Consider the following 71,689-nt stretch of genomic DNA (forward strand, 5'->3'; position numbering starts at 1 on the left):
TGGAAAGAGGTATGTACTTGTATTGTAGATGACTACTCTATATATGGTTATTGTATTTTCTCACTAGTAAAGATGAAACTTATGATGAGTTCCTTGTCTTTGCTAAAAGAGTTCAAAACTTAAGTGGTCATAAAATAATGCACATTAGATCAGATCATGGCAAAGAATTCGAAAATTATAAATTTGATGACTTAAGCAGAGATAATGGCCTAGATCATAATTTTTCTGCCCCTAGAACACCACAACAAAAGGTGTTGTAGAAAGGAAAAATAGAACTTTGGAGGAAATGTCTAGAACCATGTTAATTGCTAGTGAACTTCCAAGGAACTTTTGGGCTGAAGCTGTTAATACTGCTTGTCACATAATTAATCGTGCCATGATGAGACCTATCATTAATAAAACTCCTTATGAACTTTATTTGGAAAGAAACCAAATATCACCTATTTTAGAACATTTGGCTGCAAATGTTATGTGCATAATAATGGAAAAGATAATCTTGGAAAATTTGATGCAAGGAGTGATGAAGCAATTTTAGGATACTCTCTCACATAGTAAAGCTTATAGAGTATATAACAAGAGAACTATGTGTGTTGAAGAAAGCATTCAGTAATCTTTGATGAATCTGACAAATAAATCCAAGCATACAGGTTGATGACTATGAGATGGGTTGTACAACCAAGTGAAAGAAGCAGATTCACAAGAAGAAGAAGAAGTGAAAGAGGAAAGGAACGAGGAATTTGAAAAATAATCAATGATGTTCCTGTTCCTCAAGGAGGAGAAGATGTTCCTGTTCCTCAAATGAAGGAACTGAGTCCACCGAGGCTAACAGAGGAACAACTGACAGAGTTCCTCATCTACTCAAGGAACTCATGAGGAACAACATGTTCCTATAAGAGAGTTTCAACCAAAACCTTGGAGATACAAAAGTCACATCCATGGAACTCATAATCAGCGACATATCCAAAGGTACGCAAACTAGATCTCAGTTAAGGAACTTTTGTGCATTTCATGCGTTCCTATCAATGATGGAACCAAGAAATCATGAAGAAGCCTTAACTGACTCTGATTGGATTACTGCAATGCAAGCTGAATTAAATGAGTTTGAAAGAAACAAGGTATGGCATCTAGTTCCTCATCTAAACAACAAAAAGTAATTGGCTTAAAATGGGTGTTTAGAAACAAACTAGATGAATATGGAACCATTGTAAGAAACAAAGCTAGACTTGTAGTAAAAGGTTATAATCAACAAGAAGGAATAGATTATGAAGAAACCTTTGCTCCTGTAGCTAGATTAGAAGCCATTAGAATTTTAATTGCATTTGCTGCTTACATGGGATTTAAATATATCAAATGGATGTTAAGTGTGCATTTTTAAATGGCTATCTAAAGAAGATGTATATGTTGAACAACCCCCGGCTTTGAAAATAATAACTCCCAAATCATGTCTACAAGCTTGATAAAGCTCTTTATGGGTTAAAACAAGCACCTAGATCATGGTATGAGAGATTATCAAAGTTCCTTTTAGAAAACAATTTTAAAAGAGGAAAGGTTGATAAAACCTTGTTCCTAAAATCTAAAGGAACTGAATTTTGCTTGTTCAAATATATGTTGATGACATCATATTCGGAGCTACTAATGAAACATTGTGCAAAGAATTCTCAAGTCTCATGAGAATGAATTTGAAATGAGTATGATGGGTGAGTTAAATTTCTTTCTTGGACTACAAATCAAACAAACTGAAAAGGTGTAATTGTTCACCAACAAAAATACATAAAGGAACTATTAAAGAAATATGGCCTCGAAAATTCAAAGATAAATCACACTCCTATGGGAACTTCAACTAGATTAGATGAAGACTCCATAGGAACAAGTGTTGATCAAACAAAATATAGAGGAATGATTGGTTCACTTTTGTATCTAACTGCTAGTCGTCCAGACATAGCTTTCAGTGTTGGTTTGTGTGCTAGATTTCAAGCAAATCCAAAGGAGTCTCACCTACTGCTGTGAAGAGAATTCTTAGATATCTTAAAGGAACAGATGATCTTGGACTCTACTATCCAAGAAGTGATACATTCGACTAAAAGGATATGCAGATGCAGATTATGCTGGAGATCTTGTAAATAGGAAAAGCACCTCAGGTATGGCACAATTCCTTTGTCATAGTTTAGTTTCTTGGAGTACCAAGAAACAAAACACAGTTGCTTTATCCACTGCTGAAGCAGAATATGTAGCTGCTGCTGCATGTTGCTCTCAAATGCTTTGGATAAAACAACAACTTAGTGACTATGGAATAAACTTTGAATTGTGTTCCTATTTATTGTGACATAATACAAGTGCTATAGTATTCTAAAGATCCAGTGCATCATTCTAGAGTAAACATATACATATCAGACATCACTTTTTAAGAGAAAATGTTGAAAAAGGTTTGATTAAACTTGAGTTTTGTCAAACTGAGAACAGATTGCTGATATCTAACTAAGCCTTTGCAAAGAGATAGATATGAAAAATTAAGGCTTGAGTTAGGGTTAATAAAAATTAAGTGATTGTTCCTATTTCATTCCCCCATGTTTGAATCAATTTGAGTGACTTTGTGTGCTAAAAATAATTGTGTTTAATTGCCTAAGACCATTGCAAATTGGAATGTTACAAAACATAAACATGAATTCAAAGAATTAAACAACTCACAAATGTCACATAATACTCCCCTTACTGTTCCTAAGGTAAGAAACATGCATGATATGAAGGCATTGATATGTAGCATTAGTTGTTCCTATAGCACAAGTTCCTTAGCATTTATTTTCTTTCAAAAATTAAAACTCATAAAAATCCGAAAAATCCCAAAATAAGGAACAGATTTAATTAAATCTTGTTCTATTTATCTCTTTTCGTTTTCTTTTTTTTTTTTTATTTGTTTATTTTTTCCCGCGTGTCAAAACACTTTACATGCAAAACTCCTCTTAATTACATTAAAGAAACCGTGTTCCTCCAACCTTCATCTTCACCATAGCCGAAAATCTCACACTCTTATACTCCATAAAAACCTCAAACTCTTCCTCAAATCATGGCAAAAACTCAGAAACTTCTTTTCCAACATCAAAAATCCAACACTCTCAAAAATGGAAATTCTTCATCTCCAACCAAAACCCTTGAAACGACAAATTCAAGAAACCCCTAAGAACAACAATTAGAATCTCCAAGAAGGAGCATGCGTAGAAGAAAATTAATTGGGGAAGATGACGAAGAAGAAACCCCGGAACAGACACAGGGGGAAGAAGAAGAATTACGCTGTTCCTTCCAAAGGAACTGTTTCTTCTCTTCCAAGAAACGGGTGAAAGAAGCGAATCTAGGTATGTATTGGGTTTTTGTTAGATTAGAATGGGCAAATAAAGTAGAATTTCATGAATTAACTACCATTCTAAAGGAACAGGCATGGAATTCTTGTTTGAATTCGCCTTTAAACATGCCTTGTTCCTTTAGCATGGAGAATTTTGTGCAATTTTAAAAATGTGATGGACTTGCACAACTGAGGTTAGAGGAAAGAAAATTAAGTTTAATCAAGCCACATTGGGAAAGTTTGGGAAGTTCCTTGCAAAGGAACTGATTTTATTTTAAACGGAAAGGAACTGTTTCTTTTCCGAATTTTCCTCAGGACAAAATTGTGAATATTTTGGAGGAACTGCTGGTCAAAACAAATAAACCATAACCTACTCTCTCCCTCTTCACAAAATTTTGTTCAACTTGTATGGAGAGCACTCATTCCTCGCTGAAAAGAGGAATGAAGTGGGTCTCTTAGATATGTGTTACATGTTTTGTTTGACCACACATTCAAATCAACTTCCCTTCTCTCTTTTCCAACATCTTACTCACTGTATTGAAAATCATTGTGTATTGGGTATGGAGCATTGATAACCTCTCCTTCATCACTTTGAAGTGAGACTTACTGGATGGCCTACTTTAGGAGTCAAACAAGGGAACATCTTGAATGAGAAAACTCTTAATGGACTTGATCTTTCTGTCCAAGAAGGAGTACTCATTCAAGGGAGAATAGCTCCAAGTTCCTCAAGCAAAAGGAAAATGTCTAAGGTTGTCATAGAGGAACAAGATGATGATGTTATCTTGGAGGAACAAGTTCCTAAGCCGGAGGAACTGAAACCAAAGAGGCGCAAACACATAGCCAAAAAGCCTACCCATTCTGTTCCTACGAGAGTGAGGAAGAGCAATCGTTTGAAAATTGCTCCTACTGTTTCTTTTCCTTCTAACAAGGACTCCCCTTTAGTCCTTTCTAATGCAGAGGAACAGGAACCCTCCACTCTCAAGGAACCCACTCCACCAACATCACAAAAACTCTCTGTTCCTTTCACAAAACTGACCTCCATTTCTCCCTCATCCTTCTCTGTTCCTTCCAGTTTTGAGTAGATTAAGGATGAAATCACTGGACCTAACCCTTTTGCTTCCACCTCCACAACTCTTCCACCAACATCACCATTTCTTCCTCCCATTTACAACCCTTCTCCCTCTGCTTCCACTCCCGGAACTGACGAGCCTTCCACTCAACCTCCTCCAGTTCCTCCACAAAATCCCCCTTCCACTAGTACAAAATAGACGATTTGCGTCCCCTGATTTGCGTCGAATAGACACGGAAACGACGCACAGTTGGGATTTGCGTCGCACGTGGGAGGAGTGCGACGCACAACATGGCCCATTTGCGTCGCACCTTCTTTACATGCGTTGCAAAAGCCAAATGTGCGTCGTTTCCGTGTCTATGCGACGCAAATCGTCTCAACTATCTGCGTCGCATGTCTTTTAAGTGCGTTGCAAAATAGCTAATTTGCATCGCACCTATTTAATGTGCGACGCACATAAACCACGAGGTCCACTACCTACCCTTTTTATTCCATAAACCCTAGCGCGCCTCACACTCTCCTCTTCAATTTTCATTCTCAGCGCGCCTCACACTCTCTCTCAATTTTCATTCTCAGCGCCTCTCTCTTCAATTCTGATTCTCAGAAACTCTCTCTCTTCAATTCTCATTCTCAGAAACTCTCTATCTCACTCTCTCTCTTCAATTCTCATTCTCAGAAACTCTCTATCTCACTCTCTCTCAAACCCTCAAACACGTCTGTCTCTCTCAAACTCTCAAACCCCCTCTTTCTCTCACCCTCAAACCCGTCTCTCTCTCTCACCCTCAAAAACACGACTCCCTCACCGGCCTCTCTTATTCTCTCACCGGTTCTCTCAAACAGTCTGTCTCCGGCGAAAAATAGGTATAATCGCAACAAAAAAAACCTCGTTTTCAAGATCTCCGGCGAAAATTATGTATAAACGCAACAAACAATCTGATTTTTCATTTTCGAGTTAGATCTCCGGCGAAAATATGGTATAATCGCAACGAAAATTGAAGATCTTCGAGTATAATCTCCTGCGACTTCTTCGTGCATCTCAGGTTTTCAGATCTACAATTTCGTTTTTTCATTTTTTTCATTTTTTAGATCTAATTTTCTGTTTTCTTTTTGGCGTTTATTCGTTTTTAATTTTAGATCTTATTTTTAGCGTTAATTTTTTAGATCTAATTTTTGGCGTTTATTCGTTTTTGGCGTTAATTTTCTATTTTTTTTTTTTTGAGAGGAAATTAATTTTCTAGTTCATGCATCTGAAATTTAGATCTAATTTTTAGCATTAATTTTTTAATCTAATTTATTCTTTTTGGTTTTCATATCTGCGACTTTTTTTTTAAATTTTTATATCTGATTTTTTACTTTTATTGGCATTTATCATAGTATGGGATTTTCTTTTTAATTCTCTGAATTTCTTATTTTCATTTGCAGATCTGTGTAATTTGTTCTTCTCGAAGTCTTCTTCGTCGGAAACCGGCAGCGGCTCATCCTTGTTTTAGTTTTATTTTTACATTTGTAATGTAATTTGTTTACATTTAGTTTACAAATTCTTTTACATATTTACAATGTAATTTGTTTTGTATATATGTATATATATTTTATACATATGTTTGTATCTAATATTTACATATTAATGCAAAAGATGTGTTTGTATATAATATTTACATATCAATGTAAAATTATTGCAATTTTAAATTGGGAATATGGAACTGTGAGTTTGAGAGAAAAAAAATGAATTATTGCGATTTTAAGTAAGTGCAAAATATTGAGTGCTGGCTCCTACTTTTTGGCCTGATTTGCCCACTTTTTGGCCTGATTTGCCCACTTTTTGGCCTGATTTGCGTCGCACATTGCTTTATGTGCGACGCAGATGCTTGATTTGCGTCGCACATACTGCTATGTGCGACGCAAATTACCTTATTATTTGGGGTTGTGGAGAGCCATCTGCGTCGCACCGTATACAGGTGCGACGCAAATAGCTCAACCATTTGCGTCGCTCAGCATACGACGGAAATCATGTCTGGGTCATCTGCGTCGAGGCCTTTGCCGTCGGACCCATGTGCGACGCAAATAGGCGCCTCATATCCGACACAAATTGCCTTTTCTGTACTAGTGTTCTGCCTCTGGTTCCAAGGGTAAGGAACAAGTTGCTCCGGATGACTGTAGCTGGGTTAATGATGTTTGTCTTCCTGCACAACATATGATTAAATTCTATAATCACCTACACTGGACTTTGGATGCTAAAACTGACAACATGCTAAGTTTAATGAAGATTCTAAGTGATACGGTGATTGCGCAACAAAAGAAGATGGATATTATGGCCCTAGCTTTGGAGGAGTTGAAGGAACGAGTTGGACAAAATCATGGGGAGGTAATGAAGAAGCTTGAGGATGTGGTAGAAGAAGAGATTGTAGAGGAACACCATTCCCCTTCCCTTTCTTAGTTTTTTTTTTGTTGTTGTTGTTCCTGTTTCCTTTTCAAGGAACACGACCCTTGTTTAATCCTTTTTCTTTTCCTTTCTTTGTTTTTGTTATGGAACAAGTGCTATATATAAACAATGACTTTTGCTATTATGTCTGTGTTTATGAATGTTTATGCATAATTTCTTCCTTGGAATGGCTAGTATTATGTGATTGATGTTTGAGCAAGTTTACTCTTTGAAATTCTAACTTAACCAACAATGGTGCTTGCATATGGTCTTAAGGTGTTAAACCACTTCATCAATACATGCAGAGTCTATTCTTTTTTAGGATGACAAAGGGGGAAAGGATTTAAGGAACAAACTGTATATAATCCGAAGAATCTGAAAAATTCAAAAATTAAAAAATTAAAAATTAGGATAAGGTAAATGAAAAATCAAAAATAGGTTAAGGTAAATGAAAAATCAAAATTCAAACATTAAGTAACTTACTTAATTGTGTTTTATTTTTCATTTTCTTTATTGTTTTCATTCACTTATATTATTTGTTATTGCCTTAGTTTGTACCTTTGTTGTCATCATCAAAAAGGGGGAAATTGTTCAACCCTAGTTTTGATGATGACAAAGAAACAAAGATGCAAACTAAGTAGTGAACTAATGAGTTATTTAAGTGTATGATTTGTAAGGTATCAATGAATAGAACTAGGAGAATACGAAGTCAAGGAAGAAGTCAAGAGAGGATTTCAAAGGCTAAGTAAAGAAGTTTCTATATGTTGATACTGGAGTAAGCATTGGATCAAGAATAATATTGAAGTCTAAATGAGTTCCAAAGTGTGTCTGACTAAGTAATTAAGTGTGTTTAACTAATTAAGTGTCAGTGCCTTCATTCTCTCATAATAGCCATTTGTTCTTTGCTTTCTTACTCTAATTCCACTAAGCTTATTTCAATCAATTGTATTTTGGTTTTTGGGGTAAAGGAACTTTGAGTGAAGTTCTGTAAGAGAGAGGCTTTGAGTAAAGCTTGTATGAGTGAGAAAACTTCGAGTGAAGTTGAGAGGAACTACTGTTAAGGGAACAGTGGCTCAGGAACTTGAGTTTAGGAACTCAAGGTGTGGCTCGAGTTAGAATTAGTGGTTGAACAAAGTTGTTTGGCCTAATTAGTGAAAGTGTTGAGTTTAAATCCCTAGTGGTCGAGGTTGTTTCTTCTTGTTGGGCCCAAGAAGTTTTTCCTAGTAAAAATCCCTTGTGTTCCTCTAGCTTGTTTATTTGTTTAAGTTTGAATTTCCGCAAAAAGTTACATTTATTTCTACACCTACAATTCACCCCCCTCTTGTAGTGTTCCTAGGGAAATAACAGTGAATTATTGGAAATCTTCCATTGTTTGATTTATTCTTGGTGTTAATCCTCCACAACATGTCATTTAGTGTTTATTTAGACAAATTTGGGGTAAATGGGTTATAGACAAAATTACAGCCATTGGGTAATGGCATTTACATGGTGAAATTAGGAAAAATGGAGGTGAGAGATAGTATTCTTTCTGAGGAGTGTCAATTTTTTGATGGCAAGGCATTGATTGTTCAAGCATGGAAACTTGATGTTGATTGGCATAACATGGTTTAGATTTTAAGTACTACTTGGTGTGAAATGTCTAAGTAAGATAATGGGTGCTATTGGGAAGTTTTTGAGACTTGATCAGGCCACCATGAATAATTAATAGGAAGACTTTATTATTTGCTAGGCTGTTAGTATAGATGGATGTAGACCAGGAATTTCCAGTGATGGTGTAGTTTAAAAATGAAAAAGGGTGTGTTGTTGATCAGCCTGTGTACTACCACTAGAAGCCTATAAATATAATGTGTAGGCAGTGACATAGATATGGGATTCGTAGATCGATTGTGTCAAGCAAACATGGGTGACAAATGCCAAAAAGGTATGGGTGGTGAAGCAAACTCAGGTTGTGCAGCTTAGGCCTCTGGTACAGAATGGTAGAAATAGTGTGATTAATAATGGGGGTGATGTACCTACTCTCGGGGAGATTAGATGCCTCCACAATTATCTATGTTAGAAGATATGCTAGTTATACATAATATATGGTCAATGATATTTAGTGATAACATAATAATGTACATAAATAAATTTATATGGTGTATAATAGCTCCAAAATGATATGAAATGCACCAATAATAACATTAAAATGAGTAATAATTATATGAATTAGTTTACAGTTGTGAAATGTTGTTACACAATAAATTATAATTTTTTTCACCAAGTAAACCCGAGTTTTTAGAAAATTCACGAGGTACACACGCACTTTTCAAAATTCACCAATTATCCTTCAGTTACATGGTAATACATCCAAATACCATTAATGACTAACGACGATTAACTTTATTGTCATAAACCCTAATTAAACCCCCTATCCAAAATCCTATAACATTAACCCTAACCCCTAATCTACATTGTATCTCACTCTTCTCGTGCTCTCTCTCTTTCGCTCCCCTGCTTCGCCCACAACCGTCGCGGCCACGCCATAAAAGCCAAATATCGAAGGGTTGGGGGTTAGGGTTAGGGTTGTGAAAATCGAAGGTCAGGGATGTGGGCTTTTGGGTGGTGGGGTGGGGTTTGCAAAAATCGAAGGGGGGGGGAGGTGGTGGGGTGGGGGTTGTGTCTATGGGGGCCTGCGGTGGTGGATTGCGGAAGGGGTAGGGATACAGGGGTGGAGTGGAGGGAGGGGTGATGGTTGGGTAGTTAGGATTAAGGTATTAGATTTGGGGTTAGGAGATATGGTTATATGAGTTAATTAGGATTAGATAATGATTTAATTAAGGTTAATTACTAACGGAGTTGACCGTCGTTAGTCGTTAATTAAGGGCATTGGGATGTATTATCATTAAAATGAGAAGTACCGGATGAATTCTGAAAATTACGAGAGTAACTCGTAAATTTTCAGAAAACTCAAGGGTAATTTTTGATAAAACCGTATTAATGAACTTATAACTTGCTCTGGTTCCAACTTCGATTCTAACAAGTATCCAATGTGTACAAGTTCGATAAGAATTGAAACTAGAACCAACAACAAGTCCATAACTATATCCAAATCTTCAAGAGTTCAAGTGTTGGTGCCTAAGATCTTTTTAGTTTTCCTAGTTTATCTTTTTGACGTGAGCCCATATTGATTGATGCATATTAGTTCGCTGGGTAACTATAAAATCGAGCAAGAAAGATGAGAGAAAAAGAGAAAAAAGAAGAGAGAGAAGGCGAAAAGCACCCCCCTAAATTTTCCCATCTAAACTCGCAAAACCCTAGATTGAGTTCTCAGAAAATTCACCATAATTTCCCTAATCCTTTTTTCAGTCCTAGCCGTCATCATGGAAATCCATTGAATGCAATTTCTGCAATTTTGATTATCTCATTAGTTACTTCCCAACTGTGTCTGATTTTTGTTGGGCACAATTGTAGAAAAGAAGGGCAATTTATTGAAATCGTCCTTTCAAATTCTCCATATCAATTAACCCAAATACTCTTAGTTAAGTCTAATCAAGATTGGGTAAGCTGTTTCTCACTCTTTTTGCGAGGATCTGATTATCTAAGGCTCCATGATTTCGGTTTTCTCTCGGTCAAGTACAAAAGAAAATCACTTCCTATGGTTTGCGATTTGGGTGCATTTAATTCTAGTGCTTTAATTGACCTTGGCGTGGAGTATATTACTTTGTCGTTTCGTATTTCAATGAGTGTTAAGGTGAAGGGGGCTCTCCCATTGCGTCTGTGTAATGGTGTTGCATTTATTGCGATAGATGGTTCAAACTCCCTGTTTCAGTATTTCCTCCCCCAATTCTGTGGGGTTAGTAAGTATCTATCTATCTATATAAGAGAGTCTCAGTTATCTGGTTCTGGTATTCTCACCTCACTATTTATGTTATTCCTTAATTCTGAACTTTGTTTAAACTATTTTTATCTCTTCTTAAGTAACAACATGGAGAAATCTTCCTCTTTCAAGGAAGATGTTCTCTCTTTCACATCCTTTGTCTACTAATCTTAATGCTTCTGAAAATATTATGAACGTTATTGGTGTGACTAGGAGTCCTGCTGTCTAATCCTTTGGTTGAATGGGAAGGACTGCCACATCCTGATGTTCCTCCGTTCTTCTCAACCAATGTGGTGTTGGATGAACTCCCTCGGGTAAAACATGATATTGTGGAGCTCATAAAATCTTGTTTGATAGGTAAAATGCTTAGATCTGTTGTTGATACTCGTAATGTTATTTCTCGTACCAAAGCTGACTGGAAATTTTTTAAGGGGGGTAGAATATCTAGAAATGGGTAATGGTTGGCTCATCATTAGTGGAAAAAACCTCATTTGCCACTTAGTAACAGATTCCGTTTTTAGAACATCAGATGCGGTCACTTTGCAAGTATTGATTGGTTGTCTTTAAACCCTGATGCCCAGATTACTAACCATATTTTCTCCTCCTCGGATCATTGTCCAATTTCTCTTTCTTTGAGCATCCCCAATGTTTTAAAAGCCTCCCCTTTTCGATTCGAAAAAATGTGGTGCCAAAAGAAGGATTTTGATACTCTTATTAAGAAACATGGTGTACTAGATTTAGTGGTTCCTATATGTTTTGTTTTATGCAAAAATGTAAGTTGCTCAAATCCAATATTAAAATTTGGAATAAGACTCGATTTGGTGATTTTTTCACTCAACAACGTAATGTGGATATAGATTTAGAAAGAATCCAATCTCAACTATTCTTGGATGCTGCCAATATTCTCTCCAAATAAAGCAACAAAGATTTTTATTGAAAAAACAAAAACTTTATTCATACCAAAATACCTATTGGAAGCAAAAATACCGTGAACAACATCTTTCCTTAGGGGATCAAAATACAAAATATTATCATGCATTTGCGGCTATGAGACGAAATAGAAATCAAATAAAATCGCTTATTGATGTTTCGGTACAATCTACTTCCAATCCGGACGAGATTTCCCAGATTCTAACAAAAGAGTTTCATGATAGATTCATTAAGGATTCAAGGTGTTTTTTCGACAATGATTTAGATTTTGATCTTATTTCCCCCATCATATCTGAGGAGGATAATAGGAATCTTATTATTGTTGTCTCTGATGATGAAATTAAGAGTGCAACTTTTGATTTGGCCCCTAATAAAACCCCGAGCCCTAATGGCTTCCCTCCTTTCTTCTTTCAAAAGTATTGGACTTTAGTTGGTCAATCTGTTATTCGAGCTATAAGAGCATTCTTTCATGATGGAAGAATTTTCACGGAGATTAATCATACCTTTTTAGCTCTCATCCCCAAAATAGAAAAACCACATAAAACTTCTCATTTTCGCCCAATTAGTCTTTATTCTATTATATATAAAATTATAGCAAAAATCTTAGCCAATCGGCTGAAAATTGTCCTTGTGAGAATAATTCACCTTCTGCAAGGTACTTTTCTTCCAGAACGACTTATTTAGGATAATATTTTGATAGCTCATGAAGTTTTCCATTCGTCTAGAAAGAAAACAGGCAAGGATGGCTGGATTGCCATTAAACTTGATATGGAAAAAGTTTATGACCGTTTGGACTATGGTATGCTTAGTCATCTAGGTTTTAGCCCGACTAGGATTAATTAGATTCGAGCTTATCTATCTTCACTTTCCTTCTCTGTTTTGGCAAATGGTATTCCAGGGGAAAGATTTTTCCTTCTAGAGGAATTCGTCAGGGGATCCGCTTTCTCCATATTTCTTTATTTTATGTGCGGAGTTATTAGCTCGCCAACTGCACCATAATAGTATGACTAATGGCAAACTAGTGGGAGTTTCTAGAAAGTCGGGGGTTAAAGTTCCTTTTCTTACTTTTGCAGATGACACTATGATCTTTTCTATAGCAAATGTGGATAGGTGTAAGGCTATTCGGTCGATTCTAGAAAATATTGTATTATGTCTGGCCAGCTGGTCAATTATAATAAATCGACTTTCAAATGTACGGATAATGTCTCTACAGCTGAAATAAAGAACTTCCAGAGAATCCTTGGTATTTCTTATTCCTCGCCTTTTGAAAGTTATTTGGGTTGTCCTATTATTGACTGACGTGTTACCTAGGAGACTTTCATGCCAATAGTTAATAAAGTTCAAGCTCAATTACCCAAATAGAAAGCTCTCTCTCTCTCTCTCTCTCTCTCTCTCTCTCTCTCTCTCTCTCTCTCTCTCTCTCTCTCTCTCTCTCAAGCAGGGAGAGCCATTTTACTTCAAGCTAACCTTGCCTCTAAAGCCAACTATCAAATGCAGAGCTTCCTTCTTTCAAAAAACATTCATTTCCAAACTTGATAGTAACTATCGTAATTTTTTTGGATAGGGATCCCAACTCTAAGGCTTCCGAATTGATAGGTTGGGATAGAATTTGTACCCCAGAATCTTCTGGCGGGTTGGGCTTTAGAAAGGCATGTGTTAATAACATTGCTAATCAAATGAAACTTTTGTGGAAACTTCTCTGAAATTATAACAACCTTTGGGTTACCTTGGAAAAAAAAAAAGTATTGTAAGAATAGGGATTTCTTGACTTATAAAGTATCACAAAGATCCTCTTGGCAATGGAAAAAGCTTATGTCTTTAAGATCAATCTTCAAATCTGGTCTCCGATGGCAAGTTGGCAATGGTAAAAGAATTAATTTCTAGCATGACAACTGGGTCTTGCCACATCCTTTTAAGTAAAATTATTCAAAACCCAACCAATAAATAGTTCTTCTTGTGTTTCTGAGTTCATCTTGGAATCTAAGGTTTGGGATGTGCCATTATTTAGATCCCTGCTTTCTTATGATATCTGCTCCTTGATAGCTATGATTTTTCTTCCACTTAATAATGTGGAGGATAAGGTTTTTTGGGCTCTGTCTCCTGATGGTATTTATTCGGTTAAACTAATAAGCATCAAAATTTTATAAATATAAATAGCTAAGCATAGATAATTACGTAGTTATAGTTAAACTAAGTTCGTGTTCTAGTGATTATAAATATACATAACCAATATAGTTTTTCATAATGTAAAGTAGTTGACCATCCTCACTTCTACGCCATCCCGTCATCTTCATCAGTACCTAAAACCAAAAGCAACATCGTGAGCCGAATCTTAGTAACATACTATCCTAACAACGTAAATTCATTTCAATTCATTTCAATTCATTTTATTTGCAAACAAGAAGAAGAGAAAATAGTAAAAACACATTTAGAATCAGTAATGAAATGATAACAATTTTAAGTAGCGTCTTGAAACTTCATAAGTTCCCATTATCTTTTCATCTTTTAGCTTGGTAACTGACAAGTATAGACATGCGGGACATCTCCCACCATGTAATGATCCTCAAGGAGCCCAACTCCCCTGTTGGATACACTACCATGCGATGATCCTCAAGGAGCCCATCTCCCTTGTTGGATACACTGCTCGCACCAAAATAGAGTAGTAGTGTAACATGCGGTACCCCTCAAGGTGCCCGACTCCTTTTTCGGATGTACGGCGGGTGCGAAGGTACGTGCACGACCATAAAGTAGATAAATGTAACATTATACTGCCAGAATCTCTTCCGCTTTTATTTATCATGTTTCGTTTGTTTTGCATTCATCGGCATAAGCCATTGATCATTCATAAATCATACTTGAGCATCAATAACCATGAGATCATCATTTACGAAACTCATTCGAAAACATTTTAAGTATCCCACAATCCATATAAGAATCACATCATAACATTCTTAACATAATTATAAACATCATTTCACAAACACGTTTCGAAAGGGATCGTGGGTGTTAGCAATAGATGTTACATCGATTCCTGCTTAATAATCTTGAAAGCCGGGGGAGGCTGTAATATCCTTTCCTTTTAATCTAACCATGAAATGACGCAACAAAAGTATAAATATTCGGCTTATCTTATCAATTGACCTTTAGTTATTATTAATACTTTTATTATCGAATATAGTTATTGACGCTACGTATACTCATTATTAAGCTTTTATAATTAACTTTACTTACGTTACTTTGATTATTAATAGGATTATAATTTTACTTACGATTTGTTATGTATATTAAGTATATTATCTTCAACAAGTTGTAAAACAATTTTAGTTATCATAAGCAAGTTAATCGTAAAATTCAAAATATTCATTTACGATTTTCAGATTACAAGAGTAAATCGACAATTAGTGTTACATAACTAAATTTGTTTACTTTATAGAACAACTTGTCAACTTAACTATAAAATATCTATTAAGCCTAACAAATTAAGTATATGGATTTTGTTAGTTGGTTTAACTAAAATTAAAATCAGATTTTAAGCCCGTGTTATAATTAACTAACAATGAGTTATACTTGGGCTTAAACTTCAAAAAGAAACAAAAAATTAAAACAGTGAAGAGGTATTTAATATCTCTCCTTAACTTATGAGCAGGCACGAGAACAGGGGAGGAAGGAAGGCCGACGTCGTGGTGGAGCTCCGGCAGCAGTGGCGAGGCGTTGCGAAGGAAGGCGCAGAATCCGACGGTTATGGGTGGCTCGTCGGGGCAAGGAGGATAGAGAGGGAAACACGAGAGGGAGAGAGAGAGAGAGTTGGGGCGCGAGAGAGAGAGAGAGAAGAAGAAGAGGAAGGGGGGAGAGAAAGTGTAGGTGAGAGGAGGGAGAAGGCGGCGGTGAGGTGGTGGCGCACAGGAGACGTGAAAGTGCAGCGGCGCTGCGAGGGTGGAGCGTGGTGGCTACTCTGAAACAGAGGAGATAGAGTGTGGTGGGTTGCGAAAAAAAACAGAGGCTTTGGGGGGGTGATTTTGTGGCGTTTTCCGGCAAATATGGTATATTTTCGGCGAGGTGTTTGAGATTGTGAATGGGTGATAATGGTGAAGCAACCATGGCTATTTATATACATTTTTGGGGGTTGAATTTTCTTAATTTGGGTGGGTTGATTTGATGAAGAAAACTGAAAATTGGGTGGGTTTGATTTGGATTGAGATTTTGAATTGAATAATCGATTGTTTGTGTATAAAAATTCATGAGTTGAGTTAAAACTCCATTGTTGAGTTTTTTTGTGAAGAAAAATTAAGATGGGTTGAAAGTAACAAAATTTCTATTTTGATTTTCCTTTTTCTTTTTCTTTTCTTTTCTCCTTTTTTTTCCTTTTTATTCCTAATACCATTAATTTGTGTAGTAATTACTTTGTTTATTATTTTGTTTTCTTACCTTAATTAATGTTATTATTTAATCTAACATAATTTATTATTATTCGCAACATATGTTTATTTAACGAATTAATTATCATTACTTGGATATAGAGTAACAAAATTTCAGTCATAACTTATGATTAAAGGAAAATATTCACCACTAATTATTATTATTTAATTCAAGCAAGTTTAAATTTTCGGGATATTACAGTAAGCTTAGTGTGCTTGTTAATAATTTTGTTAAGGAGTGACAATTGTGTTTGTCTTCTAAATCATGACTTGAACCTAGAAAGCTAGATCGTTTTTCTTTGCTAAATGCCCAAGCTCGAAGGATTGTTGCTTGGATCCCCCCTCCTGAGGATGTTTTTAAGATTAATATTGATGGTTCAAAATATCAAGATGGGCGGACCTCTTTTGGTTTTGTCGTCATTAGAAATCACTTGGGTGAAAGTTCTTCTTGTGGGATGCAATTCTCTGCCTAAGGAATTCTCTATTATTCAAGCTGAAGCTACTGGCCTCTGGGAGCCTATTAAAGCTGCTCGATTTCTTACTTAAATCATATATCTTTAGAAGGCGATAATCTTTCTGTTATCAAAGCCATGCAAAAAATTTGGAAACCGCCTTGGGCTATTAGTCCTTTATTGAAAGATGTCAGTATTGAGCTTTCTAAATTTAATAGTTTTTCTATTTCTCATTGTTTCAGGGAAGCAAATCAGGCTGCGGATTTTCTGGCTCATGAAGGGCACGTGACTCACAACCTCATTTACAAGTTTCCTCCTTTTTTCTGTTAATACTCTCTTTATCATCCGCACGAATGTTTTAAGCTGCCCCTATATTAAGGTCTTGTCCTAGTTTTCTTTTCCGTATCATTAAAAAAAAGGGAAATTTCCTCAGGTACCCCTGAGGTTTGGCGTAATTTTCAAATTACCCCTCACATTTGGGGAATTCCTCAGATACCCCTGAGGTTGGTGTTTGGGCTCAAGATACCCTTACTATGGACGAAACCCTAACGCCGTTAGGTTTTCACCCCCCTCTCTCTCCCCCAATTTTCTCTCTCCTCCCATTCCCCCACCCATTGCCAACACCCCTCCCCCAGCCGGCGGCGAACAGCCCGCGACACCACCCACTCTAGACCACAACAGTAGCACCCACGGCGACCCCACCCTCTTCCTTTTCCCCTACCCTAGCCCCCCGTTTCCCGATTCTCGATTGCCCTACCCCACCCCACCCCACCCCACCCCACCCCACCCCGACACCACCCCCTCCCCCCTTTCCCCTATCGGAGATGGCCCCCTTCTCTATCTCCCATCGTGAGTCAACCCCTTCCCCTTCCCCTTCCCCAACCAGATACGCCGCTCCCAAACCCTTAAACCAACCCTCGAAACCGCCCTAGGCTGCAGTTTTGCTGTTCTGGCCGACGCCAACGCCGAAGGTGATGGAATCGGGAATGGGGAAGGGAGGGAGTAGGATCGCCAATGCTGGAGTGGGGGAGGGGGTTTGGCAGTGGGTGGGGGAATGGGAGGAGAGGGAGAGGGAAAACCTAATGGCGTTAGGTTTTCGTCCATAGTAAGGGAATCTTGAGTCCAAATACAAACCTCAAGAGTATCTGAAGAATTCCCCAGATGTAAGGGTAATTTGAAAATTACGCCAAATTTCGAGCGTACCTGAGAAAATTTCCAAAAAAAAAAAAAAAAACATATAAGTTCGCGGGTTCGTAGGCTCGCTGTTACAAACATCTTTACGCCATTTCCAATGTCTCCAATCTCTCTCCTCCTTCGCCGCGCATACTCCTCATCTTCAGCAGCAGCAGCAGCACTAAATGCCGCTTATGAGGTCATTTTCAAAGAATCAGACCTCAAATTGGTAGTCGAAACCTTCAAAAAACACACCCAGAATCCTAGATTCCGTAACAAATCTTCATTTTATGAGCACACTGTTCAACGTTTAGCCAAAACAAGGAGCTTCAATTTGATTGAAGAAATCCTCGAAGATCAAAAACAGTACAACGACATTACTGAAGAAGGTTTTACTGTTCGTCTGATTTCGTTATATGGGAAATCTGGCATGTTTGATCATGCCCACAAACTGTTCGACGAAATGCCTCAACTAAACTGTAAAAGAACTGTCATGTCCTTTAATGCCCTTTTGAAGGCTTGTGTTAGTTCGAAGAAATTTGATAAGATTGATGGGTTTTTTCGTGAATTACCTGGGAAGTTGTCGATTAAACCTGATGTTGTGTCTTATAATACTTTGATCAAAGGTTTATGTGAGATGGGTTGTTTGGATTCAGCTCTTTTAATGCTTGATGAAATGGAAAATGAGGGGTTAAAACCTGATTTGTTTAGTTTTAATATCTTGCTTGATGCTTTTTACAAGAAGAAGAGGTTTTTAGATGGTGAGAAAATTTGGGGTAGCATGGGAAAGTATAACGTGGTTCCTGATTTCATAAGTTATAATGCAAAGTTACTTGGTTTTGTTTTAGAGGAAAAGATACAGGATGCAGTAGAGTTAATTCAAGAAATGAAGTCTCAGGATGTGAAGCTTGATGTGACCACTTATAACATTTTGTTCAAAGGTTTGTGCAGTGATGAGAAATTTATAGGTGAAGCCAAGACATGGTATGATGAAATGATGAAAACCAAGTGTCCGCCAAACCGCCAGACTTTCGCTACATTGCTAAGATTTGCTTGTAATAATGAAGATTTCCACTTCGCTTCCCGGTTGTGTAGAGGGTTGTTATACCGGCATTGTCGGTTAAACGAAGGGGGCATGCTGCAGAAGGTTGTAGATGGGTTAGTGAAGCAGTCTAATATTAAGGATGCTGAGATATTGGTGCGGCTTGGCAAGGATAGTAGACACTCTTGTTACCACAACGTCAAAATGCCTATGTTTGAAAAGTGATATATATTTCTTGTGCTCCTTACTCTTTTGGGTACTTAAAATAAGAATTGCTTTGTTAATTAGCTCTGTTAAGAGAAGCTGCATTATTAAGCCAGGTGTGACTAACCTTTGTAGCTAAAGAAATCTTATCTGTTCATTTCTTGTGAGATAAATGACCAATTTCATGAAGTTATTTTGCTTCATTGCTTGTAATGTGAACTTCTGTACTGGTGCTTAGTCCAACTACAAGTGGCATTTTACTCACAGTTATTTGGCATGTAGGCTAAAGATACTCTTGACGTCTGAGTTGTTACTTTACTAAGGTATATGGACATATGGTATTTGAAATTCTTGCAACCGAAGAGCTAACTGAAGCTCTGGCATCTGGTTATGTTCAATTGTTGTTCAACTAAATCTTTAGCTAGGAAAACTACCATAAATTGTATGTGCGAGATCAAAGAGTGGAGTATTGGACTAGATGTTCATATCTAAACAAGAGCATGTTGTTTTTGATTATATGATGATCATATATATTACATATTTATCTAGTGAGATAAAATTTTGCTTGATGACTTTTCATGCACAATATACATAGAAGGGATTGTCCAGACTCCAGACAGGAGTCGTGATGACTTTTAAAAGAGGTAGTTTTGTCTTTGGTCAAATGATGTGCTGGATGACTTTTCTATGTTATCACTTTGTTCAATAGTCAAGAGTTGCATTAGATGTTGCTATTATGTTAGAAAGTGTAAGAAGACTTGCATTGCGTTTGCAGCCTAACCTCGTCTTCTTGAAATGGTGGCCTTCTAATTTATGAAGGTTGCCTTTATTGGAAAATTTGCTTCCCTGGACTTTGGAGATATTAATGATAATATCGAATATTTATTCGAATAACTCTACTTTCATATGGCATACTTTGCTACCAGTTGGTCTCCTTCTCTTCCCTTTTTAATCTCTGCGCTTATCTGCTTGGCTAATCATATCGCAGTAGCTCAGCCCGAGCATGTGCGTTCCCTTTGCCCAGACACAGAGACTGTTGCTCCAACTAGCCAATATCAGACTAATGTTGATACACTTATCTTTTTTCTCTCATCTAACACCACCAGATGGAAAATTGCCTACAACGCAACTGCAGGAAATGGAGCCAATCAGGTCTATGGTTCCTATTTCTGTCGTTATGACCAAACTAGTGCGTTCTGCGAGGAGTGCATCTCCTTGGCCATCGATTCCTTAATCGCCGATTGCCGTGGAAGAAAAGAATCTATAGTATGGTATGATCAATGTTTCGTGCGATACTCCAATGAATCTTTCTATGGTACCATGATTGACGCTCCTATGATAGCGTATTGGAACACACAAAATCCTGTCGGCATACAGAACATCACGAGCAACCAGACGGCTTTTATGCAAGTTCTGCTAGGAGTTCTGGGAGTTGTTTCATCCCAAGCAGCAAATGGTGGGCCACCTCAAATGTATGCCACAGAAGAAGACACATTTGTGGGTAACCTGACTAGCATGAGCACGATCTTCTCGCTTGCTCAGTGCACCCCAGATATATCTATGAGTGACTGCAGTACTTGTCTCCAAATGACCATTGGTAACGTGACAGAGTTGTGCGATATGAAGGGAGGTTGTAATGTGATGTGCCCCAATTGTAATATAAGGTACGACATAAATGCTTTTTATGGAGATGCCCTAACACCCCTTTCAGTACCTTCGCCGCCTCCCTCTTCTGGAGGTAAGATTATTTGAATACAGTTGCATCTGTTGATGCGTCAAATTTTTTGGTTGAAATGGTAAACATATATGCTATACATGGGTTTTAAGTTGTTGAAAGATGGGGTATCTGTAATCAATCTTGAGTGGGAGTCCTTTTTAGACATAAGGATTTCCTTTATTTCTAAATTGTTCCGTAGTATCACCCTAGTGCACAGGGTTCAACCCACGGCACTGACATAAAAGACTCAAGCTCACAAGCGTCCGATTGGATTACTTTGATTGCACACCCTCTATGAGAAATGATGAAGAGCTGACTGTTAGATGCATTTTTTGCATCTAACAAATACGCATATAGTGTTTGCGGTACATGTATAGTGTTTGTGTTACTTAAACTTTAGTGTTTGTATTTTGTTAGTATTTATATAAGCAGAAAAATAAGAGAAAAATACAAACATTATATTTTAAGCAGCACATACACTATATGCGTATTTGTTATACAAAGATTTTATTTCACAAGTAGCTCTTTTATCATTTCTCCACCCCCTGTTAGTCTAAATTGCAATGGATGCAGGTTGATGATAATCTGTGATATTAGATTTAGCTCTTCGTGATACAAAGTCAGAAACTTTTGACCTGATAGCCAGTTTTCAACGATAGATAAGATGAGTTAGTATGTTGTAGGAAAAGAAAAACAAAAGTTGTTTAAAATCCTTCCGGTCTTTTTGGATAATCAACACAATATGAATTGTTTTCTACTTCTTTGGGATCTGAATTTGTTTGATATGTATTTTCTATTTGTATGGAATCGAGATTTGATTCTATATATAAACTATGTGTTATTGAAAAACATGCAAGTCAGTTTTCACATATTTGTAATCCATTGACTGTGTAATGGCTCAAAAACATCCCAGCACCCCAACAATCATGGAGTTTTGCTCCGTTCAACACCCCTAAGATCTATGTATTGTGAATTCATCATGAGTAATGCTGTGTAATTTATGTCAAACAGATGCCTCGCGAAGAAATGCATTAATTGTGGGCATTTCCATTTCAGCTGGGGTGATTCTACTTGGGGCTTGTATTTTTGTTTGGAAGATGAAGTCCAAGAAAGCACTTACAGGTACACGACGAGAGCTCCTCATTCTTTTTGTTTGGCTCAAACCCAAACTCATTGTTATCGTATTTTATCTTATCTGCAATATGTATGGGTGGCAATTAGATTCCAGATGCCGTTCTCGTGTACATATCGGACCTAAGTTCGATCTGCTAAACCCTAACAGTTGTATCAGCCTCTTTTTTGTACTTTTTGTTGCAGATGACTATACTTTTTCTTTTTAAAATTACATTGTTTTTGGAGTTGGACTGATATCCCTCTAACAAAAAAAAGAAGTTATAGATTAGAGTTGATGCTTTGCCATCTTAGGTAGTGGTGTGGTGGATATCAATAGCAAAATTTCTGAGTTATTTCCGACAAAAATTGTAGTGAAATATTCGGGGGCAGCTCTAGTAACAGAAGCGGAGGAGATTGAAAGTGTGGAGTCCCTGAAGTTCGACTTGACCACAATAAGGAGGGCAACCAATGATTTCTCTGCAGATAAAAAGCTAGGACAGGGTGGATTTGGTGAGGTTTACAAGGTATAAGTTGCTGAAAATTGAAATTGACTCCTAAGCAAGGACACATTGCTTTCTGTTTTATGGCTGGTTCACCAAATAAGATGAACTTCATATCTTGCAGGGAAAGCTTGAAAATGGACATTATATAGCTATAAAGAGGCTCTCTGGCAATTCTAAACAGGGAATTGGAGAGTTTAAGACAGAAGTTGCTCTAGTTGCAAAACTTCAGCACCGAAATTTGGTCAAACTCTTGGGCTTTTGCCTGTCAGGAGAGGAAAAGATACTCGTGTATGAGTTTTTGCCTAACAAGAGTCTCGATCTTTTTCTATCAGGTAACTCCTCCAGTTTGATGCTTAAATATTCTTTCTTCCGCTCTAAATGAATGCTTAGGTTCGCTAATTATACATGTTGCTTCCAGATCCAACAAGGCGGGCATCTTTAAATTGGAGAACAAGATTTAATATTATAAAAGGAATTGCAAGAGGGCTTCTATACCTTCATGAAGATTCTCGACTTAAGATTGTCCATCGTGATCTTAAACCTAGTAATATACTTTTAGATGAGGCTATGAATCCAAAAATAGCAGATTTTGGCATGGCAAAGCTTTTTGGAGTAGATCAAACTCAAGACAACACGGATAGAATTGTTGGAACTTTGTGAGTATTTGCTAGATGATTCCTGTCCTTCGTTGAGTGCATTTTTTCTAATAGAAACTTGCAAAATTTGTGTCTTAGTGTGCTAAGACTCTCATTTGTAAAAGCTAATTACACCTTTATAAAACTTGCAGCGGTTACATGGCTCCAGAATATATAGCTGCTGGCTACTTCTCTGTTAAATCAGATGTCTATAGCTTTGGAATCATAATCCTGGAGCTTGTGAGTGGTCTAAGAAAGAAGTACTTCCGTCAACAAGAAAATAATGAGTCCCTTGTTTACCGGGTACATTTACAGCACTAAACTGGTTTTAATTCAAAAATATCATTATAACAAAACTATAGATATTTTTCACCATTGAAATGTAATTTTCTTAAAAGAAAAGTTGAAATAGTAAATCCAATGTTTTGGGGTGTTTTCTCATATCAATCCAAAAATTTTAATTCTTTCTTAAATTTCCCAAGTTTTGGGTGATTTATTACAAGTTTAACAGGTTAAGTCTGGTTTTTTTGAGGGGGGGTGATTACAGTTCGGATTCTTCACTTTTCTCTCCAGCCACCAGACTACCGTCTTTATAGTTTTTCTACATGCTGAATTGGTGAATTAAACTGTAATATGGGTATATTGTAGGATATCGTCAAACATTGGATTATTAAAAACTAAAAGAAAACGCAGGATTAAATATGAGAACTTGCCAACAGGGACTTTATTGTGTCAAATTTTCCTAATCAAAAAAATGTCACAAGTACAGAACTTCTTAATTCATATCCCGGGTTCAATTTCAACATTCAAGTGGTTTGATCCAATAGTATGATTATAACAATACTTGTCTACTAACTTATGGTGCAGGCATGGACTCTGTGGAATGAAGGGAACCCATTGAAGTTGACTGATCCAACTTTTGGCGATGATTATCCTGTTGATGAAATTAAAAAGTGCATCCACATTGGTATGTTATGCATCCAAGAAGAACCAGCTAACAGACCGCGAATGGCATCAATTGTTGCTGCGCTTAATGGGGAGTCTGTCCCTTTGCCTTCACCAACCGTGCCTCTTTTCGTGACTGGTGACACAGATAATAGTATTGAGCGTGGCACAGATCAACCTGCTATTGTGTTAGAAGTAATGGAGAATATAACTGAATTGTATCCTCGATAGATTTGGTTGTTGATAGAGATTCGCAAATTAACAGAAAGACATTATTAATAGTGGATATCTAAGAGCTAAAACATGTAATATGGTTGTAAAGCTTTTTTTTTTTTTTTTATGTATAGAATGTCAAGGCTTCCTAAGAGGGTGAGTTGTTTCATTATTCTCACATGGTATAAAGAGCTAAAACAAATTAATTTCAAAAACCTTTTCTTTTTTCTCTGCTCCTATGACAGGACCTCCATCAGCGTCTTTTATGGTTGTCTTCAGTAGGTCCTCTAAAGTTGTCATGCCTGCTGAGGTTGCGGCACCTCCTCAGACTGCCGCATCTTCTCACTCCGTTCTTGCTTCCTCCTCCTTGTCAATTCCTGCAACCGTTGGATTGTTCTATTTGAATTTTTAAGTTGTTGGTGAGAATTTGCCAATGTGGGAAGAAACTAAGGAGAACCAACTTTTTTCTAATGTGTCTCCTACAATTGGGAATTTCTTTCCTACTTTTTATAAGTTTTTACTTACTTTTACGGCCCGTTTGGTAGTTGGTTATAAACGATGGTAATGAGTGGTAATGAAAATTGCTTTTCCTTGGAGACAAAAACACAAGTTTAGGGGTGAGATTGCTTTCCCATGGAGAAAAAAAGCCTCCTCATGGAGATTTTAAGGGTACTTACCTGGTAAAATTACACTTAAAATTCATTCTCATTATCGCAATTTATTAACGATTACCAAACGGGGCGTTAGTATTTCGTTATTAATTTTGTCGTTTTTACTTTTGGTTGTTATTCAGGTAATTTTTTTCAAGAGAAACAACTTTATGAAATATTTTAATGGAAAAATCAAAAAAATTACCCATATGTTCATTTGTTAGTTATTTACATATGTTCATTTGACTTGTTATTTATGTACATTTGCAAATGTACATGTGCACACTTTACCCACCATACGAACGTGTACACTATCTACGGATTGCATTAACACCCGTGCACTATTTGTTTTCTAAAATTTTGTGCTAATTATCAATGTTTTATGCTTTAATGTTGACTTAGGGTATCATTATCGGTAGTCTGGAGTGAGAGTCTTAAGTGCAAATTTTGGTGAGTCTTGAGGAAAACCAGCGATATTTTTAACAAAGACTTTCATGAGTCTGGAATGGAGTTTGGAAATCCAAGACTCTATCAAAGACTCCTCTAGTGGGCCCATGCAAGCAATTTTTTTTTTTTTTTTGTTTTTGACAAACCAACAAAGCAATTGTGTGATATGAGAATACCAAAAACACCAAATCTACCATCTGTTTTTTTTTATATAAAAAAAATCATTATAACAAAGAACCTTTTTTTTTTTTGAAAAATTATAACAAAGAACCTATAAATAAGTAAATAACCCTTTGTGTGCAATTTTTCTTTTTACATGATTTTATTATTCTCATGATATGATTTTATGTAAGCAAAAATAAGTAAATATTTGTTATTCTCATGACATGATTTTATGTAAGCAAAATAAAATAAAATAAAATGAAATAAAGTAAATATAAAATAATATGTTAAACATTTTATAGAGAGTTTAGAGAGAGTATGAGGAATAAAGTGTAAAACTGCAATGAATCTGGAATGAGTCTAAAGAATATAAAATAGGTAAAAGTTAGTGGAGAGTTGATGTGGCACAGTCTGAAGTTTAGAGAATAGTCCGAGGGATAAACACACCCTTATCTAAAATGCTTTTTTTCTCATTTATTTGCCAAAATGACAGTGGAAGGTTATTGGTTTCCTCTTCGATCGGAACTAGGATTTCCTCCGGAAACTGGAAAGAGCTTCAATTTCATTGCAAAGATCCTCGAAGATCAAAAGGAGTATAAGGACGATACCGAAGAAGGTATGATCACGCACATAAACTGTTCGACGAAATGCAACGTCCTCTTCAGGGCTTGTGTTAGTTCGAAGACATTTGATAAGATTAATGGGTTTTTTTTCCTGAATTGCCTGAAAAGTATAATACTTTGATCAATCGTTTATGTGAGATGGGTTCTTTGGATTCAGCTGTTTTAATAATTCTTGATGAAATGGAAAAGGAGGGTGATTTATCCTTTTTATTATCTTGGTTGATGCTTTTTACAAGAAGAAAAGGCTTCTGATTTCATAAATCATATTGCAAAGTTACTTAGATTTGTTTTAGAGGAAAAGATTTAGGAATTAGTGGAGATCATTCAAGAAATGATATCTAAGGATATGAAGCTTGATGTCTGCACTTATAATCTTCTGTTAGAAGGCTTATGCAGTTATGGAAAATTGTTGGGATGTGTATCCCACATTAAAGAAAAAGAAATATACGACTATGAGTTGTGTTTGTCTGTTTGATACTATTATGGAATTCCTATTGTCATAGCTGATAGTCTATCGACTAAAATAACTACATTATCCTCAACAGAAATGTAAGTGTAATTATGTCCAAACTTGATAGAATTTTGCCTTCAAGCAAAGTTGGAAAACTGAAAGAGTGGAGCATTGCTGTTTTTATATATATATATATTTTTATATTTTATGTTTTAAGTGTTTGAAGGAGTTGTTCAAGGAAGCGTTTAATGTTGAAAAGCCTATATGGATTCAGATGGATTTGCCAAGGCTTGGCAAGGTTCGTGTCTGTTATGTGTGCATAGCTGCCCATGTTGTGTATTAGAAATTTTGGATAGTAGGAGATACTGGATAATTGGCTGAAGCGAGATCCGAAATTGAGGCTCCGTTTGGTAGGGCGTAAAACGTTTTCCCGGAAAACTGTTTTCCTCTATTTTCAGTTTTACATTGTTTGGTTGGCAAAAGAGTGTAAAACCATTTTCCCTTGGGGTAAAATTACTCTCCTAAGGATGGAAAACATTTTCCTTTCAAAATGAAGGGAAAACTATTTCCTTCTCTCTTGTACACTCCTCCCACTACTCTTACTTTCTCTTTCATTTTCCTTTCATTTCATCATTTTTTTTACATCGAACCAAACAACGGAAAACTAATTTTGGAATTGTGTTTTCCATTGTAAATTGTTTTCCATGAAAATCATTTTACACTGAAAATATTTTACGCCCTACCAAACGGAGCCTGAATCAAACTTCTAGCAAAGGCAATTCCTGCAGGATTTTGTTGTAGACAGTCCTGGTGTCAATTTATGCAGCAGAAACAGATGAAATTTTCTACTGTGTCGTCCCTGTAGTCACGTTCGAGCCAGTGAAGAAGGCAAATTGATACTCTTACACGAGTAAAGAGTTCTGGTGAACTTATTAAAAAGTAAAAAGTGAGGTTTACAAGGTACAAGTTGCTGTTTTGTTATTTCTAAGCAAGAGCTTGCTGCTTTTGACTTTATGATGATATTTGTTAGGTGTATTATAAATTTTGCTGGGAGACTTTAAGACATAGAAGAGATAAGCCAACCCCAGAAACAAGCAAACAAACAAGCACAAAATGTCGCTTGATGACTTTTCATGCACAAAATACAGAGGATATAATACAGAAAAGAGCCGTGATGAACCATGTAATATTTACCTATTATCATATGTGAAAAAGCAAAAAAAAAAAAAAAAAAAAAAAAACATGCACAAAATTAGAGCTTTTTACACTTTGCATTTCAGAATTCTGTAATATAATCTTTGAAGAGGTCAATCTATTTAGGCTTGTATTACATAAGATCAAGATAAATAATTACTATTATAAGATATAGTAACGGACTCTAATTTGTCAAGTACTTTTGGAAGAGGTATTTTCTATTTGGCCAACTAACGTTGCCTGATGACTTTTCTGTCATCACCTTGCTCAATAGTCAAATTTTTATGTTAGACGTAGCTACGTAAGAAACTGAAAGAAGCGTTGAATTGTGGAGTCTGACTTTGACCTCTTGAAATGATTAACCTTGTGTGGCTGATGAAGGTTGCCTAAATGGAAATTTGCCGCCCTATATATTGGAAATGCTAGAAGATATATATTTTTTCTAGTATCTTTACAACTTTCGATGGCATGCGTTGCTATCACCTGGTCTTTTTATCTCTGTTTACTGTTCTCTCTGCTTATCTGCTTGGCTAATCATATTGCAGTAGCTCAGCCGGAGTATGTGAGTTCCTTTTGCCCAGACGCGGAGACTGTTGCTCCAAATAGCCAATATCAAACCAACGTTGACACACTTATCTCTTTTCTCTTATCTAACACCACCACTTGGAAAATTTCCTACGATGCAACTGCTGGAAATGGAGCCAATCAGGTCTATGGTGCATATTTTTGTCGCATTGACCAAACTAGTGTGTTCTGCCAAGACTGCATCTCCTCGGCCATCAATTCCTTAAACGAACATTGCCGTGGAAAGAGAAAATCAATAGCGTATTATGATCAATGTTTGGCAAGATACTCCGATGAATCTTTCTATGGTACCATGACTGGCGCTCCTATGATACCATATTGGAACACACGAATTTCTGTTGACATACAGAACATTACGAGCAACCACACAGCTTTTATGCAAGTTCTGCAAGGAGTTCTGAGAGTTGTTTCATCCGAAGCAGCAAATGGTACAAACCAAAAATTTGCGACAAAAGAAGACACATTTGTGGGTAACTCGACAAGCATGAACACAATCTACACACTTGCTCAGTGCAACCCATATATATCTGCGAGTGACTGCAACACTTGTCTCCAGATGGCCATTGGCAACATGACAGAGATGTGCAGTATGAGGGCAGGCTGCACAGTCATGTGCCCTGATTGTAATATAAGGTACGACATAAATGCTTTTTATGGAGATGCCTTGACACCCACTTCGGTACCTTCATCGCCTCCTTCTTCTATAGGTAATATAACTTGAATCAAATTGTATCTGTTGAGGCATCTATGTTTTTTGGTTTAAGTGGTAAACAAATATGCTATAAACAGAGTTCTAGTTGTAAGATGAAGTATGTGTGATCAATCTTGATCGGAATCCAGTTTGGGCAAGGACGAAGTATTTTCTTTATTTAAAGATTGTTCAATATTATCAACCTAGGGCACAGGGCTCAACCCATGTAACTGATTTAAAATCTATTTTAAAAAGCTTCTGGGTTGCTGATTATTTACTGAGATACTAGATTTAGCTCTTCACAAACTCTGAAACATTTACCTTATAGCAGTTTTCAACAATAGACAATATGAGAAAATAGTTAGTTGTAGCATGTAGTATATGGAGAATAAAAGGTCTAATCCTTCCAGTCTCCTAGGATATCAATCACAACAGGATGTTTATTCTAAATTCGTTTAGGATAATGGATATTGTTCTCATAGATATGTTTTCTTTTACAAACATGAACATTAGTCATCACAAGTTTGTAATCCAATGACTGTGTAATGGTGAACTATTTGCTCAAAAAGATCCCCCCCAAAAAAATTATGGAGTTTGGCTCTGTCATAAATTGGCAAAGTGACTTGATATATATTTTTTATTGTGAGTTCATCATGAGTAATGCTGTATAATTTTTGTCAAACAGATCAGTCGAGAGAAGGAAAACCAGCGTCAATGCGAAAAATAGCATTAATTGTGGGGATTTCCATTTCAGCTGCTGTGATTCTTATTGGGGCTTGTGTTTTTGTGTGGAAGAGAAAGTCCAAGAGAGCATTTACAGGTACTTTTTTCTTTGGTTCAAACGTTTAAGTGACTGCTATCACTTTGGAAACGATATTGTACCTACAATTACTATGGAGTATGGATTGTTTGTTTTGGAGGATTTTCTTTTTTTGGGAAATAAAGATACCATTACTAAAATATTAAGAGTTATTACAACACAACATCCCCATGGAGACCAGAAACAAAATGGTTTACATCGGGTGCTCCCTCCGAAACTCCCTCCGAAATGCTAGTGATCAAGTTTTGTTTGTCAGCTAAGAAAATTTCATTACACATTATAGGGGGGGAGCTTAAAGTACAGAAAATATTAAAGCCATCCGATAATCCTTTAGCCTGCTTTGCCACGCTATCAGCAAGTTTGTTTGATCCCCTTCCTTCAAAAACCAGTTTGACGCCTTTGAGTTCTTGGAGCAACTCCCTGCAAGATGTAATCATTTCCGAGGAGATATCATTTAACACTTTATCCAGCAAAATGGTTAGTACTGCTCGAAGGCAATCCGAAGACAAAATAGTCTCCCTCCAGTTTTTCTTTTTAATCCAATTCAAAGCTAATAGGATGGCATATATTTCTGCTTCCATGGCATTATTTGCTGCAGTTGACATTTTAAATCCCTCAACCCATTCGGCATTATGGTCACGACAAACTCCGCTTAAGGTGGCTTGTTTTGGAGGATTTTCAAATTCTCTTTTTATTCCTTGACCATATTCGGGAGTGGTTTCAGTTTCCTCTTTCAACCTATCATCCCATTTGCTGTGTTAAGATATGGGCCTAAGAATGCATCTGAAAATTTTGGGTGATACTAACACCATGTTTGGATAGAAAGATTCGGAGGTAAAAGTAGGGATTTGTTTTCCCTTGTTTGGATAAGACATAGAGGAAGGGAAGGGAAGGGAAGGGAAGGGAAAGAAATTAGAAGGATCAACAAATCACATTCCCCTCCAATCAGAAAGATTTGGAAGGAATATGGAAGCTTGTTTATTTTTCTCACTCCCCCACCTTCCTTTCTATTCCTCTGTTCGCCTCCTGTCACTTCCCCTCCACAAATGTCAATCAACCATACTGTAGAAGACTAGCTTCAGGTGGAAAATAATGAATAAGCCAGCCAAACATTAGGGTTGAACTTTTATTTAAATAAAACAGTCAATGGTGACAAAATCAGTAGTATCAACAGTCATGGATGGCATCTGATTCCAGATACCATTGGCATGTACATGTATACCTATATGGCTATATCTATATGCTGAACAGTTGCATGCTCTTGTTTGTACTTTTTGTTAGACATGACGACTCTTTCCCAAAATTATCATTTTTTGGACTAAGGTCTTCTCTAACAAAAAATTGTAGATTAGTGTGATGCTTCCCCATCTCAAAAAGGTGGCGGTGTGGTGATATCAAAGTAGCAACATTTCTGAGTTATTTTCAACAAAAATTATAGTGAAATATTCGGGGCCAGCTCTTGTAACAGAAGCAGATGAGATTGAAACGGTGGAGTCCTTGAAGTTCGACTTGACCACAATACGGAAGGCAACCAATGATTTCGCTGCAGATAAAAAGCTAGGAGAGGGTGGTTTTGGTGAAGTTTACAAGGTAAAAGTTGCTGGAAGTGACTCCTAACTGAGGCCACATTGCTTTCCAATTTATGGCTATTTCTCTTAATAAGATGCATTTCATATGTTCCAGGGAAAGCTTGAAAATGGACAATATATAGCTATAAAGAGGCTTTCTATCAATTCCAAACAGGGCATTGATGAGTTTAAGACTGAAGTTGCTCTAGTTGCAAAACTTCAGCACCGAAATCTGGCCAAACTCTTGGGCTTTTGCCTCTCAGGGAAGGAAAAGATACTTGTGTATGAGTTTTTGGCTAATATGAGTCTTGATCGTTTTCTATCAGGTAACTGCTCCAGTTTGATGCTTAAATGTTTCTGTTTCCTTAAATTAATGCATAGATTGGTTAATTATACATGTTGCTTCCAGATCCAACTAGCCGTGAACTTTTAAACTGGAGAACAAGATTTAAGATCATAGGAGGGATCGCTAAAGGGCTTCTATACCTTCATGAAGATTCGCGACTCAGGATTGTGCATCGAGATCTTAAACCAAGTAATATATTGCTAGATGAAGCGATGAATCCTAAGATAGGAGATTTTGGCATGGCAAAGCTCTTTGGGATGGATCAAACTCAAGACAACACGGATAGAATTGTTGGAACTTTGTGAGTACTTCGTTAGATGATTCACGTCCTTTCTTGAGTGCATTTCTTTTATGGAAACTTGGATATGTGTTTCTTAATGTTTGGAAAGCTCATTATACCTTTATAAAACTTGCAGCGGGTACATGGCTCCAGAATATATAGCTGCCGGCTACTTCTCAGTTAAATCAGATGTCTATAGCTTTGGAATCATAATCTTGGAGCTTGTGAGTGGTCTAAGGAACAAATACTTCTGCCAAGAAGGAAATTATGAGTCACTCTTGTATCGGGTAAATTTTCCGTATTGAATTGGTTTTAGCTCAAAAATATCAAATCTTGTGAACTCTTGTACGGGGTATAGTTTAACATTGAACTGATTTAAAGGAAAAGTTGACATTAAAATTTCAAAAATTGTGACGATATTAGTCCAAGGTTTGAATTACTCCTATGTAAGCTGTAAGCTTTGGTGCAGGCATGGACACTATGGAACGAAGGGATCCCATTGAAGTTGACTGATCCAATTTTTGGTGATGAATATCCTGTTGAAGAAATGACAAAGTGCATCCACATTGGCCTTTTATGCATCCAAGAAGATGCAGCTAAGAGACCGCGAATGGCATCAATTGTTGGCGCGTTTAATGGTGAATCCATCACTCTGCCTTCACCAACCCCGCCTCTTTTTTTGACTGGTGACAGAGATAAGGGTATGAAGGATAGCTCTCATCAACATACTTATGCATCTGGAGTAATGGACGTCACTGAATTGCACCCTCGATAATGTTGGTTATTGGTAGAGATTCCCCTATCAAACATAGATTTAGCTGTATATAAGATACTATAACTGTATAAATCTTATATGATTCCACATCAAGTTTTTATTTCTTGTACTTTTTTTCCCCTTCCTGATAATCGAACGTCTGACCTTAAATGGATTTTTGGTTCAACTCATGAATGGAAAGGGAATGAAATCATATAGGGGGGAAGGAATTGTAAGTGGTTGACTCCATTGAAGGAAGGAAACTTGTGTGGGATTGAAGAGGTAAAATTATGTGATATTATTAGACTTAAAAATGTGTAGTATAGCCGCATGGGTGTAATGGTGGTGTCAGGTTGAACAATAAAAGGTTTTATTGAACAGGGTCGTTAATGGATAGGGTCTTTGTTGGAGAGGATCGATATTAATACAGGGCTGTAACTGACTAATTGTAGCCTTGTAGGCCAAATATTTTGCAAACAATGGTAAAAAGAATCATGTATGGTAATTTTTATGTGCGCTCAGTTCTCTCTCCTATCCACTATATTGTTACTCTTGTATGGTAAACAAACATCACTTCTTTACTGGTGCGTAATCCAAATTCCAACTACAAGTATTATTTTCACCATTAGGTATAGCATATAGACAAGTCACAGTAGAAACTCTTGACAAATAAGTTGTTCCTTTATAAAGGTATATAGTATTTTGAAATTCTTGCAACTGAAGAGCTATATGATGCCCTGTTTATTTTCAAGTTCTGCGTTTAATTTTTTTGGTTGGATAGAATTTTACCTTCATCAAAATCTTTGGCCAGGAAAACTAGATGCTAATTTTGGTGTTTCTTCAACTACTACGCTTTCAAATGTTCTTAGGGAGTTGTTCAAGGAAGCTTGTAATGTAGAAAGCCTGTTTTCAACCACACTGAGAGGGCTGAACTGCTGCAGGATTCGCCATCTAAAAATAGATGGTTTCCTTTGCGCTCTGTGAATGCTAGAAGAAGTAATAGACGGTGATAACTGGTACGCTTCGACAAGGTTTGCTTATCATTGTCTCTACTATGTGCATACCTTTCCATTGTGTTTATGTAAATAGTAAGATAATATGGAAAAATGGTAGAAATGAGATACGGTAAACTTCTAGCAATTCCTGAAGGATTTTGTAGTAGAAGGCCCTGGTGTCCATTTATGCAGCAGCAACAGATGATATTGTTACTATGGAATCTCTGTAGTCATGTTTAATGCAGCAAAGAAGGCATTCAATACTTCAACGCTATTAAAGAGCAAAGAGAACTTGGCGAGGTTTGCGAGTTTTGCAAGGTAAAACTTGTTGGTATTCTATCTCTGAGCAAGAGCTTGTTGCTTTTGATTTTCTGATGATTTAGTATTTGATAGGTATAATACCATATTACTCGCTACACTTCTCAATTCATGGACTCCTAGGCAATTTTTGGAGAAGAGAGAGGTAGAGAGTAAAAAGAAAAGGGACCCATGTGAGAGGAGAGAGATAGAGAGAGTTTATTGCCCAAAAAGGAAGTGTAGCAAGTAATGTGAAACTTCCCACAATGAAAAGTGTAGCAAGTATTATGAAATGGAGGAAGTATGTATTTTGCTGGAAGACTTTAAGACTGAGAAGAGATAAGGCAAACCTGGAGAAAAGCAAACAAGCATGAATAAAATGTTGGTTGATGACTTTCCATGCACAAAAATACATAGAAGAGATAATATAGAAAGGAGTCGTGGGCCTGTGATAAATAAGTAAATATCTATTTGATACCATATGAGAAAGCAAACAAACATGCACAATTTTACAACTTTTCTGTCAGGGAAGGAAACATCCTATTAATAACATTTAGGTTGTATATTAGTAGTTGGGCTCATTTAGTGTAAAGCTTATCAGTAGTTGGGCGTATTAAGTGTAAAGCAAGGTCCCATTTATGTTTGTATATAAACTTGGCTGTCAATGAGAAATAGAACAAATCAAAAATACACCTTCAACTCATTCTGTCATGGTATCGGAGCCTCAAGCGTAGAGGTGATCATGGGCCGGGTTCGGGCCGGGCCGCGGCCAAAAAAATTTGCCCAATGGTCGGGCCGGGCCAGGCCTAAATTGCGGGCCGAATTTTTGTGTCCAAAGCCCGCTATTTCGGGCCTAAATTAGCGGGCTTTTGCGGGCCAAAACGGGCCGGGCCAAAAAATAGACTAAAAAGTCGTCTTTGGCTTGCCCAAAGCCCGCCAAAGAAAAAAAAAATACGACCGGGCCGGGCCCAAAAAACGGGCTGGGCCAAAATGATCACCTCTACTCAAGCGGCACAACCATAAATTTTTTTTTTTTTTTCTCTTTCTTCTTCGTCTTGTTCCACAGCTCCGACCACGCGCGCTCTGACTGTGTTCTCACCATGACTGAAGCTCATAAGGATCCTAAACCTGATCCTTCTTCAATGTATTACCTCGGCACCGGTGATCAACCCGGTAATCTTATTTCTCATGTGACCCTCAAGGGTGACAACTATGTTGCTTGGGCTCGTGCCCTTACCTTATCTCTCAAGGCTCGCCGGAAATTCGGCTTCGTTGATGGCTCTATCGTCCAGCCCGCTGCCGCTGCTCAATTACTTGATTGGGAGACTGTCAACTCCATGATCGTCTCATGGATTCTTCGTACGTTGGATGGAAAGTGCTGCCTCTCTTCCTTTCATGATACTGCTCGGCTTTGTGGCTGTATCTTGAAAAACGCTACTGTATTGCGAATGGTCCGCGCTTACAACAACTTCGACAACAAATTACCGAGTGCAAACAGACCAAAACCATGTCTGTTGAGGATTATTTTAATAAGTTAATGGCCCTTTATGATGAACTTGATCGCTTAAACCCTGCACACATGTACTTGTGGAGGTGTAGTTGTAATCTTGCTGAAAAATTTCTCAAAGATCGCGAAGAGGAAAAATTACATCAATTTTTTGTGGGTCTCGATGATGACTATTACGCTATGGTTCGAACTAATTTGCTCTCTCAAACACCAGCAGCAGACATTGATCGTTCCTACCAAGCCTTGCTCCAAGAGGAACGGTCTCGTCACATTGCACGCACTAAGGCTGTTGTGGAGGAGGCTCGTGCTTTTGCTATTTCGATGACCATAGCCGAGGCCGTTTACTCGCCCCGATAAGTCTAAACTTGTGTGTACCTACTGTAAAAAACGGGGTCACGACACCTCCACTTGCTTGTTATTCATGGCGCCCCGGACTGGTGGCTGGAACGTCAAAAGGCTGCCAAGGGGTCTGACCCCGCTGCTGCTCCTGCGGTGCAGGCCGTGGGCGTGGTCTGCTGCGGGTGCTGCTAGTGCGCGTGTCAACGCCGTCTCCGCGGTTCTCCGGTCTGGCAGGATGTCCCGCAATCCTCCGTGGATGCTGCTGCCCCTACCTTACGCCCAGATCAGGTGCAATCTCTCCTTAATATGCTGAGTTCCGCAAATTTTACATCTGATCGTATGACTGGTAAGCCTCTTTGCGTTGATTGGATTATAGATACCGGTGCTTCCCACCACGTTACGGGTGTATATGATTGCTTATTTGATGTTCACTCCATTGATGAGTGGACGGTTGGCTTGCCCGATGGTCGTCGTGTCTCGGCCACTATGTGTGGTCGCGTCACTCTCTCTCCTCATATGAATCTTGAGAATGTTCTCTATGTGCCTGGTCTTCCTGCAATTTAATCTCTGTTTCGCGATTAATTGATGGTTCTCATTGTTCAGTAAATTTCTCTGCTTCTTTGTGTGCAATACAGGACCAACTCTCGGGGACTCTGATTGGAGCCGGTGAGCGTCGGAATGGACTATACTTCTTTCGGGGTTTACCTGAAGCTTGTGCAGTGACAGTTCCAGACTTATCAGCTTTCGAGCTCTGGCATCGTCGCCTGGGTCATCCCTCTGATAAAGTTATCAAGTTAGTTCCTGCGATTCGCTCTAGTACTGTTAAGAAGTGTTTGAATAAGGCCTGTGTGTGTGTCCCCAAGCCAAACAAACTCGTGATCCTTTTCCTATTAGTGCTACAGAGCACTAGGCCATTCAGCTTATTCATTGTGATTTATGGGGGCCTTATAATACTCCCTCTTCTTGTAATGCCCTTTATTTTCTCACTATTGTGGATGATTTGTCTCGTGCTGTGTGGGTTTATTTATTGACTACTAAGACTGAAGTTTTTCTGCATTCACTTCATTTTTTGCTATGATTCATCGCCAATTCGACTTTAATGTCAAAATAGTTCGAAGTGATAATGGTACTGAATTTAATTGCCTCAAACCTTTTTGATACGAATGGCATTATCTTTCAAACCTCTTGTGTCGGCACCCCTCAACAAAATGGTCGAGTTGAACGAAAACATCAACATATCCTTAATGTGAGTCGCGCTTTAATGTTTCAAGCTCATTTACCTGTTTCTTTTTGGGGAGAATGTGTTTTGACGGCAGTTTATTTAATTAATCGAACCCCCTCCAGTGTGTTACATATATAAAACTCCTTTTGAGATGTTGTTTCATACTCCTCCTACTTTTGATGAATTACGGGTTTTTGGGTGCCTTTGTTTTGCTCATAATAAAAAATTCCGTGGTGATAAGTTCGCCTCTCGTAGTCGAAAATGTGTTTTTGTGGGGTATCCAAATCATAAGAAAGGATGGAAGTTGTATGACCTCGCCACCGGCGATATATTTGTGTCTCGGGATGTCCAATTTTATGAAAACGAGTTTCCTTTTGGTGTGTCCCCTGTGATCCCTAATGTAGCACATGATAATGCGCATGTTGAGGTGTCATCTAATGTTGTGCCTGTTGATGATGACTTTGAGCCAGTTTCTTCTTTGGTTGTCCCCCCTATTATTGTGCCTCATCCAACTCCTATAAAACCAACCCAGCCATCCCCTACTGCCACCTCTTGCCCCCCGGCTACCGTACCTGCCCATCATCTTCCCTCTACTGATCATTTGGGGCGCGGTTTACGTGAGAAACGTCCTTCGATTCTCCTTCGTGACTATGTTGCACATGTTTTTGGTTCCTCCCCGACTCATTGTATATGTCCTTCTTCGCCCACTCTTGGTTCCAACAGTTCCTCAAGTACTCCTTATCCTATTGCTCATTCTGTTAACTGTGAAAAATACTCTTTGCCCCATCGTACTTTAATTACAGCTATCATGACTGGCCATGAGCCTCGATCCTTTAAGGAAGCTATGCAGGACGAAGGTTGGCGCGAGGCCATGCGCAAGGAGATCCGCGCCTTGGAAGATAATTGCACTTGGGAAATGGCGGAGTTAGCATCACATAAGAAAGTTGCGTTGTCGTTGGGTCTACAAAATAAAATATAAGGCTGATGGTTCTGTGGAGCGTCTAAAAGCTCGCCTTGTCATCTTTGGTAATCATCAAGTTGAAGGTATTGATTATAATGAGACATTTGCTCCTGTCGCTAAGATGGTCACTGTTCGTGCTTTCTTAGCTGTTGTCGCTGCTAAGAACTGGGAATTACATCAGATGGATGTGCATAATGCTTTTCTTCACGGTGATTTGGAGGAGGAGGTCTATATGAAACCCCCTCCTGGTTTTTCTTCTAAGCCAGGTCTGGTTTGTCGTTTACTCAAATCTCTTTATGGTTTGCGACAAGCGCCTCGTTGTTGGTTTGCCAAACTCCCTGCTTCCCTTCACCATTTTGGCTTTCAGCAGTCTTACTCTGATTACTCTCTCTTTACCTTGCGACGGGGTCGTTTTCATTTAAACATTCTTGTTTATGTTGATGATTTAATCATTTCTGGCAATGACTCTTCCGCTATTGTTGCTTTTAAGACATATTTGGGTGAGTGCTTTCACATGAAGGATCTTGGTTTGTTGAAATATTTTCTTGGTGTTGAGGTCGCTCGCGGTCCCGAAGGGATTTTTTTGTGCCAACGGAAATACACACTTGATATTCTTGCCGAAACTGGGTTGTTGGGTGCCAAACCGGCATCATTTCCTCTTGAACAACACCATTCGCTTGCTTTGGCCACTGGCGAATTGCTCTCTGATCCCGAGTCCTATCGTCGTCTCAATGGGAGGCTCATCTATTTATCATTTACTCGTCCTGATTTGTCCTATGTCGTTCATATTCTTGCTCAGTTCATGCAGACCCCTCGTACGGAGCACTGGGATGCGGCCTTACGTGTTGTTCGATATCTTAAAGGGTCTCCTGGTCTTGGTATACTCTTACCATCTCACTGCAATTTGACTTTGACAGGATGGTGTGACTCTGATTGGGCTGCTTGCCCCCTAACTCGTCGCTCACTGACTGGTTGGTTTGTTTTCCTTGGTGGTTCTCCTATCTCTTGGAAAACGAAAAAACAACATACAGTGTTTCGCTCTTCTGCTGAAGCGGAATATCGCTCTATGGCCTCTCTTACATGTGAATTAAAATGGTTGAAGGCTCTCCTTCTTAGCCTGGGTGTAGATCACCCTTCCGCTGTGCCTCTATTTTGTGATAGTAAATCTCCCTTACATATTGCCCAAAATCCGGTTTTTCATGAGCGGACTAAACATATCGAGGTTGATTGTCATTATGTCCGTGATGCCATTCGGGATAGTGTCATTGTCACCAATCATGTCTCCACAAATGATCAGTTAGCGGACATTCTCACAAAGGCTTTGGGCAAACAGAAGTTCTTGTCCTTTCTTCGCAAGTTGGGCATTTGGGATCCGTCTGCTCCAATTTGAGGGGGGCGTCAGGGAAGGAAACATCCTATTAATAACATTTAGGTTGTATATTAGTAGTTGGGCTCATTTAGTGTAAAGCTTATTAGTAGTTGGGCGTATTAAGTGTAAAGCAAGGTCCCATTTATGTTTTTATATAAACTTGGCTGTCAATGAGAAATAGAACAGATCAAAAATACACCTTCAACTCATTCTGTCATTTTCACACTATAAAATTCAGTATACTGTAACATAATCTTTGAAGAGGTCAACTAGTTCAACTTCTATAGATCTATTACATAAAATTAAGAATTTAAGATGATATTATCATAACATACAGTAAGCTAATCTAATTGGCCAAGTACTTTTGAGAGGGGTGCTCTTCTTATCTTCTATTTGGGCAACTAATGTTTATTGCTGACTTTTCTCTGTTACATGCACTTTGTTCAATAGTCAAATGTTGCATTAAAAGTGAAAGAAATCGTTCATTCTGCAGTCGGATATTGACGTCCTGAAAATTGCTAACTTTATATATTATTGCACAATGCACATATCTAAAAATATATAAAAAACTTTTTCTAACATCTCAAATAGCTACCTTCATATGGCATGGTTTATTACCTCTTGGTCTCCTTCACTTCCAGTTTTTATATATCTAATAATTTATCTGGCTAATTATGTCGCAGTAGCTCAGCCGGACTATGTGTATTCCCTTTGCCCAGGCATGGAGACTGTAGCTCCCAGCAGCCAATATCAGACCAATGTTGATACACTGATCTCATTTCTATCATCTAACACCACCATTACGAGGATTTTCCACTACACTACTGCTGGAAATGGAGCCAATCAGGTTTACGGTGCCTTTTTTTGTCGTATTGACCAAACTATTGTGTTCTGCGAAGAATGTATCTCCTTGGCCATTGATTCCTTGAATGCCCATTGCCGTGGGAGAAGAGAATCAATAGTGTGGTATGATCAATGTTTGGTGCGATACTCCAATGAATCTTTCTATGGCATTATGGATGATGCTCCTATGATACCGATGTGGAATACACAGAATGCTGTTGACATACAGAATGTTACGAGCAACCAGACATCTTTTCTGCAAGCTCTACAAGGAGTTTTAAACGTTGTTTCATCTGAAGCAGCAAGAGGTGCATCTGGTCAAAAATTTGCGACAGGAGAAGATACGTTTGTGGGTAACTTGACGAGCATCAACATGATCTACACGCTTGCTGAGTGCTCCCCAGATATATCTGTGAGTGACTGCAATGCTTGTCTCCAGATGACCATTGGCAACATGACAGAGTTGTGCAATATGAAGGCAGGTTGTACTGTGATGTGTCCCAATTGTAATATAAAGTACGACATAAATGCTTTTTACGGAGATGCCCTGACACCTACTTCAGGACCTTCAGCACCGCCCTTTCTCCAAGGTAAGATAACTTGAGTAAAGTTCTACTGGTTGAGGCATTTAATATATTGGATTATATGGTAAAATATATTCTAATGCGGTTCAAGTTGCTGTAAGATGTGGTTCCTTTGATCAATCTTCAGTGGAAATCCATTTTAGGCTAGAACGAACGTATTTTCTTTATTTTTAGGTTGATTAATAGTATGAACTAACAGGGATCACCCCAAGGCACTGAATCAAAAGGCTCAAGCTCACAAGTCAGAACCATCCAATTTTCCAATGTAATTACTTTGATTGGACACCCACTATTAGTCAAAGCATGCTGGTTGAGGAGAATTAACTGTGATAACAGATTTAGCTCTTCGTGATACAAACTGAAATTTTCTAACTAGTAGCAGTTCTTCATAATAGATCAGATGAGAAATTAGTATACTGTAGGAAAAGGAAAATAAAAGTTCTATCAAATTCTTCCAGTTTATTGGGATAACCAACAGAATAGGAAGTTCCTTTTTATTTGTTAGAGATCTCAATTTGATTTTATATGTAGTCTCTTGGGTTGCATGACTTGCTTATTACCCATGGGATGGTCCTTGTATTGTTGCCTTTCTCAATTACAATGGATATGTTCTCATAGCTATGTTTATTCTACAAACATGAAAGGCAGTTATCACAAATTTCGAAGTAACTGACTGTGTAATGTTGTTTTTTAATTGTTATAAAAGATCCCAGCACCCAAAATTTTTAGAGTTTGGCTCCATGATGCAGTGGCAAAGTGACTTGAAGAAGATCTATCTATTATAAGTTCATTATGAGTGACGCTGTGTAATTAATGTGAAACAGATCCCCCTGCAGAGTCAGGGCGAAGAAATGCATTCATTGCCGGCATTTCCACTGTATCTTTGGTGATTCTACTTGGAGCTTGTATTTATTTGTGGAAGAGGAAGTGCAAGAAAGCATTTACAGGTACATGACGACACGTCTCCTTTTATTTGGTTCTAACTCCATCTCAATTTTACAACTTTGGAGATGTTATTGCACTTGCAATTTGCATGGCTTGCTCGATTTGTGTGATACTAACACCATGTCTGGATAGAAAGATTTGTTGGGAAAGAGAGGGATTTCTAACTCCTTTTGGATAACACATAATGAAGGGAAGGGAAAGGAATAGGAGGGTTTCGATGTCCTTCCTTATTCAGTAATCACATTCCTCTATTGGAAAGAATTTGGAAGGAAGATGGGAGCTCGCTTTTTCCCTCTCCCTTCATTGCACCTCCCTTTCTCTTTCTCTTCCGCTAACACTCCATAAATGCTAACAAACACACTATAGAAGGCTAGCCTCAAGTGGATAATCATGAATAAGCCAGTCAAACATCACAATTACACTTCAATATAATTCGAACAGTCAATGTTGACAAAATTGGCAGTTCTACAGAATCATGGATGGCAATTAGATTCCAGATACCATTGGCATATATATGTACCTATATAGGCTATATATTCTATCTGCTAAACTGTTGGATCAGGCTCTTGTTTCTATATTTTGTTGGACATGAGCCATGACAATTGTTTTTCGAGTTTTTGTCTTTTTGGGGCTAAGATCGCCTCTAATGAAAAAAAAGGTGTAGGTTAAAGTTGATGCTTACCCATCTGCAATGGGTGGTGGTGTGGTGATATCAAAGTAGCAACATTTCTGACTTATCTTTATTAAAAAATATAGGGAAATATTTCGGACCAGCTCTTGTAATAGAAGCAGATGAGATTGAAACTGTGGAGTCCTTGAAGTTCGGCTTGACCACACTACGGAAGGCAACCAATGATTTCTCTGCAGATAAAAAGCTAGGAGAGGGTGGTTTTGGTGAAGTTTACAAGGTAGAAGGAAGTGACTCCTAAGTGAGGCCGCATTGCTTTCCGTACTATGGCTTATCCTCCTAATAAGATGCATTTCATATGTTCCAGGGAAAGCTTGAAAATGGACCAGATATAGCTATAAAAAGACTTTCAATCAACTCTAAACAGGGAATTGGTGAATTTAAGACTGAAGTTGTTCTAGTAGCAAAACTTCAGCACCGAAATTTGGTCAAACTCTTGGGCTTTTGCTTATCCAGAAAGGAAAAGATACTTGTGTACGAGTTCTTGCCTAATTCGAGTCTTGATCGATTTCTATTAGGTAATGCACCAGACTGGTGCTTAAATATTTCTTTGTGCTTACATTTAATGCTTGGATTGGCTAATTAATGTGTTACTTGCAGATCCAACAAAACGGGCATCTTTAAATTGGAGAACAAGACTTAAGATTATAGGAGGAATTGCAAGAGGCCTTCTATACCTCCATGAAGATTCTCGACTCAAGATTGTGCATCGTGATCTGAAACCTAGTAATATACTGTTAGATGAAGCTATGAATCCTAAGATAGCAGATTTTGGCATGGCAAAGCTGTTTGGTTTGGATCAAACTCAAGACAACACTGATAGAATCGTTGGAACATTGTGAGTACCTTGTTTTAGTCTTCCTGTGATCCTTCGTTAAGTGAGTTTCTTTAATGGAAACTTACCTTATGTTTCTCATTGTACTCAAACTCTGATGTTTTGAACGCTTATGCATTTGTAAAACTTGCAGTGGGTACATGGCTCCTGAATATATAGTTGCTGGTCACTTTTCAGTTAAATCAGATGTCTACAGCTTTGGAATCATAGTTTTGGAGCTTGTGAGTGGTTTGAGGAACAAATACTTCCGTCAACAAGGAGATCATGAGTCACTTCTATACCAGGTACATTTTCAGCGTGGAACTGGTTTTGATTTAAAAATCTCTTTGTAACAGGACCTTTGAACTCATGTGCCTGGTACATTTAGAGGACTGAACTGGTTTTTTTCTAAACGGAAAATTGGCATCTTAACGGCTAAGACTACCATATTGGTTCACTTCAAATGGAGACTAATGGAAAGGATGTCCCAAACTTGAGATCATAAAACTATAAATTAAACAAGGGATTTAAATGAAAGAACAATCCAAATTGTTAAACTCGAATAATGGATACATTTTGAGCATTGTAGTAGTATAATTCACACTTATCGTTATAACAAATTGTTAAGCATGCTAAGATATGGTGGTGCAGGCATGGACGCTGTGGAATGAAGGGATCCCATTGAAGTTAACTGATCCAACTTTTGGTGATGATTTTTCTGTTGAAGAAATGACGAAGTGTATCCACATTGGATTGTTATGCATCCAAGAAGATGCAGCTAAGAGACCGCGAATGACATCAATTGTTGGTGCGCTTAATGGGGAGTCCATCAGTCTGCCTTTACCAACCCCTCCTCTATGTTTAACCGGTGGCGCAGATGATAACAGTATCAATGGTGGCTCAGATCAACCTAAAAATGCATCAGGAGTACTGGAAAATATCACTGAACTGTATCCTCGATGATGTTGGTTGTTTGTAGAGATTTCCTACTTAAACATAGAGATGTAGCTGTATATATAAGATATTGTAGCTATACTAGTTTTTAACCCGTGCAAAAAATGCACGGGAGCATATTTATATGTGATATCATAAACTATTTATCAGATAAAAATGAGATTGATTGAATCAAATTGAATTGACAACAAATTATGAAAAAAAAAATTGCACTTTATCTAAATTGATACATAAAAAAATAAGGTCAGATACAACTCAATACACGATTCAAACATTTTGAAAAACTTCCTTATAAACCAACATTGGTTGTAACAAATGAGTTGCCACGATCTTTATCATATATTAAGATTTTCAAACCCTGTTTGCTTGTAACTCTTCAAACAACGTCATGCAATTGTCCGTGTCTGGATACATAACTCAGGCTTAAAAAAACGGGTAACTTTTTGTCCTAAAAGGGTCAATTTTCATTTTTACGAAGCTAACTTGTTAAACGTTAAAAGTTGTCTTTTATATAAAAATGACCCATTTTAAACTAAAAAGTGACCTATTTGAACTTGAAAGTGACTTGTTTTGACCAAAAGTAAATAGTTTGATATAAACTTATTGTACACTGAATGCACATAATAGTAATTGAATATAAAACCTACTAATCCTAATACTTTTATCTCCACCACTTCATTATACACCCTCGTTCCTTATTTTTTTTCCTTTCTTCTTCCTCTTCCTCTATCTCTTTCTCATTTTCTATTCTTTCCCTTGAAAATTGCCAAAGCAACATGAGTAACGTAGAATTATAGGTTTTTATTATTATGTTCTAATGAACTTATTCTCATAAATTTTCTAAGTTGTAGTACGTACCTATGTTCGATTTTGAAATATTAAGTTAGTGTTAAACTACTAATTAAAATTGCAAAAAAAGAAGACCTCCTCGTTGTGGAAAGTCTATGGATGTCATGCCAAAGGTGCATGATGTGATAATATATATACCTTAATGCCGTAGCAAGTTTTCCTGGAGAAAAATCCATTGAGTACTTATGATTGCATCCACATTACGATCGATCTTGGTAATACCAAAAACCCACCCATGGTTCTGTAGAAGTGATGATTTAGAAGTTAAAAACAAAAAAAGATAAATTCATATTACTTTAGAAAGATAATTCCAAAATGTTTTTTTTTTATCTATATAAGCATATCCACCTACAACTTTTGTAAAGCCTAAAAGGTTTAATTTGTGAATAGGAAATCAGCTATGAGGGTTTCATATACTCTAAGCTTTAGTTTCTTTTTTTTGAAGTGGGGGTTTCAAATATTCAGCTAATAGGATAATACATCTGCTATTGGCATGTCTATAATCATATGATGGTATCTTTAAATATTAAAGAGGAGATAAGTCATCCATATGCACTCACTCCCCGGCAAGTGAAACAAATAAAAAACCATCCCTTTTCCACTACGTACCCACTTCTATATCAGTACCTTCGAATACCCAACCCACCACCTATCTTATCCTCCAAAAGATTCACTTTACATGCCAAAACATCCACCCCATTAATGTTAATTAATTTTAAGTAAAAGTAATTAAATATGTGTACCCCACCACTTTTGAGCAACTTATATAATGTAGAAGTGTTATTAAAAAAATTCTACGGGCCATATAAATTATTATAAAATTATAAAGTAGAACCTGGCACATACAATTGCAGATTATCTATTTATGAAGTCATTTTGACTATAACATAATATTATAAACATAGATGATATGATGTTTAACACAATTTTTTTACAATAATGATAATAATACATTAAATTCATTTCAAATATATTGTTTTATGCTTCCTCCGTTTCTTTTAACTTGCAATGGTTTTACTTTTACACTATTCATAAACTCTAATTAGTTTATCTTTGGGGATTTATAGTTGACGAAAAACATATTCATGTATAATTTTGTTATGCTATGATTTGGTAAGCTTTGGCGAGTAGATTTTGTGCATTCCCAAGTTACCTTCTTCTTTAGAAATTGAATTTGCACTCATATAGACTTTTATTCTCCCCTAATTCAAATTCGCGTAATTTGCCCGAAAGATTTCTATTTCATAAATTTAAGATTATTTTTTTCTATAACCATGGTCTAGCTTGTGATTTGATATTTTTTAATTGTATATTAAATATACATTAAAGTTGGCTTACGATCCATGTGTTGAGCTGCTGATTTAGTTAATGCCACGGTGGATCAATGAACCATAATTTTTTTACAAAAAAGTTGATTAAAATTAAAAAGAATGACATGTCATGCTTAGGTGGAGCTTTCTATAATATTCTAAGGTTGTTTTTGTATATTCATACTCTAATTTTTTCGTCATATCGTTATAGATTTTAATTTTGTTGTAACATCAAAATTTCCTTAATAATTTTTGTTTGAATACTAAATTGTTTTGGTTCAGTTGAGTAAGACTGAAGTTTAGATCCTCTAGAGTTCTAAAAGAACTCTACAATGTAGAGTTTAAGCAATATCAACATTGAATAAAAAATTAATAGCTCATATATTATCTTTCCAAAACCCACTCTACTTTTTCTCATCAAATTCCACCCCCTTATTTCCCCCCTTTCACAAATATATGCTCTTGATTTGAAAATGTATGGTTCATATACAAATCTACCTTGTAGAATTCTATTAAAACTCTATAGGATGCGGACTCGTAAGACTGAGATTTTGAAAGATAATATGTTTACTCATGTAAGTTCAGCCTATGATAAAATGCTATAGTCACATACAATACACTATAGCTATAACTATTATTATATTCATCTAACAGAAAGACTAATATTCAATTTATATAATATAATAATTTTAGGTTGTTTATTCAAAACGAAACTCAAAATTCTCGTTATCCACAACTCCTTTTATGTATTAAATATATGTAGGACTCTATTTTTTAAAAATATTTAAAATAAAAATTATGACATGACAATCCTATGTGGCGCTCTCTATTTCCTAAGTTGTAGAACTATATTCTAAATGATCTTATTTCGGAGCATATTTCGAGCACTATCCAATGGAACAAAAATTATAATATTCCACATTACGTAGCAAAAGTTATATACAATTTACATAATATAATAATTCAGGTTGTTCATGCAAAATCAAACTCTAATGTTAGCTTATCTAGCTAGAACTTCTTATGTATATTTAAATATATATAGAACTCTATTTTTAAAAATGCTTAATTAAAATAAAATTTAATGATATGACAATCATACGTGGTGCTCTTTATTTCATAAGTTGTAGAACTATATTGTAAATGGATCTTACTTTAGAGCATATTTCGAGTACTATCTAATGAAATAAAAATTATAATATTTCGAATTACGTAGCAAAAGTTGTACATAATTTACATAATATAATAACTTAGGTTGTTCATGCAAAATCAAACTCCAATTTTAGCTTATCTAGAACTCCCCTATATATTTAAATCTAAGTAGAACTCTATTTTTGTAAAAGAGTTCTCATCATCCAATTAAAACTCCTTTTATGTATTTAAATATATATAGTACTCTCTTTGTTAAAATATTTAAAATAAAAATTAATGACATGACAATCCTACATGATGCTCTCTATTTCATAAGTTGCAGAACTATATTGTAAATTGATCTTATTTCAGAGAATATTTCAAGCATTATCCAGTGGAACAAAAATTATAACATTTCGAATTACGTAGCAAAAGTATAATTTACTTAATATAATACAACACGAAACTCTAATTTTCGCTTATCCAAAGCTCGTTATATGTATTTAAATCTATGAAGAACTCAATTTTTGTAAAAAAAGAAAAATATAATTGATGACATGACTATACTATATGGAGCGCTCTATGTTCTCAAAAAATTCCTCATATATATATATATATATATATTGATTGATTTAAAATGACCTACCCTTTTTACATTTTGGTTTTCTTAACAATTGAGGACTCAATAATTCTACTCGGTTGAAATTTTTGCTGAATTCCGAAAGAAATTCCTTGCTGGGATGCCATAGTTATTGTTGATAGAAATGTCTTTTCCCAACCTTGTGTTAGTAGTCAACTTTTGATGGTTGATATATTAGAAAAAGAAAAAAAACAATGATAATGGTTTAGCATTCTAAAGCTTATATACCTTCGTTTTGAAATATGTAATATGGTTGATATATTAGAAAAGAAAAAGGAAAAATTGACACCATGGGGCTGAACTATACCCGGTTTTCTTTAATAGGGACAAACTTTCAATATTCCAGTGGGGAGCCCACGTATTGCATGACCCGGATTTGCATGGACCCAGTTTACCAGAAACTGGCTTATGCAGTCATATGCGTTGGTGGGTCCTAGTTTTAATGAAATTTTACAATTTTCAATTTTCAGACACCATTAATCACCATTGTGGAGAGAGAAAAAACCAACCCTATACCTTCTTCCCTCCATTAATCACCATTGCCAGCCCAACTAAACTCATTCAATTTTGAAGTTGGTGAAGTTGGAAAAATCGCTGTTGAAGTTGGAGAATTACGAAATTTGACAACCAACATTCCTAAAATTCGCTTCTGATTCCAGGTATGATTTTTTGTGAACTCCTTTAAATTTGTAATGTTCCTTTGTACCATATCTGAATTATGTTGATAATGGGCGAGTTAGGTTGATTTAACAATTTGAAAGTTAAAAATAGAAACTTGGAGAAAAATGGTGAAGTTTGAAATTATGGGTTTTGTTTTTCTTTAGTGTTCAATTTATGAGTTATGATGATGATATGTTTTGTCGTGAATTTAGGTGAGTGAATAATTATGTTATTTTTTGTGTTTGTTTTTGTATTAGCTTAGGAATGGATAATGTGACTTTGAGGTTTTGGCATGGGGGACTGTTTAAAAAACACGACAAAGGGTGATTGAAGTATGTTGGTGGTAGTGGTAGAACATTTGCGATTGACCCAGACGAATTGTGTTGGTGGTTTCTTGAGGATATGGCTAAAAAATGTGGTAGTTATAGGGTTATTGAAGAGATTTTTTATTTGTTGCCTGGTAAGAAATTGGATGATGGGTTGGTAAGGGTTTATAATGATAAAGAGGTTCTAGATATGGCAGAGGTGGTTTTGAAAACAAGGTTTATGGATTTGTATGTAGTTCATGACATAGATAAGCCAGTGGTTCTTGAAGAGCCTGTTGAGCAGTTGGAAGGGCCAGAAGGTACATTCCCACCTTGGAACCCAGGATTAAACCAGCCCAATGACCCACCTTGCAACCCAATTGACATACCACTCACTGACCAAGATAAAAACACAACCAAAAGCCTAACTAAAAAGCCCACTTATCCAAATGAAAACCCACCTGCACCAAATATCAGAAACACAAAAAGTGGCCCAAATGAAAACCCACCTGCACAAAAAGTAAGAAACAAAAAAAAGTCCTCCCAAGAAGTTAATACCAGTGAGGTCAAGTTTTAGGATTAAAGATTCCACAGCAGAAGTACAGTTTCTGTACGCAAATCTAAATAAGATCTGCCTCCCCCTGATATACCTATTATTGAGCGAACTCCTTGTAGTTCCACTGTAACAGCCCATATTTTTAAGCATGTTTAAATTCAGTAATTGTGTTTATTAGTTTAACTAAGCTTTATATTAAACAAAGATTACTAAGAATTATTATTTTAAATACAATTGTGATGGTGTGGATTTTAGCAAATTGAGGTATTTGGTAAATGATTTTAAGCTTAAAAGAAAAGAAAGAAAAAAAAAACCCACATCCTTATACTTCTCACTGTTCCTCGTGTCACTAGTGTAAAAAGCCAGATATGGCTCCCCGTGTCTTCCTGAGAAAAAGCCAACCAGTCTGTGGTTATTAGCTGTCGAAATTTCCCAATTCATGAAGCCAATTCTTCACTCAAAGGGAAGCACCCATAAAATTCTTTTCTCAAAATTGGTTAAAGGATGAAAACCCCAATTCTATTCTTTTCTTCGGTGATGCCGGTGCTGTTATGGTTGTTGTTGGGTTGCCTCCCCGCCGTTCTGTCTTTCTCTTTCCTCTGTATTTTTTTGCTGTTGTTCGGTGTTGATGTGTTGGTTCTTTAAGTTCAATTTTCTCTCTCCTCTGCTTCGGTATTGTTGTTGTTTCCCGGTTGGTGTTCCGACACCGTCGTTGCTGCTGTAGCTTCGTCGGAATTCTATCGATGTTGTCATTCTTAGTAAGCTCTGCCAAATCTGATTTCTTGGGAAGGTATAAATTAACTCTCATCTCTCCTTCTATGTTTTTGTTCCAAGAATTCATGTTGTGGTGTAAATTGGTTTATTTTGATAACCTTGAAAAAAAATCAGATTTTGTTTAAGTAAAAGATTGAATCTTTCATCTTGTAATACATTGGGATGTGTTTTAAAACTTTATAATCATCTCCAAATTCAGAATTTTATTTTGTTGAAGGTAAAAGATGATGTTTTTGCCTCTTAAATTCAAGGTTAGATCTGGTGTAACCTTATTTTTCAACAACTGAAAGTATGAACTTTGGGTAAATTGTTCTTAAACTTATTTTGGTTTAATGACTAAGATAAGATAGTTCAAAAAGTTAGTAATCTATAATCTGCAGATCCAAGTTAATTACTCTTATTTGAAAAATTTATTTGGATGATTCTTCAAGTACTTTTAAATTAAAACAGAATCTAGTTAGATTTCTGATTAAACTAATTGTTTTGGAGAGTTATAATGTGAGATTGATAGTATAAGTTGGATTATTAGAAGGTTGGTATCATTTAGAAAATCATCTCGTCATTAGCTCATAAGGTTTAAGATTGATTATTATCTATTTGAAGAATGGTTGTTGATTATGTTATTGTGTTGGGTGAATTATGTTGGAGTTCGAGTTGGAGTTGAAGATCAAGATTATCATAAATGTTCATGGAGATTGCATATGATTGTTCTTGAGTTGAGGTAACCTTTATGTTCAGCAAAATTTATTTAAATGCCCGTGTGTGTTTATTGTATTTTTGATATCGTATTATTGTTTATAGTGATGGCCATGGTTATAGATGCATCTTCATGTGTGGATTTGTGAAATATATACATGACTTTGTTATGCTATTGGAATTGTTCTGATATGATTATATTTAAAAAATATGATTTGAATATGATAATGTAAAATGGATTTCGAAATTGTTTTAGCTGGCTTAGTTTATGAACTGAGATGAATAATGGGCAAGGTACAGGTGGAGGAAACAGATTCGTATATGAGTTAAGACCAGATAAGGTCGAATATTATTTTATGTTATGTTATAAGCCTATAGTTGCCAGCGATTTGTGTTAAGTAATTGAACTATGCCAGCGATATATTTTAAAGTATGGATTCTTTTCCGAACAATTACCAAGTTTGTTTCTGATATGAAAAATTTTTACGAACCAAAACCGTTTTGACGGGCTGAAGTAAAGTTACTGAGTTTTTCGCTCATTTTAGTTTTGTTTTTGTTTTGTATTTTCTTCTGTAATTTGCAAGTTTGTATTGGGAGCTCATAGTGGATCGGAAATAAAGAATTGGCTATAAAATTGTAAATATATTAGTGATTCGAAGATAGATATAGAATATAAGTTGTTGAATATTAAGTTCTCATTTGATGTTTAAGTATTCTTTTGTTTTGGGAATCGAGTAAGATATTATGTAATCTGCTATCTGGTTTTAAAGTTATTATGTTGTGGGCCCATAACCCACAGGTCCAGGATCGCTTCATAGGTTTGTTCCGCTGCAAGATAATGAATGTAATTCGAGGTTATTAAGTGTTAATTGAGATTTATGAATGGTAAGTATGATTAGCTAGCAGCTCGGAAGTGCGGGTTGTTACATCCACATTAAATGAAACACAGTCAACCCAAGAAGCTCAATTTGAGACACCCCCAGTTTCACAAATTGTCTCCCAAACAGCTCCACAAACACAGTCACAAGATCAACCACCAATACCACCTTCACCTACACCTATATCTGGGAAAAAACCAGTTACTGAGCCTGAAGAAGCTTTCATTTATGACCAAGAAACGTTTCCACATGACTACTATCAGTGGTATGATAACAGACCAGAGAGTCCACTGACCTTGAAGGAGCTCCTTGGGAAAGAATCTTCTGAAGAAGAATCGGATCCTAGGTATGAACCTTCTGGTGATTCTGATGGAGATGATGGGTATGATACTGAGCTAGAACCTGAAAGATTGAGTGATCTAGAGAGGGAAGAAGAACCTGAGCTGGGGGTTTTTAGAACACATTGAAGAAGAAGGGGAAGGAGACAGTAGTGATGATGAGCTATGGTTAGCTAGGGATAGGGTAAGAGGCACAAACTCAAAGTTGTTTCAGTTGGCAAAGCAACTTCAAAAGGATGCAACAGAAGGCACAACAAGAATCCGCGCTTTTAGCGTCTAAATTTACCATCCGGTCCAATCAGACGCAAATTAGCGTCCATTTTTGTAAAATTAGTGTCCGTCTTTGAACGGACGCTAATTAGCGTCCGTTGTTCAAGTTTACCGTCTAACATGACAGACGGTATTCAATGGTCATAAACAAAAACACGACCCACCTCATTTCTAACCCTATCTCTATCTATCCTTATTCTCTCACCTCACATCACAACCGTCCTCTTTCTTCGTCTTCTTTCTCGCCCTTCCTTTCTATTTTTTTCACCTCACCGTCGACTGTATTCAATGGTGATCTTCTTGCTGTCTTTGCTCAGTACGAAATTATTAGCTTTCATTTGTTGCAATTTTTTTCGTTAATTTATATGTTTCGGCAAATTTTCAATTCGTTTAGTAATTTTTTGTTTTTTGATTGAATTCTTTGAAGATATGGCGAAATGGTGGATGTTAATCTTGTTAGAGAAAGTCCAAAGGTTTTGCATTTGTGGCGTATGAGGATCAAAGAAGCACAACTCTAGCCCGCACTTTCTCTGATTTGAAGGAGCCAATCACCGTCGCATGTATTCGTTTTAGGGTTAGTGATTTTTTTGGGTTTTTTATGTGGGTTGTTTCAGATCTAGTTTTTTTTTGTTTATTTCTCAATTCTCCTTCAATAGGCTTGTAGTTTGGATTTGTAAAAATGACTTTTTGCATATATGCGTGGATTAGAATGAATTTCGACATATGAAAAATGAAATGGGGTTTTTTTATTTTTAAGGAGTTGTGTTCTTGTAATAATTCTTTGCAAATCTGTTTCATACTTTCATATATACTTAATCTTGTATTGCATTCCACTGAAATCTAATAGCCAAAATGATTTACTGAACTCTGGTGGATGCTTCAGTTTTTTTTTTCATCCTTTTGGTTCTTGATTTATGGCTCCTGATCCCTTTTCTTTAAAAAGAAATGTGAGAGAATATCTCCATTCGGCATTTATATTACTTGTTGCTCTCAGAAAATGAACTGGTCAGTTAGTTGTATGCTGTCTTATTACTAGTTGGTGACCCTGAAGTGGGAAGTCTTCTTAGCCCTGCTTATTATTTGTTTCTCTCTATGTGGCTCTTCTGCTCATCCAGAAGGATGTTGATTTTTGCCTATCTTTTTTTCCTTCCCATAGTATTACAACCAAAGTCTAATATGATGTCATAACATTTTTGTTCTTTATCTTTTTAAAGATTATTACTTGAAGATTGACAAGGATGTTGTTAATGTGGTATGCTGCTTTCTTTTTAATGTGGTGCTAACAACTTATGATTATTTGTTTCTTGCTTGGCTGTATTACAATGATAACTGTTATAACATCAAGAATTAGAATAAATAAACAATCTCCAATATCCATTAAAGTATCAAACTTCACTCCAACGCCCCTAAATAAACCTCCTCCACCATTTCTCTATCAATTTCCAAGATCCATCTTCCAACCTCTTACCCTCGCCATGAGCGTGTCTGGGTGTGCCTTAGAGGTCAATTGTATGTGTTATCTTGTATGAAGAATTGAGTCCCTTGGAGCGTTTGAAATTTACATTGGTGTGTTACGCATAGAACTATATAAAAAAAATAATCAAACAAACAATATGGAAAGCTTTTGGTGTGGTTATCCATTAGCCTGAACTACCTTGAGGCACTTGATTATTAGTCCTTGACAGTTGAGATTTCTCTACCTCTCAGTCCCTCATTTTAGTGTTAAGTTTCAAACTTCGTTGTATAACCATATCCTATTATTTGCAGATCTAATTTCTATTTGATCTGCTTGTTTTATTTACATGTTTCTTCTTGTATGCAGACCTACCCCAACCCTTTACAAGATAATCCTGCATATTCAGTTGTAAAGTAAGTACACTTCCATTGTTTGACAAATGAATTTATCTTATCACCCATGAGTTGATAAGATGTTGAACTTATATCTTTATGTTGTCCCTTCAGGCAATATTTTGTTCATGAGGATGATACAGTGGTACAAAAGGTAATTCGCTTGATATATATAACTTCGTATATTACTTTTTCTACTGCTTAGGGTATGTTCTGGTATAATATCTTCTAGACAGCAGTTCGAGTAATTTGTACAAGATTATGTTAGGATGAACCTTGAGAGCTAATATTACTTTCTTTTGATTTCAAAATCTAGCAATGGAAGAAATACAAGCTCAGTTTTGTTCTCCTGTCCTCTAGGTTGTAGTTCATAAGGATTCACCGAGAGGTATTCATTTCAGGCGTGCAGGACCAAGGCAGAAGGTACTTTCTCTCCTGCCTTTTAGTCACAGATGTTGTGAGAATTTTTTCTTCTGAATGCCATTACTAATCATAATCTTATATCATAGCTCAGGTGTACTTTGATTCTGGTGAAGTTAATGCGTGCATTGTAACATGTGGAGGACTTTGTCCAGGACTTAACACTGTGATTCGAGAAATTGTTTGTGCCCTTTACCACATGTATGATATCGATAAAGTTATTGGAATCGACGTAAGTACATTAGCCATTAGCATATATATGATGTTTTTAGAGGACTTTATGTCATCATAGCATGTTTTCAGTCATTATTCTTCTGTATCTTATGGTATGATGTTTAAAGCTACTCTCTGCAAACAAGAAGAAAATTGAAAGATTTGATTATAGACACTGTTGGTGTAAGGTTCTGAATTAATCATAGATCATATGATACTTGCTTCATGAGGTAGAATTCTAGAAACCCTGGATTTGCTTCATTATATCTAGAGTAGGTTACTCTTCTATCAATACTGTTTGTGATGATATATCGATCTATCTAAGAAAGTGGATCTAATACGAATGGTCTTGTTCTGCAGAGATAGTGTTTTTTTAGTTTTACCCTTTTGTTTTTTTTTTGTTTTGAGTGGGTGAGTCGGGTCGTGTGGGTGATGGGGGGATGGGTCCTTGGTTGTGTTAGGGTTTGGGTGGGCTGGGTGGTGGGTTAGGCTGGCTCAGGTGGGGGTTGGGGCAAAATAGGTTCCAGATTTATTTAGTTATTCATTTAATTCTTGTTAATAATTGTTTTTTTCTGGTTAATTTCATTAATTTCTTTGTTTTTGTTGATTTGCAGGGTTATGAGATTTGCGTTTGAGTTCCAGATTTGAAGTTGGTTTCGATCCAGATACCAGATTTGAAGTTCGTTTTGGTTCTAGATTTTTGTTGTGGAGTTTAAAGTGTACATGTAATTATATGAGATTTTTATTTGATTTTGTTCTAAGTATACTAGAATTTAGTTCTAGAATTATTTTTTCACTTGTATCTACATTTATTATCAATAATAATTGAATTGATTAATTTGTTTGTCTTAATAAAAGAAGTTTGGTATTTGCATCATTTCATATCTTACTACATTTAATATCAATTAATTAAAAGCGAAAAACTATTACATTTAATATTAGTTAACCAAAAGCAAAAAAAAAAAAAAAAAAAGTGCAAATGCGTACCAAACATTTACCGACTGTTTCCAGAATTAGCGTCTGAGAAATGGTCGCTAATTAGCGACCATGTTAGCGTCTGTTTATTACGGTCGCTAATTAGCGACTGCCAGGGCGGCAGTCGCTAATCAGTGACTATGAAGGTAACGGTCGCTAAATTCGAAATACCAGACGCTAATTATTTAGCGTCCGCTTAGCGGACGCTATTTGGGGAATTAGCGACCCAGGGTTTTGCATCAGCCAGCGGACGCTAATATCTTTAGCGTCCGATTCCGCGTTTTTAGCGTCTGATTTTTGCGGACGCTAAAGGCTGACATTCTTGTTGTGAGGAAGATTGGGCCTTAGATATCATGCTGCTAACAGGGAGGGAATTGAGAAACATACTGGTGAGGCAGGAAATGTGAGTGAGTATGAGGATAGTGAGGATGATATCCATACCCAGAGGACAGTGGTGATGATAATGTGGATGTTAGGAGAAGAAGAGGGAGAGGACTTCTAGTTACTGAGGATACAGATTTCACAAATTTTGTGTGGAAAGTTGGACTGAGGTTCCCAAGTAGAGAGGCATTTAGGAGTTCTGTGGCTAGGTTTGCTATAACCTGTGGGAGAAACTTGTACTTTTCTACAAGTAATAAAAGGAGGCAAGGGAGAATGGAGGTGAAGTGCACTACAAAGTGCCCATTCAGGTTGTTTGCTTCCTGGGATTCAAGGAGGGCATGCTTTGTTGTGATTTGTTGTGAAATCTGTTGATGATGAACATAGTTGCACAAGGAACATGGAAGGCACCAGACAAATGACATCTACTTGGCTTGCAAAGCAGTTTCTGGAGATTTTCAAGGCAAGGCCTCACTGGCCAGCCAAGAGCTAATTGAGACAGTGAGACAAGCATATAGAGTTGCTATTAAGAGTGTCTTGGCCTATAAGGTGAAGTACAAGGCCCATAAACTGCTTCATGGTTCTATGGAAGAACATTATGCCAAACTAGGTAGATACCTTCAAGCCTTGAGAGACAGTGATACCGAGATTTTTATAAGGTTGTTGAATGATGAAAGACCAAGGAGGAGTGCAACTCCAGTGTTTCAAAGACTCTTCATCTGTTTTGATGGTGTGAGAAAAGGGTGGTAGGAGGGTTGCAGAAGGTTCTTGTCATTGATGCTTGCTTCTTGAAACCTTTTTGGGTGGTCAATTATTGGCAGTTGTTGGCAGGGATGCCAATGACAAAATGTATCCAGTTGCCTGGGCCATAGTTGAAGGTGAGAACAACTCCTCATGGTCATGGTTTCTCAGTGAGGTTCAAACAGCTTTGAACCTAGGACAAGGTGAAGGTCTTACAATTGTTTCAGATGAACACTTGGTAAGTTTCAATTACATATGCATTAAACTACATTTCTTTTGATGATTAAGTTATTCATAATTACATATTAATGCACAATCATTTAATTCTCCTCTATGTTTGTTTAACTAGGCAATTATAAGCTCAGTTGCATCTATTTTTCCCCAATGTGAGCATAGGCATTGTGCTAGGCATATCTTTGCCCATTGGCACAAAGATTTTAAGGGTGATGAAATGAAATTGTTGTTCTGGAGAGCAGCTAAGGCTTATAGTATTGCAGACTACACTGATGCCCTAGATGAAATGGATACCATTAACCCTGATGCAACAAAAGCTTTCAAAGCCCACAACCCCTCTGTTTTTTGTAGAGCACATGTGAAACTAACACTAAGGTGGATGTTATAACAAGTAATCTTCTGAGACTTTCAATGGCTATATTATAGCTGCTAGGACAAAACATATCATTTACATGTTGGAGGACATAAGGGTAGCTCTTATGCAGAGATTAGTGGTGAAAAGGCAAGAAATAGAAGCATCTAAGGCTCAGATCTGTCTTAGGATACAAGCTAGGTTAAATGAGGAAAAGGCAGAGGCTGCCAACTGCATAGCAATTCCATCCACAAACACAACTTTCCAAGTTAATCATAAGATGGACCGTTTGAATGTGGACTTGGCTGCACAGTCATGCACATGTAGGAAATGGGATTTATATGGAATCCCCTGCTGTCATGCAGTGGCTTGCATTTTCTTTTGTAGAAAGAATGCTGAGGACTTTGTGTCAGAATACTACACAAGGGCCACATACCTACAGTCTTATGCAAGATCCATACCCCAGTAGTTGGTGAAAGGCACTGGCCCAAGGTTGTGTATCCTTTAGTCCCTCCACCTATCAAGATTGGACCTGGAAGACCTAGAAAAAACAGAAGGAAGGACCCTCATGAGAACCCTAAGAAACCTGGGAGGTTAACTAAACATGGGGTGGAAATGAGTTGTAGCATTTGTACATTAAAAACTCACAACAAAAGAACATGTCCAAACAAAGGTAGTGAACCTTCCCAACCACCTCAAAAGAAAGCTAAGAGTGCATTACAGCCTACACCAACTGATTCTGACAACCATGGATCACACCTTAATGCAATTACCCAACCAAGTAGGTTAGGGAAAGGAGGAAGTAAGGGTAATTAGGGGAGGCCGGAGTTCATCAACTGAAGTAGGTGGTGGAGGTTCCAGAGGTGCTAAGGGGTCAGGATCTGCTAAGGGAGCAGGAGCTGCTAGGGGGTCAGGAGCTGCTAGGGGAGTAGGAGCTGCTAGAGGGTCAAGAGCTATTAGGGGAGCTAGAGGTGCTAGGGGTGCATCAAACAGTGGCACAAGTTCAAATGGAGCTAGAGGTGGAAGGGTAAGGTTTCTTGATTCTCTTATTGTGTAAATACTTGACGTTGTTATCTAACTTGTCTATAATTTATTAACTATCTCACCTTTACCAAATGTGCAGGCCCCTTTTCAAAGTGGTCGTCCTATGGAGGTTTCTCAATCAATAGTTTCAACCTCGAAGGTCCATTCAACAGCAGCCAAGCATCAACTAGCAACACATGAATCCCAATTCTGCCAATTCATTATTCCTAGGGTTACAAATGTAGTCTCATCAATCTGTTTTGGACTTATTTTGTAGTTTTGTTCCCTTAAACAATGGGTATGCTATTGTAGTTGAATTTTAAGTACTTGTGAAGGATAACAATGATATTTTAAGGTACATCCATTGTGAAAGCTAACAATGTTATTGTAGTTGAATTTTAAGTACTTGTGAAGGACAACAATGACATTTTGCTGTGAATTTAAGTACTTCTAAGCAATTGTAAGCAGGCTTTGAATTTGAAACAAAATGCAAACTTTTATTCATTGTCAAAAGCTTCCAAAATACATTCTTCTACCCATCTAACATTTGTATTAAACTAACATCCCCACCCTTAACATTTGCATCATACTAACATCCCCACCCTAAACATACTATAATGATCAATTCATGGAAACAATGATCACAACAAAGAAAATCCAAGACAACAACAATGCCCTTACTTATAGCCAATCTCTCCCCTCCATTACTCTTAGCCAATTCAGCATTAATTCTAGCCATCTTCATCCTCATCTCTTCAACTTCAGAAGCCATTTTGTCCTTCTTCATCTTTAGTTTGCTAACCTTGTCTTCAAAAATCTTGAATTGCAACTCCAACTCAGCAATGCTTGTGAACTGCTCCAACAACTTCACATGTAACTCCTCACATTCATGACATTCCTTTGAAACCCCTTCATTAACTTCCCATTTGAAAAATCCACAATCTGCTGCCTATTAAAGAGAAGGAACCACAACATTAGTCATGTTTTATTTAAAAAAAAAAAAACAGAAACAAAAAATTTTAAATTTTTTGCCCTAATTTCATATACACTTACTGGCCACATCGCACACCCATAGAATTTCCTTCCAACATGTCCACCAGATTTCACAGTGCGCAATTTCGTAGGAATATCATGGTTACACTTCACAATTGCCCGCCCAGAACTTCTTGTATTCACTGAGATCCAGATGCAGAAGTCATTGAAGAGAGAAGAAGAAATGAAGAACAGAGAAAAGAAATGAAGAACAGAGAGAAGAAGAAAGAGGATTCACGAAAAAACAACAAGGGTGGGGAGGTTTACAAAAGGCACGCGTTCATTTAATGATCACGTGACTCTAGTTACCTGAAGTACACTAGTGGAAAAATGAAGAAGGGCTGCGCTGAAAAAGGCCTGTAGGGCTGCGCTTTTTTACAGCAGCCCTTTCAATAGCTGCCCTTCACATTTTAAGTAGGGCTGCGCTAGAAAGGCGCAGCCCTTCACAACGAAGGGCTGCGCTTTTTAGATAAAAGTGCAGCCCTTCAGGATTAAAAGGGCTGCGCTTTTTACCCTAAAAAGCGCAGCCCTTCATAGCTAGAAGGGCTGCACTTTTACCTAAAAAGCGCAGCCCTTCCTACCAAAAAAAATAATAAAATAAATTTTTTTTGACATTTTTTTACTCATAATCTCACATTTTCTGAAATTATACAGAAGAGAAGAGAAACGAAACGAAAATGAACCCAAAACAAACAAAAAAAGAACGAAATGAAAATGAAAAAAAGGAACAAAAACTAATATACAGAAGAGAAGAAATTAAAGATCTGAAAATACAAGAACATTAATCAAAACGAAGATGAAAATACAAGAACATTAATCAAAACAAAGAGAAGTATACAAGAACATTAATCAAAACAAAGAGAAGTATACAAGAACATTAATCAAAACAAAGATTAAGAAATTATAGATCTGAAAATACAAGAACATTAATCAAAAAGTGCCTCCAAACATTGACCTAATAATGTTTAAATATGTAAAACAAAACCCTAATACACAATTAAGGAAATAATAAAATTCGGAAATACTTAAAATGCCTATTTCGAGCCTTAAACGAACTCGGATGGCTTAAAAAGCCTATAGGTCACAGCATAGCGGTGAGTTTGACTTGTTGGCCCGTTCCGCTTCCGAAAAGGTATCACCATAGGCAATCGGACTCCGTCGGCATGATTACTGCAAATCATTTCAGGCTTTTGTCGCGTTTGTTGCGTTTCTGGGAGTTTTTGAGAGAGAAGAGAGGATGAGAGAGAAGGAGGAGAGGGAGGAGGGACGTGAGAGAGGAGAGAGAAGGAGGAAAATAGAGGAGGGACGTGAGAGAGGAGAGAGAAAAGGAGGGATAATATATTTGAAGCCCGCGATTTTTTTATTTCAAATTTTTTAAGAAAGGGCTGCGCTTTTCTTCAAAAGCGCAGCCCTTCACTTAGTAGGCTGCGCTTGTAGAAAAAGCGCAGCCCTTCTGAAGTAAGAAGGCTGCGCTTGTAGAAAAAGCGCAGCCCTACAGAGTGAAGGGCTGCACTTTTCTTCAAAAGCGCAACCCTTCTGTTATGTAGGGCTGCGCTTTTGTAGCCCTTCACTAGTAGGGCTGCGCTTTTATCAATAGCGCAGCCCTTCCTCCGCAGCCCTTCCTTTTTTTTTCCCCTAGTGGTAGCAGGTTAAATTACCTGATAGGTCCACGCAAATCTGGGTCATGCAATACTTGGGCTCCCCAGTAGAATATTGAAAGTTTGTCCCTATTAAAGAAAATCGGGTATAGTTCAGCCCCATGGTGTCAATTGTGTAGTATTGTAGCTTACATATGTTCGTTTTGTAAATAGTATTGTAAAAGATTGTGATTCAAGGGAACATATTAGTCCATGACTCCATTCATTGTAATATTTGAAAGGGGGTTTAATCTAAACCCCCTAGGTTGAACGCAAATGCTTCGAACTCAGCTATTTACTCGTATAGTTGGTTAAATTTAGACTGAGTTTATTTCTAAATCTCATATAGGCTTCTTGTTGGAATTGAGAGGCATAAGTTTAATCAGCTAGATTTTGTTTTATAAAGTATTTAGATGGATGTAGAGGCAATTCCGGTGTTTTTTTTGACATCGCAGAAAATGTACAAAATTACAAATTTGTAAACAAGATTTTATTGTTACTGCATGGGCGTGCCAAGTCGTGAGCTAGTTTGACGCCGTCGTGGGGAAACTTTGACAACTTGGCACCATTCAAAGTTCTTAGCTAGATCTTTAATATCACTGATCGTGCATTTGACGTGGACATCAGGAAGCTGTTTGCAGTTCAAGAACCGGACCAGGTTTCCCGAGTTTGTGTGTAGCGCGATACATTGCACTTTTTGCTTTGTAGCCCACTCAACCGCCATTAGACCCACTATACCTTCCATTAAGAGGGTCGAATCTCCCTGTGAAATTGACCCTTGGCCCATTCCATGCATATTTGTTGAATGTTGAATCACCCAAGTTGCACTTACTTTCTTTGTCTGTTTCTGCCAAGAGCCATTTGTCTGAATTGTTACCTGAGCTTTGCCGTGTTTATGGATGCCTATGTTGGCCACTTAAAAACCTAGAGGATGGGAAGGTGGGGGAGGATTTTCCTCGATCATACGTTGCTAATTAGAAATAGTATGCTATTAGTGTGCTTCCTGGAGCTGGTGGTGATATCGTTCCAAGTTATTCTGTTGGTGACTGAAGATTTGAGCATTTCTGGTTCCCCATATGCTCCATAACGTAACATTCCTACAAATTGTGGCAGGCGCTCTCCCTCAGGGCTGTCTTCCTTGCGAAAGTAAAGGACCCAGTTGATTAGTCATTCTGTAAACTGGATGTGGCCATTTAAACGTAGGCCAATTTGAAGATTGCATATTGTCCAGGCAATGTGTGCCATACCACATGATCGGAACAGGTGTTGGAGATACCCCGTAGCTGAATTACATATGGGGCATTGGTCCGAGTCAGACATATGACGGTGGGACAGGTTGCTCATTGTAGCGAGGCTATTGTGCCCTAGTTTCCAAAGAAACAATTTCCACTTGGCCATGATGTTCAACCTCCAAATTACACGAAAGAACTTCATGGTTCTTGGAGGTGTCATGCTAGATATATATTTGTTTTTGCTAGTGCCGCATTGTAACATAGTAGCCAGATTTAGTAGTATATTGTCCTTATTTGTTCAATTTCTAATAGAACATGTCTCTTGTATGTCCATTTCCTGGAAGTTCCATGCTTGTTATTGTCCGTGCACTAACCGAATTGAAAGTTTGATGTATTTTTTGGATGTTCATTGTTGTGTTAGGAGTACGAAATCGAATACTGTTGAGTTGATTATTGTGCGTAATGGGGTGCTAGCCTTGAAAAGGGGGATAAACCCCTGCACCCAACGATGGTTGGCAGTAATGATAGTTTGCCCATTCGCTACTTTCCATGCGTAGTTAGACAGTGAGAGCTTTTCGGCCTGTATTAACCCTTTTGTCACCCATGATTTATTGTTTCTGGAGTTGAAAAAAGTAGATGGGTTGTTATGCTAGTCGGAGACGACTTTGGCCAAAAGGAGTTGCTGGTTATTGTGAATACCCCATACTTTTTTCATTAGGAGCGCTTGGTTGCATGCCTCTACATTGCGAATACCTAACCCACCATGCCTTTTAAAAGGTGTATAATTTCCTTTTTTTTTTGCCAATGTATACCTTTGTTGTTGCGGTTCCCCCAAAAGAATCTAGCCAATATAACATCAATCTTATTGGTGATTGTGGTTGAAATCTTGAAAATGGCCAAGATATGGTTTAGTAAAACTACCAAAATTGAGTTGATAATCATTAATTTGCTAGGTTGGGATAAGCCCCGTTGGCTCCACAAAGATATCCTTTTGGAGATTGAGTCAAGGAGATATGTGAAATGCTGAACCCTTCTATCTTGAATATCGACCGGTACTGTATTACTCCGTATTTTTTAGTAAGTTAATATTTATATTTTTAGAAAAGTTTTAGTTTTTTAAAAAGGTTTTATTTACTAAAAAGGCTTATTATTAGAAATGCTTTTATAAGAAAGCTTTTGGGTATCTAAAACAAATTTTAGCCCAAATGAATTTTGGGCCTAACTTTTCTAAGTTTTATATTCAAGTAGTTGGTTCAAAATAATATTAAAAATATTTTAAAAACCATTCCAAAAAGGTTTGCAAAACGAAAAGAAAAAAAAAGATTTAAAGAAATTTCAAACAAAAAAAAAAAGAAAAAGAAAACGAAAAAAAATTCCGCCGCTTAGCTTGTGCGGTAAATGTGTTTCAGTGTTTTACACGTATTTGCAACTTTTACTTTTTAACTTATCTTTTAGTTATTTTACCTTCTATAACTACGTATTATGGGGTAATTTATATCTTTTCCTAATCTTAGTTGGATAACGTAATATTAGCTATATCTTAGCTGGATTAGTTTATCTTTTTTCCTATATTTATCTTTTAGTTTCCTAGTCCTATTCCTATTCTACTTTTCCAACTAGTATAAATAGGGGTCTCCACCCATCATATTCTTTACACCAAATTTGAGGAATAAATCTCTTTTCTCAAGTTTAAACTCTCTTTCTTTTAGCCTACCTTCCTCTTCTTCCCTAGTAATTATTAATTTTCAAGGTGCGTGTATTTGTAGATCTTTAATAATTGTTTTGCAAGTGTAGTATCATGTTTTTAGGAAAATATTTTGGATTGAAATACATGTTTTTATGAGTTTTATTATGTACTGCATTTGTTTATATGAACATGTGATACTTTAATGGAACACGTACAAGAGGGGGGGTGAATTGTACTTTGTAACTTTTGGCAAAGTTTCTTGTGGAATTATAAAATTATAAAGGAACAGTGATATGAGAGGCAGAGAAATATAAAATTGAGGAAACTTCTTGACACTAATCAAGAAGGGAAAACCTCAAAAACTTTATTATTGCAATGACTCTATTACAATAACACTCTACAACTCGAGTTCCTCTCGAACTCAAGTTCCCACAGTAATCCCCTCTGATTACTGGAACTCTCCTCTCTCTTGCTTCTACTCCGAAGCCTCTACTCACTGACTTAACTCTAAGTCGTTACAAGAGTCACTCAACCCTTGTTCCCCAAAATACAACTCAAATTTTGTGAAAACACTAGTAATTACGTTTAACTCAAATACTTAAGGAACTTAGGAACTCACTTAATAGTGCAACAGACCTTTTCAGAAAACTCTTAAGATTTAGCAATAGAAATATGTTTTCAGTTGGTGGATTGTAATGAGGCAGACTTCTCTTTTTATAGTGAAGTCTTCTCATGCCAGTTCCACTTGTTCCTCCACTAAATGTGAAGCAGTAACCCACGTAGAATCATTTTCCCACGTTCACACTTCTTGAGGAAAAAGCAAAGTAATGGACAATCCACTAACAGTACGTGGTTTTAAACAGTTGAGAGAAATAAGGAATTTATTTAGGAAATCCATTTTTATTTATCCAGTAACAAAGAAAGGATCTTTATTAAAAATAAAAACTATATTATTTATAAACAATATTTCCTAAAAACTCTCCGTTAAATACTTTTTAAAACCACTGTTACATCAATTAAATTCCATGTAGTTCCTTAGTATTAAACAACGTAAATTACTTACATAAATCCTAAGTACATACTCTTGAACTTAGACTTCATGTCATCCCTTTAAATCTTCATCTTTGAAGATTAATACGTCCCATTCCTTGAAGGAACTCTAAAACACGAATGAGTTCCAGAGGAACTGAGCAGGTAGTTCCTGAAGAACTGAGCAGTAGGTAGTTCCTGAGGAACTGAGCAGTAGGTAGTTCCTGAGGAACTGTGAAACCAAATGCATCTGGAACGGAACAGCAGATAGTTCCTTAGGAACTGTGAATAGTTCCTTGAGGAACAGCAGACAGTTCCTTGAGGAACAGCAGGCAGTTCCTTTATGAACTGTCCCTTGAGGAACTGTTTGAACAAGAACTATAATCATGAATCATCACTTAGGAACTTCGTTCTTCTCTTGGAGTTCCAACTCAGGAACTTCACTTATTATCTTTAGAAAGCACCATTATTAATCACTGAACCTTGCACACATAAAACTTATAAACCTTGTTAGTTATTACTTTAGTTTCTCATCATTAAAACCATAGTGGCTCAACAATTTCCCCCTTTTTGGTGATGACAAACCAAGGCAAAGTAATATAGAAACTAACACAAATAAAATGTGATATAACAATGCAAGATCATATTAATTAGAGAATGAACCACAATAAATAAGTTACTTTGCCATTAACTTCCCCCTTTTGACATCATCAAAAAGCGTATTATTTTTCAAGAATTAGTGATCAATCTTCCAAACTTATAGTGACACTACACCACCATAAATATATAATTAATGGTCAACCATGAGTTTAAATTTTTCAATTTGCTCAAACATCAATCTAGTAATATTAGCCATCCTCATGCACATGTTAATCAATTAGTTAAATAAGCTAAAGCATGCTAAACATAAACCACCATTTTACCAAAGTGCAATCCATAGGATAGAAAATAAAAAGAATGTCCAATAAAATTCAAAGAGAAGATCAAAGGCTCATATTTATGAAGGAATGGTAGGAATAAGCTAAAAAATATATGAATTGGTTACTTGTTCCTCCATCATTACCTTTCCTAAACTTTCAGTTTACTTTGGGATCTGCCTTTGAAAACACACCTCAGTTCCTTTCGAATAACATGTAGTTCCTTACTTCTTCTTTTTTGATATTTTGAATGAATTCTGCTGTCTGTTCCTTGATTTAAGTTTCAAGGAACTAGTTAATTCCTTTTGTTGACTTTAGATTTGATACTAAAGGAACATACATGGGACTACTAGAACCCATAGATTTTAAGACAGCTTTTGTAGAAGTAGGAACTTGAATAACTTATGGAACGTTGAATCTCTTCTCTATCTCCCTCTCACACATCTCTCCTTTTATTCTCCTGTTTGATCTCATATTTTTATTTCTTCTTTGTCTCCCTCAATCTCTCTTTTTTCATCTCCATATCAACTTATTCTCCCTCAAATTTTGTTTTTCTTTCCTTAATTCCCCCTCAAATGTTGCATCATCAACAATATTTAAAGTTATAGTGGAGGAACACAAATTCAAAAATTTGGATATATGGTGAACTGAATAGAAGAAAAAGGTATGTAAATTTGATATGAAAGGTTTGGAGTAATTTTTGAGATCTTTAAAAATAAATGATAGTATAGGAGGTTTGATAATTTAGAGAATAATATTGCTCGTTTAGACACATAATTGGACATTCATATGTAATGCACTTGGTGTGGGTGGAGTGTATAACAAATGAGTTCCTTGAATGAAAGAAACTACACTTTTTACTTCCTTTTTCTTTTGACTAACAATTAGCAATATGGACAGTAAGGATAATATTACAAAGAAATCAGTGAGTCATCTTTTAAATTTAACTCATGACTATGCATAAAACATAGAAACAATTGTGGTGACACACACATTCATATGGAAGACATATCACAAAAACTCTACATTATACACACTAGATGAATTTGCCAATTAGAGAAAAACAAGACATCATAACTTACTTAATAAAATCATCTCTATAATTTTTATGCCTTTTTAGTGAGAAAAATTTAAATACTTCACTAGATAAACGCAAAGAACAACAGGTGCCATATATTGTTCCCCCTCACTAAGGCGACCATAACGTCTAATTATTAGAATTAGGAACCCACATTTTCATGAGTTCCTTTCTTGAACACACATTAGACTTATTAATAAATAATTCACTTTTAGACTTAAAGTCAATTTGGACATTACACATAACTGAACAATTCCTTTGTCCCAAAGTTTCTCAGCCTTATCACTTTGGCTTTTTAATAGTCCAAGACCTCTATAATCATCTAATGTTTTCAACGATAATTCAATTAATTTGGCTTTGGGAAAAGATTGAAGAGTAGTGGAATTTACCTCATTAGATGGAACTGTATCAGTTTCATTTAATTTTGCAAAGAGACAGAGGTTTACAGTCTCTTCATCAGGTTGTTCCTCTTCGTCTTCAGAATTTGTTTCTTCCCACGCGTCTATCATGGCTTTCTTGAAGTTAGGTTTGGCAAAAGTCGACTTGTTGTATCTATCTTTAGATAGTTCCTTGCCTTTGCCTTTTCCTTTCTCGTTTTCCCAAAGAGGACAGTCTCTTATGTGATGATCAGTTTCTCCGCATTTAAAACAACCAATTTTAGTTTTGGAACTAGCTGGTTTTCTACTCGAGTTCCTTCCTTCACGGTTTCCAGGCTTGTAGTTCCTGTACAACTTTTTCATCTTTCCGACAAGCATGACAGCTTCTTCTTCATCAGGTTCCGACTCATCAAGTTCCTCTGCCTTAAGAGCTAATCCTTGGTTCCTGGAACTCCCAGGGACAACAGTTCCTAGATGCAATTCGTGGGTAATCAAAGATCCTGCCAGTTGTTCAATATTGAACTTAGTAAAGTCCTTCGTTTCGAACAAAGCAGTGACCTTTGTTCTCCAACGATCATCTTGAGGCAAGCTCCTTAGGATTTTCCTAACCTGTTCATCAGTGGGAATAATTCTTCCAAGAGAAACTAATTCATTAGTGATGTTAGTAAATCGTGTAAACATATCTTGAATTGTTTCTTTTGGTTGCATTTTAAAACGTTCATATTTTGACATTAAAAGATCGATTTTGGAACGCTTAACCTCATTAGTTCCTTCATGGGTGACTTGAAGGAGATCCCAAATTTGCTTTGCGCTCTTACACCCTATCACCCTATTATGTTCATGAGGTCCAAGACCACAATGCAGTATTTTGATAGCCATGGCATTGATTTCATATTTTTCAAAATCTTCTTTTGAAAATTCAGTCATTGGTTTAGGAACTACCTCGTTTTCGGCATTAGTCGTTGTTACCTCGAAGTCACCAACTTCGATAACCCTCCAGACTTGGTAGTTCTCTACCTTGATGAAAATTTCCATACGATTTTTCCAATTTGTATAGAATTTTCCGTTGAACATTGGAGGCCTTTGCGTGGAGTAACCTTCTTCGAGTTTCTTGTGCGTATTCATCTTCTTCAGGAACTTTACTCAACAGGGTTGCCTGTATTTCGTGAGCTCTGGCTCTGATACCAATTGATACTTCAATGGAACACGTACAAGAGGGGGGTGAATTGTACTTTGTAACTTTTGGCAAACTTTCTTGCGGAATTATAAAATTATAAAGGAACAGTGATATGAGAGGCAGAGAAATATAAAATTGAGGAAACTTCTTGACACGAATCAAGAAGGGAAAACCTCAAAAACTTTATTATTGCAATGACTCTATTACAATAACACTCTACAACTCGAGTTCCTCTCGAACTCAAGTTCCCACAGTAATCCCCTCAGATTACTGGAACTCTCCTCTCTCTTGCTTCTACTCCGAAGCCTCTACTCACTGACTTAACTCTAAGTCGTTACAAGAGTCACTCAACCCTTGTTCCCCAAAATACAACTCAAATTTTGTGAAAACACTAGTAATTACGTTTAACTCAAATACTTAAGGAACATAGGAATTCACTTAATAGTGCAACAGACCTTTTCAGAAAACTCTTAAGAGTTAGCAATAGAAATATGTTTTCAGTTGGTGGATTGTAATGAGGCAGACTTCTCTTTTTATAGTGAAGTCTTCTCATGCCAGTTCCACTTGTTCCTCCACTAAGTTTGAAGCAGTAACCCACGTAGAATCATTTTCCCACGTTCACACTTCTTGAGGAACAAGCAAAGTAATGGACAATCCACTAATAGTACGTGGTTTTAAACAGTTGAGAGAAATAAGGAATTTATTTAGGAAATCTATTTTTATTTATCCAGTAACAAAGAAAGGATCTTTATTAAAAATAAAAACTATTTTATTTATAAACAATATTTCCTGAAAACTCTCCGTTAAATACTTTTTAAAACCACTGTTACATTAATTAAATTCCATGTAGTTCCTTAGTATAAAACAACGTAAATTACTTACATAAATCCTAAGTACATACTCTTGAACTTAGACTTCATGTCATCCCTTTAAATCTTCATCTCTGAAGATTAATACGTCCCATTCCTTGAAGGAACTCTAAAACACGAATAAGTTCCAGAGGAACTGAGCAGGTAGTTCCTGAGGAACTGAGCACTAGGTAGTTCCTGAGAAACTGTGAAACCAAATGCATCTGGAACGGAACAGCAGATAGTTCCTTAGGAACTGTGAATAGTTCCTTGATGAACATCAGACATTTCCTTGAGGAACAGCAGACAGTTCCCTTAGGAACTGTCCCTTGAGGAACTGTCCCTTGAGGAACTGTTTGAACAAGAACTATGATCATGAATCATCACTTAGGAACTTCGTTCTTCTCTTGGAATTCCAACTCAGGAACTTCACTTATTATCTTTAGAAAGCACCATTATTAATCACTGAACCTTGAACACATAAAACTTATAAACCTTGTTAGTTATTACTTTAGTTTGTCATCATCAAAACCATAGTGGCTCAACAACATGTTTGAATGTTTACAAATATTATTTATGAACTTTGAATTATGTCTTTTGTTTAATATATTTATAAAGTTTGATTTTTGAATTTATATTCAAATATTTTAGAAGGAGTTTGATCTTTCGATTCATATTTAAATATTTCAAAAGGATTGTTTTTGAACTATTTTTATTTTTCAAAGGTTAATCATTAAGCAAGTTAATTTATTTATGCCTTTATATGACTAAGTTTTAAGACTTATTACTCTTTTTAAAGGAGGATTATTTCCAAAGGATTCTTATTAGATATATGATATTTTATGATCGCAATTATAAAGGGGCAACGGCTTGTTATATATTAGCAAGAACGGTAGCCATTATATTATTTACCCATGTACTTTTTGTATAAGTCATGTGGACAAGGTAGTAACTCCTCGTAATAGACTCAGTAAGGAATACTAAACTTGGGGGGTGTTCAAATTTTAGGCAAGGTACCTAGGCAAGGAACAATAATTTTTTTATTAATGTTATATACTTTATATTATACAAGGATATATTATCAAGTATCCAGAAAGGTTTTTCGAAATTAAATATTTCAAAGGTTAAATTAGATAAAATGTTTACTATTTCGCATATACATGTACTCAGTATTTTTATTGACACGCTATTTGTTTTGTTTTATGGCTTTATCCCTGTGATGACCCTATTTTGGCGAGCAGATTTTACAGGTTGATATGATGCATACTTCATATGGGGGAGCTAGTGAGGAATCATAATTAGTCAAGGAATTGTTATTTTATTTTCTTTAATCCATTGTTATATAGTAGTACAATAAAAGTTTATATTAATAAAGAGAAGTTAGTTCAGTTAGTAGTTATTATTAAAGCCTTTAACGTTATCACATGGCGGTAATACTCTCAAGTTTCTCAAGGAGTTTTATATTAAAATGTATTTTCCAAAAGAGGGAAATCTATATATATTTATAAGAATTATAAATTATTGATTTTTTTAAAAGAATTGTTTAGGGTTTATTGTTTCATTTTGTAATATGATTATTTTGAATATATTTTAAGGAAGTGTGACTTATTGTCAAATTAATATGAAAATCTTTGTAACTTTCATAAGCAAAAGAAAGAGCTTATTTTTTTTTTATTATAACAATTGAGTTATTATTCCATCTTTCATGACATATTATTAAGAAAAGCTACTTGCAAGTTGTGATATTACTATCTTTTACGATATTTTTTTTTTGTCATGTATATTTTCTATGAGTTGAACTTGGTTATTTAATGTCTTATATGACATGTATGCTTGTGATCTAATTCATGCAAAGTAATTTATATACATTGTATAAATCATCAATATGTTTATTTTTGTTAATTTACAAGTGTTAGGAGAATCTATGAGTTCAAAGTAAGCCTAATTGACTATTTTTAAATTCATTGAAGGTGAAGAT

The 71,689-nt window shown here is 36.6% G+C and overlaps 4 protein-coding genes and 1 long non-coding RNA gene across 11 annotated transcripts; all 5 read left to right on the forward strand.

The window, feature by feature from the left end:
• The first annotated feature begins 17,521 nt into the window (after positions 1-17,521).
• LOC104901054 (pentatricopeptide repeat-containing protein At3g13160, mitochondrial) lies at positions 17,522-19,193 on the forward strand. The gene has a single exon (XM_010688595.4). The coding sequence runs from the start codon at positions 17,767-17,769 to the stop codon at positions 18,913-18,915; it is 1,149 nt and encodes a 382-aa protein (XP_010686897.1). The 5' UTR covers positions 17,522-17,766; the 3' UTR covers positions 18,916-19,193.
• Positions 19,194-19,562: 369 nt separating this feature from the next.
• LOC104901055 (uncharacterized) lies at positions 19,563-32,721 on the forward strand. Its single transcript, XM_057391445.1, has 15 exons — positions 19,563-20,632; positions 21,623-21,733; positions 22,097-22,248; positions 22,349-22,559; positions 22,646-22,883; positions 23,015-23,165; positions 23,730-24,035; positions 25,724-25,895; positions 28,093-28,839; positions 29,509-29,643; positions 31,082-31,233; positions 31,327-31,537; positions 31,621-31,858; positions 31,974-32,124; positions 32,307-32,721. The coding sequence occupies exons 1-15, from the start codon at positions 19,801-19,803 to the stop codon at positions 32,610-32,612; spliced, it is 4,113 nt and encodes a 1,370-aa protein (XP_057247428.1). The 5' UTR covers positions 19,563-19,800; the 3' UTR covers positions 32,613-32,721.
• Positions 32,722-33,276: 555 nt separating this feature from the next.
• On the forward strand, positions 33,277-44,307 carry LOC130589613 (cysteine-rich receptor-like protein kinase 44). 5 transcript variants are annotated; one of them, XM_057390980.1, is made up of 9 exons: positions 35,993-36,075; positions 36,365-36,522; positions 39,965-40,714; positions 41,533-41,655; positions 42,410-42,561; positions 42,649-42,859; positions 42,942-43,179; positions 43,310-43,460; positions 43,807-44,307. In XM_057390980.1, the coding sequence occupies exons 3-9, from the start codon at positions 40,003-40,005 to the stop codon at positions 44,116-44,118; spliced, it is 1,899 nt and encodes a 632-aa protein (XP_057246963.1). In that variant the 5' UTR covers positions 35,993-36,075; positions 36,365-36,522; positions 39,965-40,002; the 3' UTR covers positions 44,119-44,307. The 5 variants fall into 5 exon arrangements, with proteins under 5 accessions (XP_057246965.1, XP_057246962.1, XP_057246963.1 ...); XM_057390982.1 differs by lacking the exons at positions 35,993-36,075; positions 36,365-36,522 and adding an exon at positions 33,277-33,904; XM_057390979.1 differs by having other exon boundaries at positions 35,983-36,522.
• Positions 44,308-49,919: 5,612 nt separating this feature from the next.
• On the forward strand, positions 49,920-55,832 carry LOC104901058 (uncharacterized). Of its 3 annotated transcripts, none has more exons than XR_008967161.1 (6): positions 49,920-51,052; positions 54,336-54,382; positions 54,476-54,515; positions 54,678-54,784; positions 54,876-55,013; positions 55,609-55,832. It is a non-coding gene; the product is annotated as an uncharacterized LOC104901058 (long non-coding RNA). The 3 variants fall into 3 exon arrangements; XR_008967162.1 differs by having other exon boundaries at positions 54,722-54,784; positions 54,871-55,013; XR_007270520.2 differs by having other exon boundaries at positions 54,722-54,784.
• A 791-nt stretch (positions 55,833-56,623) lies between these two features.
• On the forward strand, positions 56,624-58,143 carry LOC130589845 (uncharacterized). The gene is made up of 5 exons (XM_057391446.1): positions 56,624-56,629; positions 56,735-57,077; positions 57,169-57,326; positions 57,438-57,669; positions 57,749-58,143. Exons 1-5 carry the CDS (start codon positions 56,624-56,626, stop codon positions 58,141-58,143), a joined length of 1,134 nt encoding a protein of 377 aa, XP_057247429.1.
• Positions 58,144-71,689: the final 13,546 nt, after the last annotated feature.

This window comes from Beta vulgaris, chromosome 8 (genome assembly GCF_026745355.1).
Source record: "Beta vulgaris subsp. vulgaris cultivar EL10 chromosome 8, EL10.2, whole genome shotgun sequence".
Taxonomy (NCBI): Eukaryota; Viridiplantae; Streptophyta; class Magnoliopsida; order Caryophyllales; family Amaranthaceae; genus Beta; species Beta vulgaris.

Excerpts from the sequence above, each read along its gene's own strand:
- LOC130589613 (XM_057390978.1), top strand. The coding sequence starts at position 39,883 with ATGGCATGGTTTATTACCTCTTGGTCTCCTTCACTTCCAGTTTTTATA. Across the intron at positions 40,715-41,532 it reads AGCACCGCCCTTTCTCCAAG|ATCCCCCTGCAGAGTCAGGG; the intron begins GTAAGATAACTT and ends AATGTGAAACAG. Across the intron at positions 42,860-42,941 it reads TCTTGATCGATTTCTATTAG|ATCCAACAAAACGGGCATCT; the intron begins GTAATGCACCAG and ends TGTTACTTGCAG.
- LOC130589845 (XM_057391446.1), top strand. Across the intron at positions 57,078-57,168 it reads ACTCTTCATCTGTTTTGATG|TTGTTGGCAGGGATGCCAAT; the intron begins GTGTGAGAAAAG and ends AATTATTGGCAG. Across the intron at positions 57,670-57,748 it reads CCACAACCCCTCTGTTTTTT|CTGCTAGGACAAAACATATC; the intron begins GTAGAGCACATG and ends GCTATATTATAG.
- LOC104901054 (XM_010688595.4), top strand. The coding sequence starts at position 17,767 with ATGTCTCCAATCTCTCTCCTCCTTCGCCGCGCATACTCCTCATCTTCA.
- LOC104901055 (XM_057391445.1), top strand. The coding sequence starts at position 19,801 with ATGGCATACTTTGCTACCAGTTGGTCTCCTTCTCTTCCCTTTTTAATC. Across the intron at positions 29,644-31,081 it reads GTCCAAGAGAGCATTTACAG|TGAAATATTCGGGGCCAGCT; the intron begins GTACTTTTTTCT and ends CAAAAATTATAG. Across the intron at positions 31,859-31,973 it reads GATAGAATTGTTGGAACTTT|CGGGTACATGGCTCCAGAAT; the intron begins GTGAGTACTTCG and ends TAAAACTTGCAG.